The sequence below is a fragment of the Ixodes scapularis genome, unplaced genomic scaffold, assembly GCF_016920785.2.
Source record: "Ixodes scapularis isolate PalLabHiFi unplaced genomic scaffold, ASM1692078v2 PGA_scaffold34__4_contigs__length_609834, whole genome shotgun sequence".
NCBI classification, from domain to species: Eukaryota; Metazoa; Arthropoda; class Arachnida; order Ixodida; family Ixodidae; genus Ixodes; species Ixodes scapularis.
The window spans coordinates 263,753-335,560 of NW_024609862.1; the positions used below are offsets into that span (position 1 = coordinate 263,753).

Genomic DNA, 71,808 nt, shown 5'->3' on the forward strand with positions numbered 1-71,808 from the left:
GTGTTGCAGTTGTAGTGCAACGCTCAACTCCATGTAGCGAAGTGACTCTGCAGACTCCGCTGGAGGCTGTGGCAGCCCGCATTTTGTTAGATCGTATAATTACAGTTTGTTCTTTATATATACCTCCCAGTTATCAGCTAAAGATTGAAGAGCTTGAAGACCTTATTAGTCAGCTTCCACCACCTTTTTTACTTTTAGGAGACTTCAATGCACACAATCCTCTGTGGGGGAGTGGCAGACGAGATCCTAGAGGGGCTCTTATTGAACGCTTCCTTCTTTCCTCGGGATTGTGCCTACTTAACACGAATGAAGCTACCTATTTTAGTTCTACCACTCATACTTTTACTTCTATAGACTTATCCATTTGTCACCCTTTAATATTACCATTGCTTTCATGGAAGGTCATCCAAAATCCATATGGAAGTGACCACTTCCCACTAATTTTAGAATTTAACCATTCTCACGTCACTCTTTCATCGCGTTCACCTCGGTGGAAGTTTGAAAAAGCTGACTGGGCACGTTTTAAGCAATCATCTCTTTTAGCTGTTACATCTCTACATCAACTCCCTATCGACGAAGCGACAGACCATCTCACAAAGCACATCCTGGAAGCTGCAATGATTGCCATACCGATGACGTCCACCCATCTTCCTAAAAGGCCAAAGCCGTGGTGGAATGAAGACTGCCGAGAGGCTAAAAAGAAACAAAACAAAGCGTGGGGAATTTTTAGGCGATATCCTACACCGAACAACCTTATTAATTTCAAAAGAATGAGGGCACAGGCAAGGTACATCCGAAGGCACGCTAAGCGGCGAAGCTTTAGAGGATATGCTTCCTCTATTAATAGCAGTGCATCCCTGAAAGAAATTTGGGACCGAGTGCATAAAATCGACGGTTCTTACCGTGCATTTTCTGTCCCACTTTTAAGTCGAAATGGAATATGCCCTGCGAGTCTGAAAGAGCAGGCAGACATCCTAGGGGAACACTTTGAATTTGTATCGAGTTCCGAGCATTATACTCAAAATTTTCAGCGACACAAGTTGCACGCTGAAAAAAAGACCGTGACCACCTTTGGTGCTATGAGAGAACCATATAATGCTCCATTCACACTACATGAACTTCAGTCGGCTCTTTCATCCAAGCAGTCTGCACCTGGACCCGATGGGATTCATTATAAAATGCTCGAACATCTCCACCCGTCCACCCTGGAACTTATTTTGTGCCTTTTTAATAGAGTTTGGCTCGAGAGTCACTTTCCATCCTCTTGGAAGGTTGCTATCATCGTACCAGTGCTAAAGCCAGGCAAGGATCCCTCATGTTCATCTAGCTTTAGGCCCATAGCTTTAACTAGCTGTATTTCAAAGACTATGGAGCGAATGATTAATAAGAGACTTATATTTTACTTGGAGAGAAACAACCTACTTGATAAGTACCAGTGTGGTTTCCGTTCAGCCCGGTCCACGATTGATCATCTAGTTCGTTTTGAGACCGCTGTGCGGGAGGCATTTGTGAACAGGCAACAATGCCTTTCTGTTTTCTTTGATTTAGAGAAGGCTTATGACACGGTTTGGCGTTTTGGCATACTGCAAGACTTGTTCAGTTTCGGTGTTCGAGGTCGCATGTTAGCTGCCATCCAAAGTTACTTGGAGCACCGTACTTTTCGTGTGAAGCTGGGCACAACACTTTCAAGAGAGTTCATACAGGAAAATGGAGTCCCCCAGGGAGGCGTGCTCAGCGTCACTCTTTTTATAGTTAAGTTAAATTCAATTACCCGTGTAATACCACCTTCAGTACAATATTCTATGTATGTTGATGACCTGCAGATCTCCGTCTCGTCCTGTAACTTGTCGATTTGTGAACGTCGGGTACAACTTACGGTTAATAACTTGATCAAATGGGCTGATACAAATGGTTTTAGATTTTCGCCCGAAAAAACAGCCTGTGTTTGTTTTTCTCGTCGGCGTGGAATTTGCCATGATCCATCTTTAAGTATGTATGGTACTCCAATTTCCGTAAAAAGTGAACACAAGTTTCTGGGTCTCATATTTGATTCAAAACTCACGTTTATTCCACATATTAAGAGTGTTAAACTGAAATGTCTGAAATCTCTCAACGTTCTTAAGGTTTTATCGCATGTGGCATGGGGCTCAGACCGACTATGTCTATTACGCATCTATCGCTCTGTCGTTCGTTCCCGGCTTGACTATGGTTGCATAGTGTATGGTTCAGCCCGGGCATCGGCTTTGAAGATGTTGGACCCCATTCACCATCAGGGGTTGCGTTTAGCTACTGGTGCGTTCCGCACCTCCCCAGTACCTAGTCTGTACGTAGAAGCTAATGAACCATCCTTGGAGTATAGAAGGTTTACACTAGGTTTCATGTACTCCATTAGGGTCCGCTCGGTCCCTGAGCATCCTGCCCGAGATAACATAGAAAACATTCGGTTCCAGAGAACATTTCAAAACAAGCCCTCCATAGTTCCTCCTTTTTCAATTAGGAACTGTAGTTCAGCAGAGTCTATTGGAATGGATGCAAAGGCCCCAGTAGTCCAATACCCTCCCCATGTTGCCCCATGGGACTATAGCAACATTCACTGCGACTTCACACTAACGAAACATAGTAAAAAAGATGTTCCAAAGGAAGTCATGAAGCAGGAATTTTTGGAACTTCAATGTAAATATCAAGAGTATACAAGTTTCTATACGGACGGGACAAAAGACGACTCCACTGTGGGATGCGCTATGATTGGACCATCCGTTAAGCGAGTAAGGAGAATAAACTCAAACGCCACCATATTCACGGCAGAGCTCTACGGTCTGCTATTGGCGGTCGACTACATAACCAAGAAAAGGTTTCCTCGCTCAGTAGTATTCACTGACTCTTTGAGTTCTTTAAAAGCAGTTTTATCGCTGGAACGGGTCACAAACCCACTTGTTTCTGAATTGCAGAGTAAGATTATTCTAGCCGCAAACAGCAACATTCGCATAACTTTATGCTGGGTGCCTAGCCATGTTGGCATCCCGGGAAATGAAGCGGCTGACTCTGCAGCACGTTCTGCTAGCAAGAAACAAATAGACTTGCGTGAAATACCTTATAAAGACTATCACACGTCTCTAAAACGGTGCATTCGGTTAAAGTGGCAACTTCAGTGGAATACTGAAATGTACAACAAATTACATGCAATAAAACCTTACATAAGTGAATGGGAGAGTGCCCGGCATCGGGAGCGCTTTTACGAAGTAATCCTGTGTCGGTTACGAATTGGTCATACACGTCTCACACATGGGCACCTTTTGAGTGGGGAGGATGCTCCAGTATGTGAATACTGTAACATAACCTTAAGCGTTTTACACATTTTAATTGAATGTCGCACTTATGATCAATACCGTCAGAAACACTTCTCACAACTATATAGAGAACATGTCCCACTACACCTAGCCCTGCTGCTAGGTGATGAACCACTTATTTCTCATGTTTGCTTATTTAAGTTTCTTACTGATATCGGCCTTATACACCGACTGTGATTTTATTTTCCACCCCTAACTCATGACCATACCTTTTACACTTATACAAATGCATGTCCATATTTTTATCACATCACCTGCTACTATAGCTCTTTCCTCTCTCTAACCCTCTACTGCAATAGTTCAGACTCTTGGCGCATTATGGCCTTAGATGCTGATGTGCCAAAAAACCCCAATCAACCAATCAACCAATCTTCCGTGTTTGCTAATGGAAAGCAGTCGACGACAGTTGCTTTGTTGGGAGCACGAAGATCCACGCATAGTCGTAGCTTTCCGTCTTTTTTTCTTACAACAACAATGGGTGATACCCATTCAGATGCGGTGACTGGCTCGATAATGTCCATATCGAGTAAACGCAGAAGCTCTTTAGACACTTCTTCACGAATGGTAAGTGGCAGTCGACGGAGCTTTACTGCGACAGGAGGAACGTCTCTCTCCACCTTGACTAGATGCTCGTAACCTTTTGCCATGCCTATTCCTGGTGTGAACAGGTGAGCGTAGGTAGAGTCGATGATAGATTTCAAGTCCGTAGAGATCGGTGTAGAGGTCTCCATGCACTGCAGGGTAGATCCGTCAATGCGAAGTCGAAGTGCGGAAAGTCCGTCCAGTCCCAGCAATGTTGATCCTTGTGAGACGACGCAAAGCACAAGTGATGCTGAGGACCATTTGTACGTGACTGTTGCCACGAAACATCCAAGAAGCGGAATGCGCTGCCTTGAGTGATTTTGTAGTTTTACTGCAGCTGGTTGGAGTAGATGTTTGTCCGCAAATTTGCTCTGGTAGATTTCATGGGAGAGAATGGAAACTGCAGAACCAGTGTCAAGTAGGAACTTGACATCTTGTTGTTCTACTTGCATTGTCACATAGATTCCAGCTTTGTGCACTTCTCCAACTTCCAGCACTTTTGTAACTGGGTCACGTTCTTTTTCCTTTTCAAGGGAACTGAAGTCTTCATTAGTAGTGGTGAAAGAATCGTAGTTCCAACTGTAATGGCTACTAAAATCATCGCCCTGGCTCATGATTCACACTTGGGAATCGTCCGAACCAAGCAACAATTGAGGCAGTGGTACTGGTGGCCAGCCATAGATGCAGCAGCGGAACACGCTGTTCGTGGTTGCCTGACCTGCCAGACAGCTGATAAGTCTGCAAAGACTTTTCCTGCTCCACTACAACCAATACCGCTTCCCGCACGTCCCTGGGAGAAGCTGGGCATCGATATCGTTGGTCCCATCGAAAAAGCACCCCAACGACATCGTTTCGTGGTCACCGTCATGGACTATTACAGTCGCTGGCCTGAAATTGTTTTGGCTAGCATGGTAACCAGCGAAACAGTGACTGCATTCCTGCGGACGCTGCGGGTTCGAATCCCATCCTCGTCGCCAAATGTAGTGTATGTAGTGTAGTTGAATGTAAGATGAAGGAACGCCGATTCAGTTGTACGCCTTTTCATCGTCTTCTTCCTTTTTCATCTGATTTCTGCTTCGTCTTTCTTTTCTTTAAACACTACATCTGGCTGGATAAATTCTTCCAAAAATGTTGACTTTCTTTGAAACATAAATTATCTTTCTTTTCGTTGTTTTTGCTATCTTGTCTCTGAGCACAAAAACGTGCCTGTCCAATGGCTTCGTTTGCCACTCGAACCCGCTATTTGCCGCCTCAGCGAGCATCGTTTCGTTTGGTTCCCTATCCCGATTCGGATGTGACGATACCGGATACAGTCTAGCAGACAACCTGCCCGACCCCTTGGAGCTCGGGAAAACTTCTGCTGGTAAATTGCCGGTACACGCCTGAGAAGCACAACCCGAAAAGCTTGCACCCGCCAGCCTTTGACCACGCGAACGCCCTTGCCGAAGATATGGGAAACGTTTTTTCAGGGAAAATGACCACCCGAATTGGCCTTTACCAGGGATAACACACGACTAGCAGAATGATCCATCCGCTCCACACGACTACATCTACAGCGAAAGAAGAGAAATGGAGTACCGAATCTGCGCTAGCACTTTTGAAACCACGTCACCATGTGACCACGTAGCTACGTCAAGAGACTCGGGGTGGCACGCAGGCATAAGGAAAATTGTTTCATGTGCTATGCAAGAGATGGTGCCGCTTTGCTTCATCTTCAACCTTCGTCCTCAACTGTTTCTCCTTCTTTCTATACCTCACTACGGTGTTCAAATGACAACGGGTTCAAATGAGAAAGGGTCGAAACGCGAAAGGTTAAAATGCGAAGGGCGTTTTGCGAATAGGTTCAGACGAGAAGGGTTCAAATGACAATGGGTTCAAATGAGACGGGTATAAATAAGAAAGGGTCGAAACGCGAAAGGTCAAAACGAGAAGGGTGTTTTGCGAATGCGTTCAAACGTGAAAGGTTCAAATAAGGATGGGTTGTTTCGAGATACACCCGCTCTGTTGATAGGCACATTTATGTTACTACCCCATGAAAGTGCAAGCTTTCTTGTGTGCTGAGTTTACTGCCTAGCAGGCTCCACACACATTGTCAACCTTGAATGTACCATGTTTACTCGCGTAATGAACACACTTCTTTTCCCGAAAACTGAGGCTATTTTTGGGGGTTGCGACAATGACGCGGGGTTATCTCTATTACTCTCGTAATTAAGATACCTCTTTTGCTGGAAACTATCATATTTTCGCGATTCTAAGAACCCCCCGATTTTAAGCACCCCCCCCCCCCCCCCCACTTTCAAACATAAACACCTGAACAAAAGTTTGCATGCGAATGAAAGCACCCCCCTCTCAACGAGAAATTTGAGATCGGAGACGCCCGTATTGCCGAGCGCCGGAGTCGCGAACGGCCGCTGGCACTTGGTTTTAACATCAGTTAATAGATGGCAACACATACCGCCATTTTCCACTTTTGCATCCATGCAGATTGCGAAAGAGGATCAAAGAGCGTTTACGGAGAAAGTGGGAGGTATATAGAAAAGCGTAGCATTTTTTATATCGATGTTCAGCAATAGGCTAGAATTTACCGAGTGGGTTTCCAAAGTATCTCAACATCCATCGTGGTCTTCAAACCATCCTCTATTCGCATCGAGTTTAAAAGAGCTATTTCGATCTAAGATCGGATCAACGAAATGGGAGGCAGATTTCCTTTATTGGTTAAAAGACACTCCTACTAATGCTTACAAGATTTTTAAAAATCTCGAGAGTAAGATCAATATGGCACAAACATTCATTGATGAATTGGACGAAAGATTATTAAGCCCCATAATTAAATATACAGCAGATGACAGGAACAAAGTGAAGCAGTATTTATCTATGAATAACATTACTGAAATTGAATTACAAGCTATACAAGATAACTTAGTTGCAGATAATTTCGAAAAAATGGCCACAGATAATAGTCCTTATATTGGGCTTTATTCCATCCCGCGGCATCTTTAGTTCGAGAGAAATTTGATTATAAAATTCTCAGTCCTAGAGTAATTGATTTGCTTAAGGACTATTATGTTAATTTTGACATTCTAACATTTGAAGCCACCACACTTCCTGAGGCTGTCAAGGCCGGATACCTCCACTGCAGGGTTCGGCCGTATATCCCTAACCCCCGAAGATGCTTTCAGTGTCAGAGGTACGGACATGGCTCCCAAAACTGTCGCGGGAAAGCCACATGTGCAAAATGCAGTAAAACTGATCATAAGACAGACTCTTGCACAAACAGCGCACACTGCGCAAACTGCAACGAGGCCCACCCGGCATACTCCAGATCATGTAGAGTATGGAAAGATGAGAAAGAAATACTGACTCTAAAAGTAAAAGAAAACTTGTCATACCAGGAGGCACGCCGTCGTTTTGCTTTCTTGCGAAAGGGCGGCTACGCGCAGGTGGTGCAGCGGGGACATGCACCACTGAAAGTTGCAGTGGCTACCCAGACGTCCTTTCTGGACTACCGGAAGCCACTGCAGTCCCCCACGCCCAAGCTTAAAATCGAGCTGCCCGGGCGTGCAGTATCGGCTGGGGGGTCTACTGCCTCCTCCAGCCAGACGACCACTCCTCCCGCTCTCACGGGACAGCAGTCTGTCCCAGTTAGTGGGGAGGGAGCACAGACGGCATCCCCTTCACAGGTTGGGTCGGCAACGGCCAAGCCTGTCCGTAGCCCGCGATCCCCGTCAAGGGAGAGGGGCCCACGCTCTCACGAGAAGACATCCTCATCCAAGGAGCGGCATAGTTCCTGTGCCACTCCAACACCCAAAGGGCAGGAACAGGAGGTTTCTGGCGCCTCCCTGCCTGGCACCTCCACCGCCTCTTTGGCTGGAGGTGGACGTGGTCGACGGCTGGCTCCTCGTGGCCAGAGCCTTTCCATACCATCTGGGAAGGTCTCGCCACAGGACCCAGAACCTATGGATGAAAGTACCCAAGCCTCCTCTCATGCGTCTGACACAGACGACATGGAGTGGCAGACTCCCAAGGCCCGCCATAAAAGTAAAAAACAAGTAACACCCCCGAAGTAAGAATCTCCAACACATGGGTGCAACATTTCTCCAATGGAATTGCAGGGGACTACTTACTAACCTCGACGATGTTGAATATCTTCTGCAGGAACACAAACCTGCAGCCCTGTGTTTACAAGAAACACATTTAAATGCCACACATACCAACTTCCTCCGAAATTTTACTGTCTTTCGGAAGGACCGCCTGAATGCTACCATTTCATCTGGAGGAGTAGCGATAGTAGTTCCAAGGCTGGCTGCTTGTATGGCCATACCCTTGCACACTCCTTTAGAAGCAGTGGCAGTGCGTGTTCTAGTACATAAAGCCATTTCTGTTTGTTCAATATATTTATCACCCTCACAAGCTGTAACAAGTGCAGAACTTCACTCTCTTTTAGATCAACTTCCAAAGCCCTTTCTTTTGATGGGGGATTTTAATGCCCACAATACCCTTTGGGGTGGGAATCTATCTGGTGTTCGCGGGAAAATAATCGAATCGGTTTTAACTTCTCGAAGCCTTTGCCTTTTTAATACTGGTACTTCAACTTATTTTAGCGCCTCATCCTTATCATCGACTTCCATCGACCTCTCCATTGGTAGTGCCTCGTTGCTGCCTGACTTCTCATGGAGTGTAGATCAGAATCCCTATGGTAGCGATCACTTTCCCATTGTTTTAAAAAGCACAGTCTCTTTTAAGTCATTACAAACTCGAACTCCGCGTTGGAAGTTGGAAAAGGCTGACTGGGCCACTTTTAAAAAGGAGTCAGAGTTGCATCCAGATACATTAGCTAGCTTAGATGTTAATGAAGCCTGTGAAGTTGTGACTAATGTAATTGTCCAAGCAGCACAGTGCTCTATTCCCAAAACGTCAGGACGCTTACCATCAAAACCAAAGCCTTGGTGGAATGAGGAGTGTAGCCTAGCTCGTAAGCGGCAAAACTGTGCATGGACAATAGTGCGCCGTTACCCAACAGTTGAAAATGTCATTAAGTTTAAAAAGCTACGTGCTAAGGCCCGCAATGTAAGACGCCAATCTAAAAAAACCACGTGGATGTCGTATGCTTCTTCAGTCAACAGTTCCACAGGCATAAAAGTCGTATGGGACAGGGTTCATAGAATTAGAGGGGATTACCGTGCATTTACTATCCCTCTCTTCACATTGGATGGCAGCAGTGTTCCCACACTAAAACAGCAGGCAAATATTCTAGGTGAACACTTCAAGTCTGTCTCGGGATCTGAGCATTATTCAGACACCTTTCTAAAATACAAGGCTGCCAAAGAGAAAGTACCAATAAAATGTACCGGAGGTTCTAACGAGGCTTATAATCAACCATTTACCCTTGTGGAACTGATGATTGCCCTTGACAAGGGAAAGAACTCGTCCCCGGGGCCAGACCTTATTCATTACAGTATGCTTCAGCATTTACATCCTGCAACATTAGATACCATCCTATTGTTTTTTAACTCTGTATGGAGCAGTGGAACTTATCCCATTTTCTGGAAAAGGGCAATTGTGATTCCTTTGCTAAAGCCTGGAAAGGATCCATCATTGCCCTCCAGCTACAGACCAATCGCACTCACCAGTTCCCTGGGAAAAACGTTTGAACGAATGGTGACCTCTAGATTGGTGTATTTTTTAGAGCAGGAAAACTTCTTCGACAAATTTCAATGTGGGTATAGGACAGGGCGATCAACTGTTGATCACCTTGTTCGCCTAGAAAAAACGGTCAGGGATGCCTTTGTTAACAGACAACATTGTCTATCTGTGTTTTTCGATATTGAGAAGGCATATGATACCACATGGCGGTACGGAATTTTAAGTGATTTAGTTTCAGCTGGAATTCGTGGGAAAATGCTAGCTCTTATCAAGAGCTTCCTCGATGAGCGCTCGTTCCAGGTGAGGTTGGGCACGACACTTTCTGAAACGTTTGTCCAGGAGAATGGTGTTCCCCAAGGGTCGGTGCTGAGTGTTATTTTGTTTCTGATCAAAATGAACTCTCTTAGACAGGTTCTTCCCCGATCTCTCTCATATGCACTTTATGTTGATGATGTGCAAATATCCTGCTCTTCGTGTAATTCAGCTATCTGTGAACGCCAAGTTCAACTAGGTATTAATGGAATGGCACGTTGGGCAGATGAGAATGGTTTCCGTTTTTCAGCAGAAAAGACAGTCTGTGTTCTGTTTTCTCTTCGAAGGGGTATCATCACAGAACCCACTCTAACTTTGGGAGGTCAGACCCTAAACGTACATCCTGAGCATAAATTTTTAGGGGTTATTTTTGATAAGAAACTTAGCTTCCGTAGTCACATCTTGCAACTAAAAAAGAAATGCCTGCTAGCATTGAATATCTTAAAAGTTCTTTCGCACAAGTCCTGGGGTAGTGACAGAAGGTGCCTGCTGCGTTTGTATCAGTGCCTTGTTCGATCGAAATTAGATTACGGTTGCATGGTGTACGGCTCGGCACGGCCGTCTCTTCTTCGGATCTTGGATCCTGTCCACCACCTGGGACTCCCCGCAGGGGGCACCTGTGAAAGCAGGTGTTTGGAGAGTGGCGTCTCCACGGACCCCGAGCCCCGCAGGGGGCACCTGCACCTTAGGTGCTAGGTGCTTGGTGAGTAGCGTCACCACGGACCCCAGCCACGTGGGCCACCATACCCGCACGCAGGGGGCACCTACTTTTGTAGGTGCTTGGTGAGTGGCGTCACTACGAACCCCGAGCCATGTGGGTTCGCCCACCCACGTCTGGCTGTGCGTGGCGTACCCGTGTCCGGGGAAAAGGGGACCCTGGTGGTTGAGCTGAGTCCGGGGTATGTTTGGACCCTTCGGGGCCCCCCGGGCGAGGCAATACACCGCTTCGACCCCTGCTTCTCGTAGACGGGTGTCCTGGCTTGGCCCGACCAGGATGATTCAGTCAGTCGCCTCTTCTACCCTCTTCTTCCTTCTTTCACTTTTCCTTACACCTCTTTCTCTTTTCTTCTGCACTCTCTTCCTTCTTTTTTCACCTTCTTAGGCGGCAAGGGCTAACCTTGAGTGGAAACAGGTCCTGTCCCTGCAACCACACTAGGGTATAGTGCCCGGGCAGCACTGGTAGTGTAATTGTGTCAGCCAAGCCTTTCTTGTTATGGCACATTACCTACCCCCTTGTTGGGCTCCGTGGTGGGCGGTGCACCCGGGCACTGAACTTTTCTCCCATCTTTATGGGTTCTAGGCAAAAAACCACTGATCGGGCCCTGAAAAGGGTCCGCACCGAAGCCACCACTGCAAAAACACCTGACCTTCCTTCGAAATTCTCCAAGTTTTTAGTTATACATTCTGAAGGTGATAAACGACTCTCACAAATGTCCCCATTCTTAGTAGCAAAGGTACTTGAAGGTGCAATTGGGAGAAACTACAAAGCAAAGAAAATGAGCTCTGGGGATTTACTTGTTGAGGTGGAAACAAATCAGCAGAGTAGTGCACTATTAGGCTTAACGTCTGTTTCTGGCTATGACGTCTCTGTCTCTTCCCACCGAACGTTAAACAGCATTCAAGGAGTTATCTCCGAGGATGACCTTCTTGATAGCTCTGAAAGTGAAATTGTTGAAGGCCTCTCTGACCAAGGTGTCACAGCTGCAAGGCGTATCACCATGCGTCGTGACGGGAACGAGCTGAAGACAAAACATGTGGTACTCACTTTCCAATCGACCGTCCTTCCTGAAGCTGTGAGGGCTGGGTACCTGCGCTGCAGGGTTCGGCCTTATGTGCCAAACCCCCGTAGATGCTTCAAGTGCCAGAGATTTGGCCATGGCTCTCAAAGCTGCCGTGGAAAGGCCACCTGTGCAAAGTGTAGCAAGACCGACCACGAAGCCGATACATGTACCAACAACCCACACTGCGTAAACTGCTCAGAACCTCACCCAGCATACTCCAGATCATGCAAGACATGGAAAGACGAGAAACAGGTTCTCACCTTGAAAGTCAAAGAAAACCTTTCTTATCCTGAAGCACGCCGTCGCTTTGCATTCGTGCAAAAAGGCGGCTACGCCCAAGTGGTGCAGCGGGGACCTGCACCACTGAAGGTTGCAGTGGCAACCCAGACGTCCTTTTTGGACTATGGGAAGCCACGGCAGTCCCCCACGCCCCAGCTGAAGATTCAGCTTCCGGGGCGTGCGATCTCGGCCGGGCGGTCTACCGACCCTCCCGGCCAGAGTGCGAACCCTCGCGCTCCAACGGGACAACAGCCTTTGTCCTCTCTGGCTGTTTCCCAGACCCAGGATGGGCCGGTGGCTACTGCAACCGTCCCTCCTCCGCAGTCTCCTTCCAGGGAGAAGGGTGTACACTCTCGCCCACACTCCCTGGAGAGAGCATCATCAAAAAAGCGGCATGGCTCTCGTGCCGCACCTGCAGCGCCTAAGGGACAGGAACGGGTGGACTCGGGTGACGCTCCGCCCAGCACCTCCTCTGCCCCTTTGGCTGGGTCTGGTCGCGGGCGGCGCATGGCGCCCCGTTCCCCGACCGTAAAGAAACCAGCAGGAAAAGCCTCACCTCAGGAAACTGAGGCCATGGATGAGTGTGAAGAAGTCTCCACTCATGCGTCTGACCAAGACGACATGGAGTGGCAGACTTCTAAAAGTAAACACAAAGGCAAAAAACCTGTGATCCCTCCAACGTGAGATTGTAAATTAATTTATGCCACATGCAGCAGCTTTAGAACTTTCATTTATTCGCCCAGTGTTTCTTCTTTATTCATATTTTAATCTCCTTTTTTAAACAATGACCAATTTCCATTTTATGCAGTGGAACTGCCGTGGCCTTATCAGAAATATAGATGATGTAAATTATTTTATGGACGAGTTGAGACCAATCGCCCTCAGCCTGCAAGAAACACATTTAAATGACACTCATACACAGATTTTACGTCGGCACCAAGTTTTTAGGAAAGATAGACTCTCCCCAAATACGTCGGGAGGAGTGGCACTGGTGGTGCAGAGTGGTGTTGCTTGCTCGGAGGTACCCCTTTCTACGCCCTTAGAGGCTATAGCGGTACGCCTTCTTGTTGACCGCTTGATCACTGTTGTTTCTCTCTATTTGCCACCTAACTCTCCACTGCATATCAGCGAACTTGAGTCACTTGTAAAACAACTACCTCAACCTTTTTTTGATTTTAGGCGATTTTAATGCCCACCACCCTTTGTGGGGTAGCGCTCGCCAGGATTCACGTGGAGGTGTCGTAGAGCGGTTTTTATTATCATCTGGGTTGTGTCTTTTTAATGGGAGGGAACCTACATTTTTTAGTGCAGCACATCAATCATTTACATCCATTGACCTTTCTATTGCATCACCAATTTTACTTCCATGCTTTTCATGGACTGTTTTAAATAACCCTTTTGGGAGCGATCATTTTCCTATTGTTTTAGAAAGCACGATGCCAATTCCTTCCATTCCCACACGACTTCCAAGGTGGAAATTGGAAAAGGCTGATTGGTCTCTTTTTCGTTTGGAGGCTTTTATTGATTCATCTGTTCTCGTAAATATGAGCCCTGAAGATGCGACGCTGTACGTAACTGAAGCGATTATAAATGCCGCATCGCACAGTATCCCCCAGACCTCTGGACGACTCCCCAAGAGGTGCAAGCCATGGTGGAACAAGGACTGCTCCACAACACGCAAGTTGCAAAACAAGGCATGGTGCATCTTCAGACGTTATCCCACTCAAAGGAATCTACTTGAATTCAAGAAAAGAAGAGCCAAAGCTCGCTGGACACGAAGGCAAGCTAAAGGCAGTTCGTGGAGAAAGTATGTAACCTCTTTGAGTAGTTTTGTTTCTTCAAAGGAAGTGTGGGATCATCTTAGGAAGATCAGGGGAGACTATCGGTCTTTCAGGATACCTCTTTTTCCATCAGCAACATCGCTTAAAGAACAAGCAAATGTTCTTGGTAAACACTTCCAGGAAGTGTCTAACTCGGCCAATTATAGCGAATCTTTTAAGAAGTTTCGATCAGTAGCAGAAAAACAAACTATTCCTTTGTCTGGTGGTCAGGGTGCTCCTTATAACAAGCCATTTACACGGTGTGAGCTTGAACTGGCTCTCGGCGTCAAAAACGACTCTGCGGCTGGGCCAGATAGGATTCAATACGAGATGTTAAGGAGACTATCGCCTGAATGTTTAAACAGTTTGCTCACTTTTTTTAATTTATTGTGGGATGCTGCTTGTTTTCCTGACTGCTGGAAAATGGCGCACATAATTCCTCTACTGAAACCCAGCAAAGACCCCTCCTTACCGACGAGCTATCGCCCGATTGCATTGACAAGCTGCCTGGGCAAAACCTATGAGAGACTTATTAATCGCCGTCTTGTCCACTTTTTAGAGGCAGAGGGTGTGTTTGATAGAAATCAGTGCGGCTTCCGAGCGGGCCGCTCCACGGTTGACCACCTTGTCCGCCTGGAAACTTCTATTCGGGAGGCGTTTGTCCATCGCCAGCACTGTGTCTCTGTCTTTTTTGACCTACAAAAGGCTTACGACACGACTTGGAGATATGGGATAGTTCGAGACTTGTATTCATATGGTGTCCGAGGTCGCATGCTTCGCTGCATTCAAAGTTTCTTGACGGGTTGGACCTTTCAAGTGCGGTTGGGCTCCATATTGTCGGATGTTTTTCCCCAGGAGAATGGCGTCCCTCAGGGTGGAGTATTAAGCGTTACACTCTTTGCCGTGAAAATTAATAGTCTGGCTAAAGTTATACCACCATCTGTATCCTATTCAATGTATGTGGACGATGTGCAAATATTGTTTTCCTCTTGTAACTTGTCCAGCTGTGAACGGCAACTGCAGCTCACAATCAATAAGATGAGCAGGTGGGCTGATCAAAATGGCTTTAGGTTCTCCCCCGAAAAGACAATCTGTGTTCCCTTTTCTCTCCGCCGTGGTCTGTTTCCAGATCCAGTGTTGCACTTGAATGATGTTGCTATATCTGTAAAGGAGGCCCACAAGTTTTTAGGAATAATATTTGATAAAAAGCTCACTTTTATACCCCACTTGAAGGAGTTGAAACATAAATGCCTACGTTCTTCAAACATTCTCAAAGTACTGTCGCATACAACCTGGGGGTCTGACAGACGGTGCCTTTTGCGACTGTACAACTCTTTGGTACGGTCCCGCTTGGACTATGGCGCGATTGTTTATGGGTCGGCGCGTCCGTCTGCCCTAAAGATGTTGGACCCCGTCCATCATCTGGGGCTCAGACTTGCCACGGGAGCGTTTCGAACATCACCTGTACTTAGCTTGTATGCTGATACACATCAAATGTCCTTGGAAAAACGAAGGCAATATTTGAGTCTTTGTTATGCTTACAAGATATACAGCTATCCTCAACATCCCACTTTCGACGCCCTTCAACCTTCTACATCGTTCCGACTCTATGAAAACAAGCCGAGCATTGTTCGACCCCTGAGTTTCAGAGTGCAGAGCATGGCAACATCGCTCCATCTCCCCTTTAGTGAAGCTGCTTTGCTGAGGAGCAATGAGAGAGTTGCGCCTTGGGACCTTCTGCCAATCTCTTGTGACTGGTCACTGGCCAAGTACAAAAAGAAAACTACTTCTCCACTCGTTCTTCAGCGGGAGTTCGCCGAATTGGAACAGAAATACAAGGACTACTCACACTTTTACACTGACGGATCAAAAACATCAACCTTCGTGGGGTGTGCGGTTTACTCCACTACCTTCAGGGAAGTTCGACAACTCCACACTTGTGCAAATATTTTTACTGCTGAATTGTATGCCATTTCAATGGCTGTTGAGTACTTACTGGAGAACAATATCATGAAAGCAATTCTGTTTGTCGACTCCCAGAGCGTTCTTCTAGCCATTTCGTCCTTAACAGACAGTAAGAACCTTCTCGTACAATATCTTCGGGTACGGTTAAACCGAGCACTTCAACTAGGACACTTGATCAAATTCTGTTGGGTTCCTAGCCACGTAGGTATTTCCGGCAATGAGAAAGCAGACTTGCTTGCTGGCTCTGCAAAAGAGTCCCCAAAACTGCCTCTTGGCTTGCCACACCAAGACCTGAGACCAATCATCCAGAAATCAATTATGAAGTCATGGCAGTTGGATTGGGATATGGAAAAAGAGAACAAGCTTCATGTTATCAAGCCCCAACTGGGAGTGTGGGAGAGTTCCTCCCATAAAGACCGTCAGGTTGAAGTTCTCCTTTGCCGCTTACGGATCGGTCATACCCGTTTGACTCATTTGCACCTGCTCTGTGGTGAGAACGTTAAACTTTGCGACAACTGTGGGAAAGTTATGACTGTTTTGCACATCCTGTGGCATTGCAAATCTTTAAACCAAGAGCGGCGATCATGTTTTCCAGAACTTTTTCGAGGTCACCTTCCCTTTCACCCATATTTTCTGCTAGGCGATCAACCATTGGTACCATTCAATCGAGTTTTAAATTTCCTTCATAAAACTGGCTTTTTACACCAGCTGTAGCTTCCAGTTCGTATAGATTATACTTTTAAGCCTCTTAGAAAAACCTTTGTTTGGCGCAATATGGCCTAAGTTGCTCTTGTGCCAAAAAAACCCCAATCATCATCATCACCACCTGGGACTACGACTTGCAACGGGGGCTTTCCGGACTTCTCCAGTTCCCAGTCTCTACGCTGAATCTAATGAATACTCTCTCGGAAAAAGACGTCTGTTCTTGGGCTTTCAATATCATTTAAGAGTTCGCTCTATGCCTCAACATCCTGCACTCGAAGTGTTTCTGGACACGCGGTATGAAAGGACGTACCAGAACAAACCTTCTGTTATACCTCCTTTTCCTCTGCGCCTTAAATCCGAGGCCAAGAATTTTGCAATAGACTTATCGAGCCCGGTAGCAGTGTTGCCCAGCCCAGTTGCACCCTGGAACATCACACCTATTCCAATTAATTTTTCTCTTTCCAAGTATGACAAGAAGAATGTACCAGCAGAAGATCTTAGGCAAGAGTTCTTCCAAATCTCTGAAAACTACAAAAACTTTGTACAGTTTTACACGGATGGAACGAAGGGGAGCAACAGTGTAGGATGTGCTGTAGTCGGGCCGTCATGCACTATTGTAACGCGGCTCAGCAACCAAGCCACCATCTTTTCTGCAGAGTCATATGCCCTACTGGTAGCTGTGGACACTATCATCAAAAGAAATATCAAGGCTGCCATAATTTTCTCAGATTCCCTCAGTGCACTCCGTGCACTTGCATCCCTAGATAGATCAAAAGATGCTTTTATTCTGCAAATACGTAACAAGATTGTAGCTGCCACAAACTCCAACATCACCATTAATTTCTGTTGGGTCCCTAGCCACGTCGGTATAGTTGGAAATGAGGAGGCCGATAAAGCCGCTAAAACATGTCGGGACATAGACACAGAGGTTACCTGCATCCCATACCTAGATTACAGGGCATCATTGAAAAAGTCGATTAAAAAGAAGTGGCAGGAGGAATGGGACACTGAAGTCCACAATAAGCTCCACTTTGTGAAACCTCTTCTTTCTGAGTGGGCCAGTTGCCGACATAATGAGCGCTTTTATGAAGTTGTTCTCTGTCGCCTGAGAATTGGTCACACTCAACTCACACATGGCTTCCTTCTGCGAGCAGAGAATGCTCCAATGTGTGAAGAATGTGATGAAACACTCTCCGTCTTGCACATTCTCATTCAATGTCCGAAATATCATGAGGAGCGTCGCACCAGCTTTTCACGGTTTTTTAAAGAACAGATCCCATTCCACCCAGCCCTTTTGCTGGGAGAGGAGCCTCTTGTTCCTCATAACCAAGTTTTTAACTTCCTAAACAGTATTGGCCTATTACAGCGCATTTAAGTTAGTGAATTTTCTTTGTATTGTCTGCATTTCATGAAAGATTTTTAACTCTCATATCATGCCTCACCTTTAACTAAATAGCAAAGCAGTGTTTTCTTCTACCATTGTTCTGGCGCACTATGGCCTTAGCAGCCGCTGCGCCATTAAAACCCAAAATCAATCAAACCCAAAATCAATCTATGTAGTCAAAGCACAACGTGAAGGTTGAAGCAGAGGTACACAAATTATATGATAATGCGACCGTAAACCATCCACAGTGCTAGAAGTGGTGCAGAACATAACCAATCGGACACACTTTAGTTTGCCAACGCCTAGCTTTGAACATTTCTGCGAAAGGCCCATGTGGCTGTTGGGCCTCTTCCCCTGTGTACTTGCTCTTCCCCTAGCACTCACAGTGCCAATGTGTTCTGCATGCCCAGATGCTCCTGAGCCGGCCGCCTCACCTCTCCAAGACAGCAGCGTTGGAGCTGCTTGTGCGACTCCGCCGGCAAGGAGCATTACCTGCCCCCGTGCTGAGCTGCCAAGCGGGGCATCCAGAAGAGCTGGAAACCGCATCGCAGCACTGGAGCGGATCATGGCGCCCGAAAAGGAGGCCCGTGTTGACATCCTCGAGAGGGAAGATCGGCGGAAGGAGGCGCAACATTTAATGCAAATGCGCATACTGCGCAACAAGCTTTTTGAACAGCGACGACGCGGACGGGCAGAGTTACAGCTGCTCCAGCTGGAGAAAGAGATAAAGATGGAGCAGCTGGCAGCCCTGCGCTGCAAGCAACAAGGGTGTGGGAATCACAATTAAATTTGGGTTCTTGCAGTTTAGCAGCATTCTGAGGATTTACTTATTTATTTTAATTATGTGCGCTACATTGTAGTGGAACGGTAGAACCAAATGTGTTTTGCATATTCGGAAGTTGAATGGAACAGCACACTAGAATTGAAGGAAAGGGCAGGTCTTTCGTTAGCTCTGTGCTGGCCACAAGTCTTTCCCAGAATATGTTTAAGTGACCGAATACCCGGAATCTGATTTAAGAATCAATTTATTGGAGAGCTTACTACTGGATTCGTGTGCCAGTATTTGCACGAGTAAGTGATGGGTCAAGAACGGAGTACAAGCTGGAGAGGAGAAATAGGACGGAAGCTTTAAGTGGAGAGGAGGTTTCTCCTCTCCACCTCAAGCTTCTGTCTGATTCCTCCTCTCCAGCTTGTACACTATTCTTGACCTGTCATTGACTATGAACATGTGCTTCTGCTTGAATATCCTTATTGGAAACACAGTGCGATGATCTGTGTGCGTTTCAGCGAGTCGTTGATTGTGTCGACAGGGTCTGGAGGTGATGGCAGTATATGAGGACGCAGCCGCCTCTGGCGTCGGGGCACTGGTGGAGAGGGTAGAGCGGGTGGGCATGGCTCTTTTCGCAGCCGGGCCAGGTTGTGCAGTGCAGCACAGGCGGTGATGATGAGGGCTGACCGTTCCGCCTTGTACTGCAGCCGCATGTCCAGGCATGGGAAGCGTCGCTTGAACACTCCAAATGCCCGTTCGACCGAGTTCCTTGTTTTAGGTGAGCTGCTTGGTACCTATAGGTGGTATTCACTGAGCCTGCAGGTTCGATTTTGCCAGGGAGCGCCACCGTCGATCCGCCATCTTCGAGGTCTCGGTTTGACTGGCTTGGGTACGCTACGCGGTCGTCCGCTGCTAGTGTGTGCTAATTTCATATCGTTGAAGCTTCGTTGAACAGAAGAGAGAAGAAAAGTTGATGTCGGGGGCGGGCCGTTTTGCTTGTTGCCGCCGAGTACTGTGTGTAAAGGCTGAACCGCATGTAATTTGGCGAGCGACGGGACGAGACGAGCGACAGCGACGAGGCAAGCGACGACGACCCGCTTCGCTGTCACTCGGTCACTCGCGCGACGTGGCAAACCGCATGAAAGCGACGGGAGCGAGCGACCAAGGCGATAAGCGACCCTTTCTAGAAATCCAAAAACCGAGCGACGCGACGACCGACCGCGAGAAATCTCCGTCGCTCGCTGCCGACTCCCGTCGCTGTCGCCATCGCTCGCTAAATCGCTTACATGCGGTTCACCCTTCACTGTCACTCGTCGCGTAGCTCGGTTTTGGGATTTCTAGAAAACTTAGCGGTCATCCCCTTGGTCGTGTGCTCCCGTCGCTTTCATGCGGCTTGCCTCGTCGCGCGAGTGACCGAGCGGCAGTGAAGCGGGTCACCGTCGCTTGTCTTCCCGCTCGCCAAATCGCTTACATGCGGTTTTTAAAACGCTTGTGCTAATGAAAAATGCGCCGCATTTTTCATAAGCTGCGCACTCTGTGAGGCGCACGGTATGTTTCTGCACAGGAACGAACACCGAAGGCACGACGTATGTACGACACAACGGCGATGGAGCAACACGGTTACACGGCCGTAGTACAGAAAATCAGCTAGAGAAAAACAATAAAGAAACTAGCAAAACAAAACAAAGAGTAATCACACCGTGCTACAAAAGCACCAAAGTAGAAAAATGAGTTCTTGCAAGAGCTACCGCCGTCGGCACGGCGGGCGACACGGAGCGCTTCATGGAGCCGAGGGAGCAACGCGGCCGCGGTAAACGAGTGCGATAGCGACGAAAACGAACTAAAACCCACAAAAAATACTCCCACGGCGCTTCAAAAGCACCAAAGTATAAGAATAGCCCCTAGTTTCGGTCAAAAAGACCCTTTAAAGTTGTAAAATACTGCTAAACCTCGCTCAAAAGGTCCGGCCAGATGGCATTCGCGATAGCAAGAGACCTCGAAGATGGCGACCGTGGTGGGCGATGCCAGCGAACCTAGCGAGTGACGTCAAGTGAATGTCACCTATATGGTGCAGCATTGGTAATGGAAGCAACGTCGCAAGATAAGGGTCTTCAGGTGAAAAAATCGCCACTGCTACAACCATAAGTATGGTTCAGTAACCTGTACAGTGCGGCCTATCCGTGCTAGCTGCATTTTTGGCATTTTCTATTGCTTGCCAGAGGCTACTGTTCTGCATACAGTGTAGTTTTGGCTGGTGTTTTCTACATTACCGTATTAATTCAAGTTCTTAGCCCTAGTTCAATTCTAGTGACAAAAAGCAACAATTGACACTGACTAACTCTGAAGAACAACAAATGTTCTCGAGGAAAAAAAAAAGACAAAACTGAAATGTTGTATGCTACATACTTTTGAAGAAAAAAAAAATTGTCTACAGGAAGTGAACAATGCCAGCTTTTTTTGCCATACAAAGGCCCAAAGGTCATGAATCTAGCTGTAACAAAGATTTGCAGAAGTAATAGTAACCAATAGCAACACTGTGGGTACTGCATCCCTTCTTGTTAGCTGTTCTGAATTTCATGCCATTATTTCTTCCAACAAACTAGTACATACCTGCCCTTTGGGCTGTTGGCGACACCTGGATTGGTCAGGGGCGTAAGAAGAAATGACATACAGGGATAGCCTGCATCTCCGAGCAGCAGGCCAGGGATGCGCTGATTCTCGTACAGGACCCTTGCACGACTGTTGTCGAATATCCTGCTGTCATGCACAGAGCCCGGCCACCTAGCAACAATGTCAAAAAACTGCAGCTGGGGTCCTGTGATGGCCTGTGGATAGGAAGGAGCAGTGCAGAGATGAGCAGGTTGCCATGATAGGAACACAGAAGTGCTCAAGCTGAAATTTTTACTATGATTAGTATATTGTTGACAAAGTGCACCTGCAAGCTTTCGAAATTAACTAGAATTTGAGTTCTCGCAGTTTTATGCGACGTAAGCTTCAATGTGGCTTAATTCCAAGGTTTTTTTCAGGCGGTATAATAGAACAGAATTTGAGCACAGGATAAAATCTCCCAAATATTTTCTTCGAAAAGTATAATTCAAGGGGAAAATACTATGAAGCATGAGCGTTTGCTATAAAATAACAAAAGCCATCTCGGCACCCAATCAAATGTATGTTTCCAAACACACAATGCATAATTCTTGGTTTTGTACCCTCTCTAGCTGGCCCACTACCACTCTGCACTGTCGCAGAGTGCAGATATCTTCACAAGTTCTAGTATATATCAGTCACAATATCGCCGAGCTTTCACGTGCGACGCCGCGTCTTGGCGTGCCGTTGTTTTCAACTTTTTCGCTGTCGCTAACAGCACAAACAGAAGTGGACTTACCTTCACGTTGAGGGAGAAGAACCCCTTCCTGTTCCTGAAGACTTCCCCATTGGGACCGCCAGGTCCCTTTATTTTGACGTGGGTGCAGCCGATGCACCCAGTCACACTGGGGAACTTCCCGATGTTGTAGAAATCCCGCATGACCTCGTCGCAGTCACCCTCCGGGAAATCCACGAGGCGGGGGAAGATAGTCTCGGCGAGGACCCGGGAGACGCGCTCGATTACGCGGCACACCGTCGGCTGCGACACGTTCACAAGGTCGCCCGTGACTACTTGAAAAGTCCCGGCGCCATAAAATCTCAGCGCTACGAGGAGCTGGAGTATCGGGGACAGTGGCAGGCCGCGACTGCTCTCGTTTGCTTCCAGCGGCAGGCACTGCAGGAGGCTTACGACTGTCGATTTTGTAGAACGATATCGCACCAGGAACTCCCAATCGTTGAAATGCTCCAGCGGATTGAGCCGGTCCCGGCAACGTCGTCTCGGCACATCGACGTCCTGGTCGGGGTCTCGGTCGTCATGAAGAACTTCGTCAGTTCTCAACACGAAGTCGACGAAGTCGCCGAACGATGCGTCGGCCGCCATGACACTGAACGCACTCGAGTGGCCGTTCAAGGTAGCTCCGGCGCAGACTCGAGATCTCGAGTAAATTTTGGAGTTTCGAGTGGAGGTTTTGGAGTCGAGTGGAGTTTCGAGTGGAGATCTCTTTATGAATCGCAAAACCACCCTAAAGTCGAGTTTCGAGTTGAGTTTTGAGTCGAGTAGCGTTTAAGAATACGGCGGCAAAGCTCCTTCAACAGCGCATATGCTGTCGCTTTTCTCTCTTGTTTCTTTCCTTTCTTGTTTTTTTTCAAAGATGTGAATGTTTTTGTGTGTGTGTTCTTTTTTTGCATTTTTGTTTGTGTATTATTGAAGCTAAACGAGTACAGGCAAGTAAAACGTAAAAAAAAACGGGACAAAAAAAAAAAAAAACGCTAAGCTGTTTGCTATTTTGTCGTCCTGTTTCCTCCTCATTGTAGGGTTCGTAAAGTCAAAGTATTGATATTTTGAGATTTTCTTGCGCTGCCCTGAAATTGCCGTCCAGTCCTTGACACTCAAAGGGTGGGGGACTTTAGTTAAGCCGCCTGCATTTTCCGAAGCGAGGCCAGTGTTCTTCGAGGTCAGGATTTCACGGCTTTGTGACGTCGGGAGCTGAGCCCTTCGCATCTGCGGGCCTGAAGAAAAGCTTCGGTTACTAAAATGGCCGAGTTTGGAGAGAGCTAGCTGTTCCAAAAGCCGAAGCCGGAGATCTGTTTTTCACCCAGTTCACGGACAGCGTCGTTTTCTTCGTTTTGCTTTGGTATGTTGTGGGCACGGCCCCTACGAAACGGTAAAGAAGAGGTAAAGAGGACAACATGAAATTTGGGGAATGTTCCAATTCTTGAACACCCCCCCCCCCCCCCCCCCGCCGTCCTCTGGCTACGCCACTGGTGCGCAAAAAGGTTCTTGTCTTCCAAATAAAATTTAGTTGCCAGTAGCGCTCCGAGTTTGCACTACTACTTCTTACAGTTCAATTGTTTGTTTCTTGCGCTTCTAAGTATAGATTTCTTGCAGCTGACGTCACTTCCGGCTAAACTGTAGGTCAAAGCCAACATTGTCGTCTGCCTTGGCGCCATGTTGGAGGCATTCGGCGCCTTATTGTGACAGCAGTAGTCCTGTAAAGTCATAAAGCCGTCTTTGTATAACAACATTTCAGAATATTTTCTTGACCTAGTCAATCGCAAAAAAGTTCTTCACCTGACACGAAGTGCAGTCGATAAACCCATAGTTAGGGTACGAAGCTTTTCTGTCAAGATCATAGAGTCAACATAATAATCTAAAGCGGAAAGTCCCAAGCGTTTCGCCGCGACGGGAGGGCGATGCATAGACGCGGACATCGGCGGCCCCATTTGGCGGTCCCTATGAGCTCATATCGCTGGCGACGCATATGCACAAAGGAGCAGCAAAGAATCACCCGTAAATTCCGCACCTTTTTTTTTTTTTACTTTGCAGAAAAACCTTTGAATTCCGCGTTGACAAAATTAAAGAAAGGTAGGCTGCACCAACTTACTTATTAAAACATCCTTGCCCATCCTCCTCCAACAAAAAAAGGAAGCGGATAGGAAAAAAAAAATAATAATCTGCGCCCAGCAGCGTCGAACATGCGCCGACCAGAGCCGTGTATTGGGAGAGTTTGGCCAACAGGCGGAGCAAAGGCCGCCGCCAGCGCCGAATATTCCCCCCGCGCTTAGAGCGTAAACTAAATTTGTGACACAGCGTCGACCAATCAGGAGACCGCGACGTCAGAATATTGCAAACGACATTCAAAGCGTGAAATAGAGGCGTTCAATCTCGGCCACTCTGCTCCATCTCACAAATGTCGGCAGTGAAGACAAAGGTACAGGCGCGTGAACCTAGCTCAGCAAAACACTTTCGTTTGTATGTGAACTCGTGCGTACACTCTAAGAAAAAATCGAGCCTCTGGGGAGCAACGACAGCATTTGGACCCTTGAGTTCCCATTTGCACCTCGCGGGGACCATCTGGTTGGAACTATGTGCCGTGTGCAAAACTGGGGGACCAACCGCGGTCGACTGGGACTAATTGAGAAGTGGGGAGGAGCATAAGCAGCAGTTGCTCTCGCCAGACGAGGGTGCATCTTCACCACATGGTCCCCGAAATGCGAAATGCTCGCACCATTGCCCCAACTAATTTATCATTCGTTCTGTGGTTTGCGGCCCAGCGCGGTCGTCGATTGAAGTGCTAAAGAAACTGGCAATCGCTGAAACCGCTGAAATTTTGTTCAAATATATTGGTACGTCGAATGGCGTGCGAATGCAAATTATATCTATCGATTACATCCAATGACCGGCCGACTATCTGGGCGGGACTCTCAGATCCCATCAAGCTGCTAGTAACAGCTTTTTGTCTGAGTCCCTCCATTCTCTGCAAAATAAACGAAATTGAAATTGAAACGATCTACTCACACGACGGAATTTTTTTATGGTGCTTAAGTTTTAGTATTGCGGAGGAGACGGCGAAGTGTTTTTCACGATTTCAAACTTTTCCTTACCGGCTGACTCGATCACTCTGTTTTTAAGACGGTGCACGGAAAGTTGAACCATCTGATCTGTCGCGGACGCGCGTCGAAGAACGCCGGCATGGAGATACACCTTGCTGCCAGTTCGATGTATTGCGACCGAGCTATGCCTCGTCCACGCGACGGCAGCAATCGCGCGCCGATGGAGCGCGGAGTCGCGCGGAATGGATCGCGGACGGCCAGTCCCGATTTTGCTGTCAGCTGACACACAAACCTCTCGGCGCTGCAGATGGACATCGGCGCGGTCACCGGGGCGCAAGCGCGGAAGGGCAGAGTGTTTTGTTTCCTTGGCTATGACCGTGCGGCGACAAGCAGCTCTGGAAACGGTGTCGCAGTAGCCGCTTGAATTTGAACACGGACGTGGAGTGAACGAAGCAACAAATGAGTGGCGTTTTGTAAGCGCCCAGAAAGCTCGTGTGTCGATACAAACACGGAGACACGGGTCCCTATCGTTTCATCGATAGCGTACTCTCGGATACCGGCGCCGTAGTAGGGCGCCCTTCGGGTTCGTAGCGGTAAGGTAGACTACCAAACAGACCGCTATTTCGCACGGTGACCCCCTTGCTTAGCTTCACTACGCTCGGTTCAGTGGCGTTGCTGAGGTCAGTGGCACCCGGTGCATAATTCTTTGTCATTGCACCACCCCCCCTCTTCACTGCCCAGCTGCATCCCCCCCCCCCCCCCCCTAGCTCCCCCGAGCGCAGCACCCGGAACTGTCGCCCCCCCCCCCCTCCCTCCCTCCCTCTACCCCTCCTGGTGATGCCACTGGCTCGGGGAGTTTCAATTTAATCTCATGCTCGAGTTATCGCACCGCACCTAGTCTGAACCGCCAATCATTAAGCAAACTGGGTTTAATAATGAGGGAGTGTGCCGCCGTTTCGTTAAATGAGGCCCCCGAAGCCCTCTTCACATGCTCGCGGTATGAATGCCACCGAATAGTATATGTCCAAGGCTATGTCGCAAAAAAGAAGCTGTCGATGAAACATCGCGTGTCAGGGAAATTAACTGTCGGGGAAACATCATTCAATGAACTGAGTGACACCAGTTTTCACCCCCAGTGAGGTGGGTTACACTGTTCTCCTATGGTGTATTGGCCCCGAAACGACATCTCTATCTATCGGCGATCAAAGATGTGCGGAGGTTTCCCTCTTTAATCCCATTACTCAAGGTGGGGGAAGGTATGCCTGTGATGCATTGCCACCAACACAGGCCTAACACCTGTGCAGAAAAGGAATATTTACAGATTGCACGACGAAGACGACCCTGGTCTCAACCTTAACTGCACGACATGCGAAACCCCGGCTACATGTAAACATCTAGTCTATGAATGCAAGGTAAACAAGCCACAAAGGCACGACGCACTCCTCATCATTCCGCAAAATGCACGACTTCAAATGTATCAGGACTGGGTAACTCCAAGCAAAGACGGGGGGGCCCACGCAGGATCGAGATCCTGGACTCTTCACCCACCTACCTTAACGCAGTGAACTTCACACACCTCATCTAACCACACCCTCTCCCTCTCCATTCATCCGTAATCATCCCATCTCACCTTTATAAATAAACTTTTTTTGATCTGATAGACAGCATGATGTAAACATGCACCACCTTTTCATATTCGGTGAAGCATTCATTCCTTAGTTTTTTCTGGAGTTGATGTCTCAGGTTGAACTACATCTTTCTCACGGGTAGACTTTGCATCATCGCTTATGTCATGGAAGGTTTGTCAACCAATTAAGGAGACATTTCAAATGGGACCCCCACATCTTCTTCTTGGATATTTTAGTTGTATTATGGAAACGAGTATCTGAATGTCAAACATCACTGATGTAGCTTAATGAAATGATTTTAAAATCTTTTTTTCCCTAAACTAGCTATTAAAATTTTTCCACAAAACAACTTGCTAGAATCCAACGCAGCAAATACTGTTTCTTTTTTGTTTGACTGGCAGCCTTTGTGGCGCTGAGGCTCTGTTTCGGCTTCCAAAGCGCCGGGTCAAGGGCTCAATCACTGGATGCACTCAAGACGATTTGCCTCCTTCTATTTTACATCCTGGGTTTATCCTCAAGACGTCGCTGCATTGAGTGGAAACAAACAGTTTATTGGAGGCATCATGCAGATCGATGTAATGATGATGGTGTTGCAGTTACTTCTCAGACAATTTCAATACACTGTGCTAGTTGAAGGTATTCCCATGCCTACAAGACTAGACAGATAGTGAAGGTCACGAGCCTGACATAAAGGTTGTTCCTTTGTGACCACGATAGGAAGCAAAAATCGAGGTGTGGGCCTGCACTGACACTGGGGTCTAGGCCAAATCGTCGAAAACCAATTCGTCGAAGAGCAATTGGTTGAATCGGGCTATTCGAAGTAGGGTGCTCGTTGAGGGGCAATTTGTCGAAAAGTCCAACTTGTCACCACTCGTCTAAAGGGCCATTCAGTCGCTGCATTGCATTTAGCTCCTATCTCAGAACACAGGCACATGTTAGAAATTTTATGTGCAGAAACTCCATCACCAGCAAACAAGATAAGACCAAACTCGAACTTTGATTGTCTCAAATAGTGTAGAAGGAGCTAGATGGTGACCCTTATCAGGTGCGGCGTACCATCCCATAACCAGCTACAATTCAAAAGACTGCAGCTGAAAACTGTTCATAATAAACAAAACCCAAAGGAGGACAGAAACTGGACAATGAACATTGTCCCCAAACTATGCAGAAATCTATATAACAAGTAAAATTATATAAATTTCAACAACAATCGACAGAAAAGAAGAAAGCTCACGCAATTACAAGAGAAGGAAAGAGAAACAACAAAAACATCTCCTTCCCACAGGCATTCAACTAAACAAAAATAAGTTGAAAGTAAGAAGGAGAATATATAATGGTGGGATGACACAGATCTCTACTTGTCTCATCGTCTCGTCCTGTCTTCACTCTCTTGTGAGTTCCCTTTCAACTCGGTAACCTTGGGGGCTATGTTCGACAAATGTTTCGTTTCTCCTAAAAAGAAAGGGAAGTGACAGAAGTGACGATATTGCGTCTGATTGGTTAGAGGCCCAAATGACAGAAGTTCCGTCTTTCGTCATTTGAGCTTCTAGCCCAGGGGTGGCCAGGCTGACCCGGCCTAAGAGTTGCAAACAAAACCACGAAACTTCCAAGAGCCGCAGGGGGGAGGGGGTGGGGGGGAATCTTGTCCAGAACAATAAAAGATAAATCTATCCAAGTCAAAAGCAGTCCATCTGTACGTAAGGTACCAGTAGCACACGACTACCAAACTGCAACCTGTCTTTCGATTTAAATTGCGTTCCATTTCTCTTTTTGGGGAAGTGCTCATCTGATCGGGAGGGAGGGCGGGGAGTGTGTGTGTGTGTATGGAGGGGGGGGGGGGGTAGGGGGGTGGAGCTGCAAGCCGCACTTTAACACACGAAGAGCTGCATGCGGCTCACGAGCCGCAGCTTGGTCACCCCTGTTCTAGCCAATCAGACGCGATATCGTCGCTTCCGTTTCTTTTTAGGAGAAACAAAACATTTGTCGAACATAGTCCCTCTGATCAGGACATTCTCTTTGCAATGAAAGGAAATGAAACTTGGGGCAAATGTAGCAAGAAACAAGCTTTACCTTGTACCATGTACTGGACAATTCGACAAATCTCATTTCAACAGGTTAGCCCTTTCGACGAATCGCCCTTCGACAGGTTGCCCTGTACAAATTGGCCCATTCGAGCAATTGTCCTTTGACGACTTGTCCCTCAACGACTTGGCTGGATCTCCTGGCATCCTGATAGACTTAAGTGGATGCAAAGCTTCTTGCTATCAATCTCTAGTTTAAGAAAGAGCAGAGATGTGTGTGTGTGAGACAAACTATTCAGTGCAGACAGTTTATCAAAGGTCATGAGTGGTCCAGAAAAATTTAGTTGAATGTAGGCAGCTTCTGGAGTGCTTCTAAAACTTTTGTGAGTTTTGAAGGCAAGTGCTACCGAATTGATTGCTAGGGGTTCACTTAAGTTGTGTTATCATTCCTGCTTCCTAATATCTGAATGCCACAAAAAGTGCAGCTTGAGCAATTTAATTGAGGGTTAGTTCGATGTGAGCGCGTTTGTGAAGTTAAATAAAAACAGAAAGAGTAAACATAGGGACGGACAGAACAGCACCTCTTTCGACTTTCAACTCAAATAGCTTTATTAGGCACCGGCACCAACATTTGGGTCTCTTGGGCTGGGTGCCAGTGCCTAATAAAGCTATTTGTGTTGAAAGTCGAAAGAGGTGCTGTTCTGTCCGTCCCTATGCTTACTCTTTCTGTTTTTATTTGATTGAGGGGCACTGCAGATCTCTTCACATATGCCACCGAATGTAAGAAACATGAACCCTAAAGCTCCAAATTGCAGGTGTGCTTGCCGTTCCGTTTTAGCAACCCTGGAAAGTGGCATGTTCTGATAATGTCACTCACCAGCACCAAGTCCTAAATTGAACAAAACCCAATGTGGTGTTGTACCTAACATATTCTCTAGGCACTGCAGGGATTCCATCACACATTGTTTTTATCACTTTGGAAATGTATCAATAACAACTCAAGTTGTGGCTCAAAGGTGTATGCAGTGAGGAAACAAATGTTGGCTGAATGGGCTAGCACCGTTTCCCACCATAATGACCTCCCTACATACAAGGTAGACTCCGACGAGTTGCCTTATTTGACCAGTTTACCTGAAAATCCCGAGACGTATTGCACACCCAAGAGGTAACCCACACCTATTTTTGGCTTGATTTGCAATTTTCTTTTAAGCACCGAAATGTAGCTCACCCCTCAGTGTTGGGAACAAGTATGACCTCGGCGTAAATGTTTCTAGTTAGGTATTGCTGGATATAAGCGAACATTGCTGGCTGAAGTACAGTCATCTTTGCTTCATTGCCCCTCGCCGCGATAACAGTTTGACGGAAACCCATTATTTAAAAATTGAACTGTTTTAACCTTTCTTGATTGCACACCGGAGGTTAGCCCACTCCTGATTTTCCGCAAATATCCTCTCAATTTTAGGTGGGATATTTCTCGGGATGTTACGGTACGCAAGACGAGTTGGCTCATGATGAGATTTTGTAGAGCCCCGAACTGCTGTGGTGAAAAAAAAACAAGACAATTGACCATGGCTCATGCTTTATATTTATTACCGCTGCCACATATATTTACAGTAATTTTAGCACCAACAATAGCATACAAATATTAAACCACCTCCCATTTGACAACAACTTCCTTGCCGTTGTACAAGTCCAGAGCACAGTGTAGGGTGTCGTCCTCCTCAGCCTCCACGAGTTTTCGGTGGCTAGACCTACCCACATTGTAGCAGAACCTGTGTCTGTCAAACCCTTCATTGGTCAATGTCTCAACCAAGATTAGCAGTCTGCCTGAGGCAACATACAGAGCCTCAACTCTCCAAAATTCTGGCCCATCATTCTGTGCAGCTCTGACAAGAATGTCACCACACCTGTAGCTGCGGTGGTCCACTGCTGCATGTGTCACCTGGTGTGCATCCAATGGTAGCACACCCTGAGCACAGGCCGGCAGGGCATTCTGCTCGACCGGTTTGCCAGACGAGGCCACGAGTTCAGCGGCCAACGACATATCCTTCAGCTGGTGGCTTTGCAGCAGTTGATGTCGTTTCGACAACGTCAGTGTCACATTCCGGAAGTTTTTGATACGCGAGGCAAGGCTCTTGAGGTATTGGTGCTTAGCCTCAAACCGCATGGACCAGAACTGTGGCAGTGGTCCAACTTCACGGATGAACCTTGCATAGTGAACAAGAAAATGCAGCTTGGGAATTATAGCTGCAGTTCCGTATCGCTCTGCGAACGCCACAAGAAAAGCCTGCACAGCCGTTTCCAGGTAGGGAAGGTATTCACTGGGAATGACTGTTGCAAAGCAGATGTCTACAATTTCACGGAACTGAAGGTATAATTCCCAGTCAGCATTCTCTTCTGGCACCAGGTCACCAAGGATTATGCTCATGAGCCTGAGAAGACACCACTTCTCAGTTGCGGTGCCTTTCAGGCTTGCTTTGCGAGTCAAGAAGGACCTGTTAATCGCAACAGGTTTGTTTTTGCTGTCGTTTGCCCCATACTGAAACGAAGTGATGCGGTCCAAATCACTGTACGACAATACATCATCCTCGATGAGCGCATTTAGAACCGGCCGAAGCACACACTCAAAGCCCCCTTCCAAAATGTCGTGCATGAGGTCTGGGGGAAGTTGTCGCGTCACATCAAAATATGGCACTTCCAGCATGGGAGAGCGTTCATTCACGCCATACAGTTTCTTGTTGGCCTTGGGGTTGAGAGAGACGGCCTGCAGGTGTCCCTCATGGGCCTGAGCTGTACGTATAGTACAAAAGTCCTCTGTGGTTAGCTCTGGCAGACGTTTAGAAGATGCCATACAGAAGCGGCACACCCTGCCTCGACTAAAGCAGCACGTGAATCCTCCAAGTCGATTCATGGAAAGGTTGTCACCGCAAACACAAAACACGAAGACCTGTGCATTCTGTACTTGCCCTCTGTCAATGAACCTCACTCCACACATTCCTAGTTCGTTGATATCCTCAATCAACGGGCTCAGAACCTTCTCCAGGCCATAGGTCTGGACGTCATCATACTTGGCAAGAAGCACCAAGTGAATAAATCTCAGCTGGGACCTGTGTTTCGCATGGAGGTTTAGCACGGTAAAATAAACTGCCAGCAGTTTATGCACCCCACGCTTTGCCCCTAATGGGTTGCAAATTTCAACCTCGTCACTGTACAGCAGGATGAAGATGGTGTACTGGGTGCCATCGGGGATGAGGTCCTTGATGCTTTGGAACAGAAGACCATCCGTGTAGTCTCTGTACACCTTAGGGTCGTCGCAGCGCGCTTGTCGTGTCATGAGCTGGGCAGCAATGTCGGGCACCTCGCAGAGCTTTTCAAGGACTCTTGGTAGTGGCACATAGTGATATTTGTCACCATGGGAACCGAGTTCACACTTCCTTGGTTCTACATAGGGGGAATGTGCTTTGGCATACTGCTCCCGCAGATGTCTGCTCTGGATCCCTTTGAAGAGGTCCGGCAGGAACGAACATCTGAGCAGCGAGAGCACATCGGGAGACATGGCGGACAGATCAAGCTTGGATGCCATTTCGTTAGCAAACGCCTTCATTATCTGTTCAAAGACGAGTTGCAGATCGCTGAACACCTTTTCTGCTACAGTGTGGGGCAGCTTGCAGTTCTCGGTCACATTAAAAAAAAAGTTCCAGATCGCGCCTCGGGCTTCTCCTAAAAAATCCAGGAACTCCTCGTTGCTTTCCGATGAAGCACCCATTGTGTCCGTGTCTGGAGCTTGTGCCATGTCGGCATCACTGCCGTCGTCTCGAAAGTTCTGAGCGTCCTCATCTGTCTTTTCGGTGCTTAAGTTGCTTCCAGTCTCACGAAGCACTTGCTTGTGACATCGATAAATATGAGTTCGGTATGACGAGAACAGCTTGTAGCTGCTCGGGCATCCGTCGATTCCACACAAGATTGAGAAGTTGTTTTCAGCACCATGCACAAAGCCAATATGGTTAAGGACTTTAGTAAATTGGTCGGAAAAGTAAGGACACCTGGGGCAATGCCTTATTACCATTTTTAGAAAGAAAAACAAAAGCACCCCGCAAACACCCGCGCTGCCAAAAAGGTTCTTGCGCGCTGCGGAGGGCTGTTCAGCTCAGCTCGGCTCGGTTTCGGTTTTGGCTTGTCAGCCTTTGGATTATATCGGTGATGTGGTGCACTGATGTGCGAGTCTCTCGGTGTTTATATACGTAAATACAGTATTGTAAATACACGTTATTTTGTCAACACATGGTAATAAAAAAAATATTGGAAACTGTGAATTTCTATAACCAACAAAGATGATAAAAAAAAACATTATCTGCAACAAGTAACAATCCAGGCCAATCCAAACCTAAAAACCTACCCCTTTCTTTCCCCTCCCCCCCCTCACACACACACACACACACTTTTTTTTTTTTTCGTAATTTTTACGCACGCTGTTGCTGGTGGAAAGGAGACTAAAGGCGCTAATGCCTTGTATTCCCATTGCGTGACTGACTCGGCTTATTCTGGCCCACTCCCGGAGTGATCACGTGCCTCCGCCGTGCCCCTTCCGCCCTTGCCTTCTGCTGTGTCCGTGACTGACTCGGCTGACCCTGCCCCACTCCCGGAGTGATCACGTGCCTCCGCCGTGCTCCCGCGCTGGCCTCCTGTCGCCCCTGTTACGCCTGCGCCCGCCCGTGTGTGCCCGTGAACTCTGTGTCGCGACTCGCCTGTGTCTTCGGCCTTCCACGGGCGCTTTCCGCCCGCACCTCTGTGACCACTCCCGGACCTCTACCTAATCTCACTTCTTTCTACTGATCTTTCACTCCCACCCCTCTCACCCAAAGATAGTTAGCACGACTCCCATCAGTGAGTCTACCGGTGTACAGAACTATCTCTTTCTTTCCAAACACCTTCTCTCGCCCTCTCTCTGTAATACTGGTCTACGGGTCTACTGCCTACTCATGTGCGCGTTGTGCGAGCCAGAGTCGGGAGAGAGTGGTTCCCACGTATCGGACCCGCTGGTGGAAAGGATGGAAAGACTGGAGCTTAGCATTCTGTGTTCCTGTGCGCGTCAAATACTTGTGTGCATTGTGGGAGCCAGAATCCGGGAGAGAGATGAAGTTCCCTTTGTACGGATTGCGGATGTCGGATTGCGGAGTCACAGAGTTTGTCACTTTCGTCGTGATTGGCATGTTGAAGACTTCGCGCAATGGACGTAATCGAGTGCTTGGTGGTCTACGGCGCACACAAGGTGGTGGTTAATGTGGGAGGAGAGCGGAAGCGACCCGATCTAATTAGTAGCCTTGCGCAAAAAGAACTCTTTCAGGGATTCGATCTTAACACAAGCCACATTCTGGTAAGCACATGGATCTTCCTTTTTTGTGCGATCAGTGTTGTGTGTGTTGTACAATTATGCTTTTCGATTTTTTTTTTTATTTTGGCTGTGTCTACAGTGCCGTCCGACGGCACTCCACTCGCGCCAAGAAGTGCCTTTCGAAAGAAAGTCGGACGGCGCGTGTATCACTGGGAAGCTCGTTAACCCACCTGCGTTCACGCCGCTTCGCGGCGACAGTATGCGGCCGCTAATTACAAAACTTATTAACCCACTTGGCCCCGCTTCGCGGCGTCCAGCCGGCAAACCAAGTCCCGCTGTCCCCCGTGGACCCGCGGAAAGAGAGTCTCATACCATTTTGTTTAGCGAAATTTTGTCGACAGCATTTTTTTATTTATTGTGTTAATTGTAAAAATTAAATGTAAATATCGCCAAATGCCTAAACAAAACAAAATGTTCCAAGAAAAAAATAAATAAAGTAAGCCCACATTGGGAATCGAACCTCGGTCCACTGCGTATGAGGCAGACATCTTCCCACTAAGCTACGCCACAGCTTGGATGAACTCGTTTTTACAATCACAGTGTCTAGCTTTACGTCTGACGGAACCCAAAATAAAAATTAAAGTTACATCCGACGGTACCCAAAATGAAAATTAAATTTATGTCTGACGGAACTTGACATAAAATTGGTTACGTCCTATGTAACCTATGCAACCTAGGTTTCGCTTTACATATGATACCATGATATAAATACAAAAGAAATGTGAATTATTACTGCATTACATCCAATGCAGCATTCGTAAATTGGATAAAATCTACCTCTATTCGTACCTCCAGATTTGTTGAGGGGGCTGGGGCACTGGTCTCAATGACAATTGCTGGATTGCGCTTCCCGCTCCTGCAAGTGAGGTTACCGGACGGCCATCCTGCCGGGAGACGATTTGCGGTTTTGGTAGCGTTCCGCTGTGGTTTTCCAGCATGCTATAGACACGTTTTCTACTCGTTCGTTGTCGTTCGCCAAAGAAGTTTTTTAAGACCCTGTGTACCGTTGAGACTTGCCATTGTGAACACGTGGAAAATTTTACGGAAGCGCAGTGCAGCAGGAAAAAGCCACAACTCGTCGAAAGCAAGTGTCGTTGGTCTCTACTTTTTTGCACAAGTAAATTGAGCAAAGCTTCCTTGGTACGCCGAGTGCTGCATCTTTGTGCGTTTGCACGCTTGGATACCGATCAAGAATCGACACCGCACCGAAGTTCTGAAGGTGTGTCGCTCGTAGGTGCCTTTAGATCAGTGGTTCTCAACCATTGATGTTTCGCGGACCCCTTGTGGATCGGCGGAGATGATGGAGGACCCCGTTCGGGGTGAGGGGAGGGGGAAGGTATAGGGTAACTATAATAATAATTGAATAAATATATTTCAGTAAGGGCTTGTGTAAAGTAGACCTTTCTTACTGGCATGCACACGAGGAAACTCGCCCAAAAACTGAAACATTTCTTCTCGACCTGGAAAAAAAACTTTTATTGCCGGGCTTGACTGATGAATGCGAACCCCTAGAATGCCTTCGAGGGTCCGCGAAGGGGGGCGAAGGCGGGTCAAATGGGGGTTCGCGGACCCTAAAGGGTCCGTCTCTCCCATTTGGGACCCTTTAGGGTCTCAAATGGGGGTTCGCGGACCCCCATTTGAGAACTACTGCTTTAGATCATATATATATCAGCCACGGAGTTCTGGATCGTCCAGCGGCTTCCAGGAGTTGCTATCAATAAAGGGGGGGGGGATTTGCAATTGCTCCTATGTACTATTAACCATGGCTGTGTTCCAAATCTGCTCTAATGGATTTTGTGGGAGCATGAATAGGGCAACGTTGTGGAGCAAGGAGGATTTTCGAAGGCAAAAGTACAAGACGGCGAGAATGAAAATCTTTCAAGTGCGGCCGATATGGTCGTATGCAATCTGTTGACCAATTACAATTAGGCGAGCCACGCTCAAACGTCAAGTGCAATTAAGTAGGTTGATAATGAGCCAGCACTGATCAGTGATGAGGAGCTGTTGTGCACGGTATTGTGTAAATCATCTAAGGACGAAAAAAAAAAGACGTACCTGGCCCCCCTCTTCTATCGCCAGTGGATGCTGGATTAATCTCGTTTCTGGACCACAAGGGCCGCAAGTATACAGTCGTCAGAGTAAAGTGAGACACTGATTCAGAGGCACATACGGCTTCACGCACATTGCACTCGCAAAACACATTCACATGACGTCGGTTCTTGGTCAGTATCCAAGCGTGCGAAGACACAGAGGCAGCACTTCGGCGTGCCAAGGGAGCTTTAATCCTGCCGCGAGACCGGCAAAACTTGCTTTCAACGAGTTGTGCCTTTTTCCTGCGACACTGCGCTTTCGTAAAATTTTCCACGTGTTCACAACGGCGAGTCTCCACGGTACGCAGAGTCTTAAAAGCTTCTTCGGCGAATGACGACGAACGAGTAGAAAACGTGTCTATAGCATGCTGGCAAACAGCAGCAAAAGTCTAGCAAAACCGCAAATCCTATCCGAGCAAGATGGCCGTCCGGTGGCTTCACTTACGCTGCAGAGAACAAGTAGGGAGGGCGCGATCCACCAATTGTCAGTGAGATCAGGAAAATGACGAGCACTGACTACATTTTTTCCCTCAGAGGCTGACTGCCAGCGACTCACGCTCTCTCCAGAAGTGACAAAATTCACGCATGTGCATTAATGTTCCCCCCACCTTTCCCCTACAGGACATTGTCAGCACTTAATTTTTTTCTACGGAATAAATTCAGGTCGGACTCTTTTTGAACGCCCCTCGTGTAGTGCTGATTACCTCATCTGGGGAATCTTTAAACCCGGGCAGCATTGAGCTACACTTTCAATCACACAAAGGTGGCTGCAATTCTCAAGCAAATGGCCGACGAACATATTGGCAATGTTTCCAGTGGCCTAATAATTTGTAGGCAATATCCACTTTTATTCAGTTATGCTTCAGTAGCATAGTTGTTACTTTATTTTGTTTTAATTAGGGCAGAACAATTTAGTAGACTTTCACAAAGCTTAAGCTCCATTAACCGTTGTGCTTTCAACCTTGTAGGTTTGGCAGGTTTTAAAGTGCGGGGAAGAGATAAATTGGAATAGAATTTGAAAACAATTTGCAGTCTGGAAGATTGAAGGTAGAATATATGGTGCTTATGAGGAAGATGAACTAAGCTGATTAGGGAGAACAGGAGGGCAGCTGCTATTGTCTGCTTTGGACACTTATGATTAGGAGGCTGCAACAAAAATGTGGCATCTGTAGTAGAGATGAAGAGTTCCATGGGCCCACTTGTGCAAATGGAATATAACTTATTTACCATCATGCTAATTAGCTGCTGGTTATTTATTTGTTTTTAAGATTTACCATGCTGGCTTTGACACTGATGTCGACATGACCGAAGATGTTGTTCTGGAGAACAGAGCACGCATCAAGATCAGGATGGACGAGGCACAGTTCAGGTGGGTTAAAATGCTCACCAAGACTGAAGCGATGAGGTCTAGTTTGCTCAAGCCATGATGCTCATGGCAGGGCTAGTTTTAAAAGAGCTTGCCAAGGAGAGGCATGTTTGACCTCTGAAAAGCAGTGGAGGGTGGGATTATGAAGGAAACATTATCACATGTTTTCATATGCTCTGCACAGCACGTGCACATTCTGAAGCTGTCAGGGTTTTCAATGGTTATGTGAGACATCTCCAAGCGGGTTGATAGACTTCTGCTACAAATTATACTTGTTAGAATTTTCAGGCCATCAGACATAATTATTTCAGATGAGATTTAATCCTTTATGCTAAAATGTTTGAGTGGAGGCTTTCAGGGGCATTTTTATGAGCTGGATTGGTGCATATACCAATTATGCTCGGGGACAACTCAAGAACGCATGGCAAGGGGAGAAAGAAAGAGCACAATGAAGGCCAAAGGGGAGAGGAGGTTTCTCCTCTGCCTTCAGCTTTCCGTGTGCTTTCTCTTTCTTCCCGCGTCCTGCATTCCTAGTTGTCCCCGAGTATAGGTATCTATTTTGACAATATGGCTTATATGTTCATCATTGTGGCATATCTAGGGTCATGGATGTCGTCAATCAGGAAGAACATGGTCCATCTAGAGCTCCGCTGAGGGACCTGTCGGAGTACAGGTTCCCCCAAGTTCCGCTGGACATCAAGCAATCATTGGCAAAGCACAAGAAGGGACTCAACCTGAAATCCAGGAATCGCATAATTCAGTGGTTGTACCACGATTTATGCCAGTACACTCTGTAAGTTAATTTTGAGCTGAATTGACTTTCTATAAGAGCCCCCAAAACTAACTTAGAGAGAATTCTACTGGTCATTTTGGTGCGCGCCGAGATTTCCTCGTCTTGACAGTGCCTGTTACACTGGGTGATGGGAGGGGTAGTGGTCCTGAATGAATTGTGTGCGCCGTCAGGTTTGTTCCAAGGGCACCAGTAGTGCCAATGTCTGGCACTTTTTTTCCGTGAATGATAACTGATGTTCCTCAGCAATTTCGTCTGCTCTTTTTCCTACAGGTATCCAGACAAGCTGTATGCAGAGGCTGCCAAGGGGCTTATTAGAAATTTCCCCGTCCTGGAGGACACCACAGGAACCAAATGCGTGAGTAAATAAATATTGTAATGGGTTGCTTGCTGGGCTGGTTGGTTGAATGACATAGTGAAAAACAGTGCAAACAAAATACTAGACACTAAGTAGAAGATGGACACAGGACATACTCTGACTAGCAAAAGTCAAATTTGGGGGTTTTACGTGCCAAACCTACGACGGGCATCTGGCACGCCCCAGCGGAGGGCTGAGGATTAATTTGGACCACCTGGGGATCTTTTGACGTGCAACCGAAAGCTCGGTTACACGGCGCCTCCTCTGCAATAAGCCTCCGTCATATTGCGGGCACCTCGGTCGGTATTCGAACCCGCCACCTGGGGTACATTGACTAGCAATTGAAGGTTTACTGGAACTTTCACGCGAGCACAGTGGCCCGTGCAAGTACATGCTCTAATTCTTCTTTTGACAGAGGTAAATGTGAATAAAGAAAGAAGAAATTTGAAAAAAGAATGTGAGAAGAGAAGAAAAATCTACAGCGGCACAAGAAAACCTTAGGCCCAAATGATGCATTTGCACCACAGTTAGGACCATATTGGGACGTTGTGAAACACCCCGATATGGTCCTAAAATTAATAAAAAAAGACTTGTAGAACTTTTTTTTTTTTTACAATGGCATGGAACCCAATAAGCTCATGGACTGTGTTCACACCGCGTTCAGGACGCATTTTTTACCTTTACGGATTGCGTGTGACACTATACTAAGGACGTTCACAATTGAAAAATTGTAGTTCCCTGTTTGTCAGATGCACTGACGCGACACTGATACAGTGATCGTGTTCTGGTCTACAGGCAAGCATTCATGCCGCTTCCATGATCTCTCTCTCCAGCTTGCCCCTCTTGCATCCCACCACCCGGGTGTTGTCCAACGCAGGGGAACGCCCATACTCCCTCCCGTGTATAGGTATATGTGAACTGTGGCCACTGCCAAGCGAGGCCGCTTGCACGTGCAGTCACTCGTTCAAACAATGACTGGTCTTTCCAAAGTAGACCCTACCACAGCTCAAAGGAATCTCGTAGACGACCTCCTTGACACAAGGCACAAACTGCTTGGCATGCCTTGTATCAGAAGAACCATTCTTAGGTTTGGTCTTGCTTGACATCACGCACAGTGGACAGCTTGCAGGAGGCCGTGAAGGCAACGTTGACGTTGAATTTCGCTCTTACGTGCTTCAGATTATGCAAGATTCTGTGAACATAGGGCAGCACTTCAAACTTGTTTAGCCTTTTAATAGTTGCTGTGTCGGGATTTTTCATCATCTTAAGCAGGGATTCAGCCACCCCTCTCACCAGGAAGGAAGGAAAACCCGAAAGTTCCAGGCAAAGTAGCTGACGGTCGAAGCTCTCGCGTACAGCGTGGGCGCAGGACTTTTGTAAAGCCGAGCGAAGGCATAGGTTGGCGATACCCAATTTTACTAATTTAGAGTGCCCCGAGTTTAAAAGTTAAAATGGTCTTTTTGGTTTGCGGCGAGCACATCCAACAGATGTGATCAGAACCATTGAAGGACAAACGTAAATCCAAGAACTGCAAGAAACAGTCCACCGGCAACTCTAGCGCGAAACGTAAGTGGCTCGAGCACCGTACGAAAACTTGTCAAACAGACTGAGTGAATGAGTCCAGGCGAGTTGCAGAGGGTATGCTAACGAATACGACCAAGTCATCCACATATGTGCAGATCTTAACAACAGGGACGTTGGTTCCTGTTATTAAGTTCGACCGCATTGTTTCACATGCTTTGACCGACGTCCCTGTTGTTAAGATCTGTAGATATGTGGATGACTTGGTCGTATTCGTTAGCATACCCTCTACAACTCGCCTGGACTCAGTCGCTCGGTCTGTTTGACAAGTTTTTGAACGGTGCTCGAGCCACTTACGTTTGACGCTGGAGTTGCTGGCGGATTGTTTCTTGCAGTTCTTGGGCTTACGTTTGTCCTTCAATGGCTCCGATCACATCTGTTAGATGTGCTCGCCGCGAACCAAAAAGACGATTTTAACCTTTTGACTCTGGGCACTCTAAACTAGAAAAATGGGGTATCGCCAACCTATGCCTCTGCTCGGCTTTACAGAAGTCCTATGCTCACGCCGTACGTGAGAACTTCGACCATCAGCTACTTTGCCTGGAACTTTAGGGTTTTTCTTCCTTTCTGCTGAGAGGAGTGACTGAATCCCCGCTTAAGTAGATGAAAAATCCCGACATGGCAACTAGGAAAAGGCTAAACAAGTTTGAGGTGCTGCCCTATGTTCACAGAATCTCGCATAATCTGAAGCATGTAAGAGCGAAATTCAACATCGACGTTGTCTTCACGGCCCCCTGCAAGCTGTCCAAACTGTGCGTGATGTCAAGCGGGACCAAACCTAAGAATGGTTGTTCTGATACAAGGCATGCCAAGCAGTTTGAGCCTTGTATCAAGGGGTCGTCTACGAGATTCCTCTGAGCTGTGGTAGGGTCTACTTTGGAAAGACCGGTCATTGTTTGAACGAGTGACTGCACGTGCACGCAGCTCGCTCGGCAGTGGCCATGTTTCACATTTACCTATACACTGGAGGGAGTATGGGCGTGTTCCCCTGCGTTGGACAACACCCGGGTGGTGGGATGCAAGAGGAGCAAGCTGGAGAGAGAGATCAAGGAAGCGGCACATATACTTGCCTGTAGACCAGATCACGATCACTGCATCAGTGTCGCGTCAGTGCATCTGACAAACAGGGAACTACAATTGCTCAGTTGTGAAGGTCTTTGCTATAGTGTCCTGAACGCGGTGTGAACACAGCCCATGAGCTTATTGTGTTCTCGTGCCATTGTAAAAAGAAATAAAAAATTGTACAATTTTTTTTGTTGCACGTTTCACAACCTCCCGATATGGTTAGAATCGTGGTGCGATCGCATGATTCAGGCCAAAAATTTTCTTGTTCCGCTGTAGATTTTTATTGTCTTCTCACACTATTTTTCCAATTTTTTTTTTTGTTTGCATTTTTTGGGTTGAAAGAAAAAGAAGAGCATGTACTTGCGTGTGTCACTGTGCCCGCGTGGAAGTTCCAGTAAACCTTCGGTTGTTAGTCAGCGTATGCCCTGTGTCTGTCTTCTACTTTGTGTCCCGCCTTTTTTATGCTGTTTTTCACTATGTTGAATGAATACTATTTTATTTGAATGTATTAGCTTTTTCACGACTCCATTGAACTTTACACATCTCCAGCTCACTGCTCGCCCTCTTGCAGCGGAAACAGGAAGCACTCTAGCAAGTGTCCTCCGGCTGCTCCGCCCGCAACCAAGGCGTATTTGTTTGGGACCTTGTCTTGCACCGAACCATTTCTGAATGTAAATCGCATTATTGGTTGCTGTGTTCCAAGGTGAACGAAACGTGCCTAGTGACTGGAATGCAAAAGGATATGCATTCTTCAAATATGAAGGGCTCTGGCCAATGGAACAAATACTGCTTACATGGAATTTTTCAATCTTTTTATCCTCTTTCGACCTAAATGCGAGAGAAAGTGCCATACTTATATTCATTAAGTTCATCAACAAGCGGAAAAAAAACAAGCCATGCAGCAGTGAGTGTGGTGACAAAATGTTTTTTTTACGGGTCCATTGTTTTTAGCGCTTTTCCCCTCGGAAGTATGGATCACCACCTAGCCCAAGTGCATACCCTTCGACAAAACAACTCGTGGGCTCCAAAACTATCTCTATTGTTGTCATTCCTCTTTTCAGTTGAATCAAGTGGTGTGCGGAACATGTGTAGGTTTGAAAGAAACAGTCCTGAAAATAAATTGCGGAATTTCTCACATTTGAAAATTGCAAGGTATAGATTTATTATCAATGTCTTGATATTCATAATACCAAGGTATTGATAAGGATAGTCCCAATTTCCTGGAGATTGATAGCAGTCCAGAGAATAAAAATTATTTTAAATTATAGTAATAGGTGGAGTTTTTCATAAGTTCTGTACCTCCATCTATTACATTGCAGGACGTGGTGCTCCCAGCCGATGGAGAGGACACAGAAATCTTTTGAGTTCGTCGTACAGTAGCAAAATCGTTCGCGGTTTGTGGTGATACAGTTTAACTTTCACCAAACGTTCACTTCTGCGAGGCAGTTTTCAAAAATATCCATCTAAACTTGTTGTCTTCATATATTGTTCACACAATCTGTAATCACCAGTCTGACATTTTTAATTCCAGGAGATTATTTCAACACAATGTTAAGGATGAACCACCTCCGCCATTGTTTTTCTTTTGTTTAATAGGGAGTTGTTTATCAATAGCATGACGTACGCAGCGAATCCAAAACTACAGTGAAACCCGTTTAGAACGAACCCACGTACAGCGAGTTATTGTCAATATCTAGCTCACGAAAAATTTAAATAAAAATGCACGTAAAAAGTACTTCTTATAACGAACAACAGATTGGCTATATATAGGGTTCCGCGTTTTCGGTTTCTATTTTTTTCAAAATTCGGCATACTTTTTTTGGTGTTTATTTTAAAATTGAATTTTCGTTTTTTTTTCGGCGTATACCTCTGCCTAAAAAGTTTATCGTTTCTTTTCGGCAAGTATAAAATAAACACCAACGGACACCGGATCCGATGATCCTTGTACGTAGCTCTGATATTTGTGATCACTCAAAGAATAACGGCACAGATACAGTGAAAGAGAAATGAACCCTTTATTTGGCAAATGTGTGCAACTGTGAAAGAAACAAGGAAAAAAAACAACACAGAAGTACAAACAAGTCAGATATGAAGCCTATGCCCAAAAAACATGAAACTTCCTTCACCTTCTGTACATCAGGATTATGTGATCTTATTATAGTACACGCACATGTACTTTCCCAGGTCCTCCTCCTTGATCTGCACTCTTTGTTTTTTGGTAATATGACCCTGAGCTTCGAGAATGCACTCTCAACGCTGACACTGGCAGGCTGAGGAGATGAACCGCTGCCTGAGCCAAAATTGGACAATGAACCGATTGTGACCTTCAAAAGAGACACGGTGCGACGTTTTGAGGCACAACACAACATGCAGAGCTAGCATCAAGTCAGTCTACCTTACAACGAGTTTGGAAACACGTTCGTGCATGGCGAAGTCATGGGGCATTTCGTAATTCATGTTCCAATCGATGATGCGCACATTAAACCAAAACATTGTGATGACATTCGTGTATCCCATACATCTGGACACGTTTCGATAGACACTGTCACTCCACTTTCTCGCCACGGCTCTGCGGTTCGACTGACCTTTTCCGGTTAAAACTGAATTTTAGAAAATGGATTCGGCATACTTTTATAGTTTTAAACTGAAAACTCCGAACCCTAGCTATATCAAACTTTTCCCTCCAGGAAGGCTCCCAAAAACGCGCAAACAATCGTCTTCTAGCCTCTTCCTCCCCCCTCCCCAAACAAAAATAAAAAAAGTAGGAAAGAAAGTTCCTAAAGCTCAAGCCCCGAACAAAGTTGAGCGAAGTGAAGCAATTCAGAAGGAGAGAAAGCTAAAAAAAAACAAAAAAACTGCACGCACGCAGAGAAAAAAAAATATTTTCAGCCCAAAGCGGTTGCCCACGAAGAGAAGCGATTCAGAAGAAAAGATAAGGTAAAAAAAAATCTAATCGCATGCAAAGAAAAAAGAAAAAATTCAACGCGTCGTTACAAGGCAGAAGCGAAAAGATGAGAAAGAAAGAGAAGCTCTCGCCTTATAACAAACGCATTGTGGAAGTTCGTTGTAAATGGTTTTTGCTATATTGAACTACTTGCTATATCAAACTTGTTGTATCGTTTCCTGCTGTTCGTTATACACGGGTTTGACTGTATTGGTGGTCTTGGAGGCATAGGCGTGATGAGAAAGGGAAAAATTTTGTTCCTTGCGGACAATTATAATGCAGGTAACAGTGCAAAAGTTTGTTTTTCAACAATTCGAAGCTTCGCCATTTCGCTCCTTGCGTACACGATAGCATAGAGCAGGGGTGGCCAGGTTGGCAGCCTAAGAGCCGCAAACAAAACCTCGAAACTTCCAAGAACCGCGGGGGAGGGGAGAGGCTATATTTTGTTTAGAGCAATAAACGAAACTCAAACTACTTTCAATCTATCCGAGTCAAAAGCAGTCTAGCTGTACGTAAGGTAGGAGTAGCACAATACTACCAAACTGCAACCTGTCTTTCGATTTAAAACGCGTTCAATATCTTTTTGGAGAGAAGTGCTCGTGTGACCGAAAGGGAGGCAGGAAAGTGGCAGGGGGGGGGGAGCCGCGAGCCACATTTTAACACGCGAAGAGCCGCAGCTTGGCCACCCCTTGCATAGAATCTCGCCTCGTCCACCGCGCTCCACATGGCCACATCAGTTGGCTGAGCAAGGAGCCTTAACGTGGCACCACTGTGTTGTCGCATGCTTCAAAAAGAGAGGGATCCAGATCACAAAATACCAGAAGCAGTATAGGATCTTAGAAGCTGTCAACAGGCTCACTCTGCGCTCGTTGGCAATAAGGCAAATATAGCAACGTAAGGGCCGATCGCTGATTTTTTCCCACATGGGAACATGTGCCCTTGTTTGTCTAGTTCTACCTCCTAGAAGCGGTATTACTTTGTGTCGCCTAGTAAACCCAGAATACCAGCAAATCTCGGCAACTGCACCCACCTAGCATCTCCAACCCTCCCTATGTCCACCATTTTGGAAATCGGTGGCGCCACCTATAGACCGTTCAATTAGGGTCATAGCAGAGACGGTAATAGAGAGAGAAAATGCCCTCCCCCTCTCACCCCGCATGACGTCTGCTCCGCCGAGTGGGCTGTACCTATCATCCGGCTGGCATGCAAACTGTGTTTAAAATAGCGTCATTTTGGAAATTTAAAGTGCAGATGCGCAGATTTTGGTTTGCCAGTTATCGTGTAATACTATGCTAGATAAAAAGACTAACAGGGTCAAACTGCGCTGTTACCTATGTGCAAATAAAAAAAAAAAAGAAAACTGTGTCAGATTAGCCGGTCTCTGGCGAAAAGTAAATCCGGTTGCTGTACCTTTTTTACTATACAAAGTTTGTACTGTTGTAGGCCTTTAACGGCCATGAGTGGAAGTCCGAAATGATAAATAAAAACATGCTCTCCTGCCGCAATACACGGAGTAGTTGAAGGTAGTACTGCCGGCTTACTCAACTGCTATTTAAGTAACAGAAAAAAGATATGCTAGTTGATCATTTACCAAAATAGAACCACATAGAGCCATAGGCTGATTTTGTAGTAGCCATAACTATTCTAAGATAGCGAACCACTTCACAACAGCAGCCATGAGCGAGAGTTTGATGTTCCGTACAGCCCGCTGGTACAGCCCAAAGATGGAGAATGGCAACCTCCCGGTTTGTCATCTGCTAGCGGAGTCGGGCACGTGCCCTCTCTCTCATTTTACCCCGCCGAACCTGCTGAATTTCCCGGATGTATGGAGAGGGCGCTCCTGTGGAACAAAATGGTGCTGCCCAGAGAGTGCTAAATGGAATGGTCTATATAGTTGGAGTCCCGAATGGAGGGCGCGGTAGTCGGCGAAAATGGCAGACGAAAGGAGGCCTGTTATACAGTTTCGGTTTCAAGTTTTAGCGTGAACCATGTGTGCTGTATATTTTAAGTTTATTTTATTATTGTTTTTTCAGCACTATTATTTCTGCAGCTGTTTGAGATTCTTTTTTTGCTTGTGCACGCAGGACTCTTGGCACGTTGCCTTGCGTTTCAAAGCAAAACGGGAGCGCAAGAAGCTCCGGGATCAGGAGCGAGCTGCGGAAGAGGGCGAGGAAGAGGCACCAGCGCGACCGAAGCAGCAGAGGGTGCCGAGGACTCCTTGCCCAAAACGCGTGATCAGGCCTGGCACGGTATGAAGGATTGTTTGAGAAATATTATTTTAAATTATATTATCAAGTGAAGTTTGACACAAATTCTGTACTTCCATTAATTATATTGCAGAATGTGGTGCTCCCAGCGGACGGAGAGGACAGAGAAAGCGTGGACGGCCATGTGCTAGAAATGCAAAGAGAACTCTGCAAAACCAGGCCCAACATGGTTTATGTGGCCGACGCCATGGCGAGAACGTTCGCCTCACGGCGACTCTGGGTGACGACGGAGCACCCGACTGTCGCCGCTGTCCTCTCTATGTACCCAGCGTATCAGCTTGGTACCATCGTGAGTACTATTGAGATTGAAAACTTGGGTGCCAGAGAGGAAGAGTGCCATTGTGTTGACTGTATTTGGTTTGCTTTGGTCCTCTAGCTGCAGCAGGAGTTCACTGCTGCTACAGGAAAATCAATCCAGGACAGCCTCACAGCCGCCCTGGCAAGGAGCAGCCTCCGGATCCTGGAGGCTGCTAGAGGGAAACGCCATCTCGGCGAATTTTTTGAAGACCTGGACCGCAGGATTGCTATGGACGACGACGGTCCATCTGATGGTAGGAATTGATCAAAGTAGTCAAGGTGGACAGAAGGGATATGGATTGCAGGAAACTGCAGTGCTCAATGTCGCTACGTGCGAGTTTTAAGAACGAAGAAGAGGAATACTGATTGGTCTACACAATTCTGCTACCTGAGGCCAGATTTACAAAAAAAATGTCTTATATTACGACATCTTAGCTAAGAAATTTGTAAGTTACGAGCATTGTAAGAGGCGAAATCGGTATTCACAGACGCATTCTTAGGGGAGAGGAGGAAGGCGCCGTTTTCGTTCAGGAAAACTACAACTTCCGGCATCTCGCCAGTCTCTGAACACCGCAAGAGCAGACTGTTGCTATGGTGATGGCATCTTGAGCGTCCCAAACAGCCAATCAGGAGGCTTACCGTGCTGGTGCAGACAAGCATTTCGAGAAAAACAGAGGCGGCGCCAGTCGCGGCATGCTCGTCTCATTATGCTTGTTTGTTTACTGTGCTCATGCAGTATGATGCCGGTACCTACCGAAGGGGAAACAGTCTCGAATTTTCAGTTTTATCGAGGCCAAGAAAAGATTTGTCACTGGCGCCATCAAATGACATTAAAGCAAAAGGAGACGGGCCGCATTTGCTTACTTAGTCATGCGCAAGGAAACAAATTTTCACATAGTTTTTCAAGAACTCGTGGATCTAAAAGGACGTAGGCGATATTGAAAAAGGGACTGCATCACGATCATCTGGTGGGCTAGTTGGTTAATCATATTGTTGAATTAACAGCGCAAATACGACAGGAAGGAGAGATAAGGGAGACAGGATGGAGCGCTGAACTAACAACTGACGTTTAATAAAAAGAGAAAGAGGATGAAGAACCGAAGAATGCTTTTAAAACATGCATAATGAAAACCTGCAAAAACATATGCTATAGCTTGAGTTGCCTGAAAATGAATTGCTAAGAATACCAAGCTTTAAGCTGGTCGCTTAAATGACTTGTTGAAATCGATTGAGTCCTGGGACGACGTGAATAGAAATTCCGGTAGAAAAAAGAAAGAGGAAGTTTACGTTTAAAATATTCACTGAATCTAAGGACCGTTAAAGATCGCGACTTAAAAAGTAAAGTTCTTTTTGTGACAAGGCCACGGACGGCGCGCTTACGCAGGCATCCCCACAGGACAGAATAACCTGTGCCTCGTAGAGCTCGCAAGTTCGTCGTTCCCCTAAACGTTTCAGGATTTTTTTTTTCCTGAACAAGGCGGAGCACTGGCAGTCCCTGACATGTATAACAAAGTGGCCTGATGGCGACGACTTTAGTGACACGGCATGTTCTCTTAGACGATCGTTGACACACCTTCCTGTCTGACCCACATACACTTTCCCACAAGTAAACGGTACTTCGTAAACGACCGCACATTGGCATTCGACGTATCTTTGTTGATGTCGAACTCCGCGAGTTCGACATCAACAAACGGTACTTCGTAAACGACCGCACATTGGCATTCGACGTATCTTTGTTGATGTCGAACTCCGCGAGTTCAACATCAACAAAGATACGTCGAATGCCAATGTGCGGTCGTTTACGAAGTACCGTTTACTTGTGGGAAAGTGTATGTGGGTCAGACAGGAAGGTGTGTCAACGATCGTCTAAGAGAACATGCCGTGTCACTAAAGTCGTCGCCATCAGGCCACTTTGCCATACATGTCAGGGACTGCCAGTGCTCCGCCTTGTTCAGGAAAACAAAAATCCTGAAACGTTTAGGGGAACGACGAACTCGCGAGCTCTACGAGGCACAGGTTATTCTGTCCTGTGGGGATGCCTGCGTAAGCGCGCCGTCCGTGGCCTTGTCACAAAAAGAACTTTACTTTTTAAGTCGCGATCTTTAACGGTCCTTAGATTCGGTGAATATTTTAAACGTAAACTTCCTCTTTCTTTTTTCTACCTTAATTTCTATTCACGTCGTCCCAGGACTCAATCGATTTCAACAAGTCATTTAAGCGACAAGCTTAAAGCTTGGTATTCTTAGCAATTCATTTTCAGGCAACTCAAACCATAGCATATGTTTTTGCGGGTTTTCATTATGCATGTTTTAAAAGCATTCTTCGGTTCTTCATCCTCTTTCTCTTTTTATTAAACGTCAGTTGTTAGTTCAGCGCTCTATCCTGTCTCCCTTATCTCTCCTTCCTGTCGTATTTGCGCTGTTAATTCAACAATTTGAAAAAGGGAGTCGCGCAAAATGCTCACAAATCTGCCCACCAGACATAACATGGATTGTGGAGTCGTAACGCAAGGATGAATGCTAGACCTGCCTGCCCGTTTCTACATACTACATGCTTCAAAAGAAATCTGTACGGCATTTATTTGAGCTCTATGTCGAATGAAACGACGCATCCAATGTGCTGGACCCTAATACCACTTTGCGAATGCGTCCACTACCAACACACATTACCCGGGACGCCACCGCAGTCCACCTTTTTAGAAAATCACTACCGAGCGATGGAGGGGACACTTCTAATCACCAAATCAATATCACGCTATCCATACGAGAACGGTCCACCAGGTCCGCTCAAGAGTCATACGGGCGGCCCCTTCCACTGATTCACTATGGCGCGTCTAGCCGTCTCACCCTTCTAGGCCTTGTAGGACAAATTTGGTTGCTAGGCTGAATCCTGAGCTATGTCCTGAGAGCGTATTTTTGCATCCTCCTTTCTCTTCTCTTGCTGCTTGAAACCGGAACGCACGATAACATGCAAAACAAATGGCCCTCGCTTGTACCTTAAACTCTTCGGTTGTCGCGGGATCACGGCAAGGTATCCAATTGACGTGCAGCCATGTTGACTAAAAAGTTAGTAAGACACCTTGGAGGTTGTTGTAGGACTTCATCGCACATCACACAAATTTTACGACAATTTTGTTTGGTGAATACGGATTTGTTCTCAAGTTTCGTTGTAGAGACTTTTTTCATTGTGAGATCGTTTTGTGAATCCAGCCTCTGCTCTTATTGGAATTTCAGTTAAGCCGATCTACTTGGCCTTAGATTTTTCATTGAGTCACCCGTATCTTGTGATAAAAATCCCCTCAAGCTACAGCCAGCTTATGCAACCATTCAATCACTGTCATATTTGAGTCTGTGCCATATTGTGACAGGATGGATGCAAATGCAACAGCACTGGTTTTATACCGCTCCCTGAAATTTCTCTGGAGCGTGCTGCAGAGCCATTCAAATTCAAGTGTCGAGTAACAGGTACCAGCCGTCCCGAGTCTTTTAAGTTTTCTGCCCGTCTCCCGGCAGCAGCCAAACTGGCCAGGCTCCAATTCAAGTAGTCCAACGCACCCGCCTTAACGGACCTAATCAACAAGTTGTAAATATGCCATATCTCTTGGATTTGCAAGCCAGCAAACATTTTCAGTTTGGAGACTGGGCAACGACTACGCGACCTACCTGTCTGAATTTTTCATGCTACAATCTTACCTTTGCGAGCATTCTAAAACTTTGTTCTGAAAGCTCTTGGTTGGTCAGTTCAGCATCTAAATCAAGGCTGTACTATCAGATTTAGTGCAGTCACTCATGTACACTTCTCACACTGGCAATACATTTATCTTGCCACCACATCGTCCAGCATTATGAAAATGACATTCACTTTCCTCCGGTGATTGGTGTTACATTTTGTATTCAACATATTTTTGTCATATTGATGGCCTTTAAAGGGATACTTCAACGAAATTTGAAATATTCCCGTCGTGTTCAAAAATAGGTTGAATATGATCCACAATATCCGTAAATGACAATCGCACGTTTGTATTTTGATCCTGGTGGCTGTATTTTTCGTTATAAACGGCCCACTCTGGCAAGCGCTCGGAGAAGGCCCAGCTTAGAGCACGTGACATCCAATGCAATCGTGACGTAGGTCGTCTCAGGACGAGCAAAGCTACGGCGAGGCTGACGTCGAGAGGATGGCCTAGTCGTTCCAGCCACCGAAGCGGCTGCTTTTGTACGAATTTTGAGTGACGGGTTAATCTTCTATAATCTTCTAGGGGGACAATAGCGACTTCTGCGACACACAAAAGGGATTCTCGAGAAGAGGGGAGTTCCTCCTGCCCCCCTTCTCTCGTCGTGGCCGGAGTCGAGACAACCTCTGTCACTAGCTGTCAAGGTTCCTAGACGAGCATTAGAAATGAGGCGTTAGCGACATCCACCAGGTGCTCATTGCTAATCGTTTAATTCGTTTTAAAATTCCTTTTCGAGACTTTTTTAACAAGATATTGGTATGTTCCATGTGATACTGCTCTTTTGAACACATATAGACAAAAAAATGAGCGCCGAAATTTCGTTGTAGTATCCCTTTAAAAGTAGGTTTCTTACGGCAGCTACTGACAACATCCAGTACATCTTAACTTTTACGAAAAAGCACAAAAAAGCTTCCAGTGCGGCAAAGCAAATGGAACAAAATTTTGTCTCTTAGGATGGCACATGGAAAGGCTTAGTTGTGGTTTTGGGGAGCATGGGACCATGAGGAGTGGAGCAATTCACGTGACTTCCAGCGTTCTAACCACAAAATCTTTTTTTTTTTTTTTGGTGTAGACATTTGCAGAGCGCTAGTGATTGCACTTCTGGTTATCATCTTTTGGAAAGGTGTGGCACCCCACCATACTGCATGAGTGCCTTGGTTTCGATTTGATCTATTTGTTATAAAAATATATATGTAACTGCAGTGAAAACTTTGATATGCAATGTCCTGACATGAGGGTTTATTGTGTCGCACAAAGAAGCGAAAAGTATCTTTGGTGTCTAAGCTAATATGACTGAACAGTTTTGCATTTCCACATTTCAATTTGATTGATGTGTGCACAGGAAACAGTCAGGATTTTGTAATTTAATTTTAACAAGGGAACTTTTTTACACTGTTCGACTTTCGAAATTTCTGCAGCCTCATTTCTTGTTTGATTTTGTACTAATTGTCTTTGTGGCTTTTGTTATTGCAGAAATGTTGACCAAGGCCGCACTGTGTGCACTGCCAGCTCTGGTCAAGGAAAGGAGTGTGGCATTCCTCCGGCCAAGTGTAAGTTTTGGAGACCTGCTTGCCCCTTCAACAGCAACCTTACTTCATTTTTCAATTTTGGGGATATGATGGAGTTGGTGATCATGATACACGAGATATGATTTGTTTTTCGGTAGTGTTTATAGCTTTGAAGATATCAGATGTCAAAGGTTTATGTCGGCGACACGGCAAAGCTAAAACTAGCGGCGTAGCACATTGACATCACTGATAATGAACTGCGCGTTTACGCCGTGACGTAATTGTGATCCCGTGGTAGCCACGACTGACTCCGTCACACGAGAACTTTTAAGACTAATTAAGCAGCACATTTCTTTTTTATTTTACCGCTCTGCTTCGTGTATGTGCACCAAATACAATAAGTGTTAGTGTGTATTTATAAACCTGCTGGTCTAAGAGCGAATTCGACTGTTATGAATAATAGGACGTGTTCAGTGCCAGCGCAGCGTGTGCAGCATGGCTCTATTATTTGTTAGTTGCTTGCGCACAGCAAAGAAAAAGAATAGGAGACAGATGCTGCTCACAAGCAGGTTAGCTGGCTACCTGCCATCAATCAGCGACTGTTTAGGTGCCACAAATTTTACGTATTTCAAGATGTTTCCATAGGCGTCCTACACTTATCACATACTTTAAGAATTTTCCTAGGTGTTTTGGAGTTACATAGTATGCATAGACGTAAGTCCGAAACAATTACGACAAAGTTGAAGTAGAGCATGACACTGTTAGCGCGAACAAGTGATCGCCGGTTATTCCAGTTTTTGTCTTAGAAACCAAGTGATATCATCAAAACTTTTTATTGCAACGGAAATAGCTTATTTAGGTCTATAATATAGGTGATAAAATTTCGTAGTCGCCAATACTCTTTCGAAGTAAAATGCAAAAATGTGCCGATGTCGTGTTCGCGCTAACAGTGTTGTGTGTATGTGAGACTCGCACAATTTCACCGATATAAACAAGCGCCGTTCGACTGTCGGCCGCAGCAACTCTAACAAGCGTACACTACTGGGGTGGCATGGCTGCGCCATTTGTGCCATTTTGCGCCAGACGCATTTGTCTGCGCCATCCTGCGCCATGTTGCAGAAACTGTGTCACAACCAATACCTTGCGCCATTATGCGCTAAATCACAAAACATGCTTCAAAAAAATAGTATTTTGTCTTGGTTTCGGTTTTTATCGACTCGATTGGCAACAATGAGCGTGTTTAGCTTGGTCGGCCTTGCAATCTTTTGTACTATTTATTCTTCCTGTGTATCCCGAGTCGGAAGCGCGTGAAAAAACTCGCATTCTTAGCGCTACACAACCTGCGACTGGATTGTTATTCTTGAACCATAAGTGGTTAAGAGAGTCGGCCGAGGTGAGGTCGAGTCGTTGAGCGTCAGATTGCCGGAGGCTCTGCGGCCCAAGATCCGGACGTCAGCCAGTCGAAAACAAATGAGCAAACAATTCCTTTTAGTACTTCATTGTTAGAACTTGGAACCTGCATTCCCGCAAGATAAATCATGATTTGATAGAATTGAAATGCGGTCCGATCCGAAACCTTGCGGGCCAGCAGCCCTCACGCGAGCGGTAGATCTGCTCGGCATACTTTAACCTTGCTCATGCTTATCGCTTCAAATACGATAACTCTGTTAATCGTAGCCTGCTGCTTCGATATTGAGTTGCACAATAGGATAGACTCAAAATTCGTTGCCCTGTTCCTCCGTGCAACTGCACGTCCGTTGCTTACGCACGTCACGTGGTTCGCACATATAATTATTTTGTAGAGCACTTGTGGGTTGTGCGATAAGCAGTGCTGGTTTGCCTTTTGAGCAGCTGAAAGCCACTCAGAAATTACCAACGACACTATCTTCAGAAACATATGGTACTTGCTTTTTGGTTCTCATTAGGGCTCACAAAGTTTCAAGTTTTCGCATCTGTTACACTGTTATCCCATTTACCTAGGTCTCTAACTACTCATGTTCATTTATGCTGCTAAGCACAATTGAAATTTCTCCCGTGCTTGTCTAAGGCACAAGCTGAAGTGCAGTGAAAACTGATCTGAGTTGCTCCGAGCCTGCTCTAGAACATAGTTTTAGCTGCTCCCCAACCTCCTCCAAAACAGCTGTTTCAGCTGCTCCCAAGTACATTTTAGAAGTTCCACCCCTGCACTAGGGTGCCTTCATGAGCACACATGAAGGCACCCAGCCTTCACGTGTCTGCTTGTGAACAGCATCTGTCTCCCATTCTTCCTTCTTTTTGTTCGCGAGCAACACACAATTATACCGATACAGCCGCGCTGCACCTGCACTGCACGTGTCCTATTATTCATAGCAGTCGCTTTACAAGCGGAAACTTTATAAATACATACTAACACTTACTGCATTTGATGTTCATTTACGAAGCGGAGCAGGAAGAGAAAAAGAAATGAGCAGCTTACTCTATGTCTTGAAAATCCTCGTGCAACTGAGCCGGTCATGCGTACAGCGGGACCGCTGGATGACAATTGCGTCACAGCGTCGACGGCATCTCATTATAAGTGTTGGCAACGTGCTACGCTGCTAGTTTTGGCTTCGCCAAGTCGCCCACACGAAACTTTGACATCTGATATTTACAATACTATACACACCACCGGAAAAATTATATCTCGTGCTTCGGGGTCGCCGACTTAGTTAAATTAATTGTAACCCAGTAGTTGTAAAAATGGAATGGAGTTGCTTTTTAACAATTAGCAATGTAATTGGAACAGGACATTAATACTCTTTCATAGCTTTGAAGCCTAATATCCCGAGAGAAGACCCATCCCCTGAAATATAGCCCATCCTTATTTTCTGCATGAATCTCCATTTCTTAAGGTGGGCTAAATTTTGCACACTGAAGGTTAGCTCACCCCCTATTTTCACCTAATGTGCCCTCAGTTTTGAGTGGGCTATCTCGGGATATTGCGTTACATTCGCGATTCCAGCAAAACGGATGCCGCCAAGCACTCTGTGGCTCTCCTGTTGGGCGACTTTCGTGGCTGGATATTGCCGGTGCGGTAGCAAACAAAATGGATTGACAGGAGTCCAGAGATTTTTAGTTTGTACCTCAATGTTTACTAGCAGTTTCACAGTACTTACCAGTGCAGTGGAGTCAAAACAGATTGTATCCTCCAATCATTTCTCCAGAAAAGCCCAAGTTTCCTAAGCGCTCTGACGACAACAAGCCGTCCCCGGCTTTGGGTTTGTGGAGCAAGAATCTGGTAAATAAAAGTTAAAAGGGCTTGTGCACCTTGTGGTGCTTTTAAAATAAAGACTACTTGCTAGTTGATAAATAATTTGTATATAAGAAAGTTAGTAAAGTGATGGACTGACACCACATCTCTAGCTTAACTCTAAATTATTTTGCGGAAGGGATCAAGGGAGTTGCAGCCAAGGGAGGGTTCGAAAATTGCTTCCCCTGAGTTTGGTTGTGATGAATTAGCTAGTATCAGGCCGGTCGACGCGCTGGCTACCCTTCTTGGTCACTTCTCGCCGCGAATGCCCCTCTAGTGCATTGAATCACTTGGGACTTGAACCAACGTCAAGTTTACCTTATATTCTGAAAAAGCTCTTCTGAGCAACCTCTTCACTTCGCCCTCTGCATAGAATCACTGTTTGAGTAAAAAAGGTGGGGCAGGATTTCACAAGCTTTAAATAGTTTTCTCTTTTTGCGCTTAATCTTCTTATTGAAGTTTAAAACTTGATGCTGTGTATGTGTGTGTGTAAAAGAGGGGAAGGCAGTAAAACTGGTTTCTTACTGGTTACAAGACATTTTATGGCGTGAAATGAAGGCTAGGGAAGCTTACTCCAGCCTTCACTAAAAAGTTGCGGCACAGCCTGTTTCCTAATGTGCTGGCTCAATCTAAGTCTTATCGCCCGTGACGTCACGCCACTGGTAAGCACGCAGAACCTTGAATGTTGATTTTGGCATCAACTGATTATGCATTTTCTCAATAGCTATGCTGAGTTTAAAGAAACTGAGTAGCGGGCCTGGAAGAGCAAAGCCTGGGTATTTAGAATAAGTTATTAGTCTAGGTAGCTCGAAAAATTGGTGGAGTACCCTCTTAAGAATGTATTTACGTAATGTTGTATGCTTTATTTGTTGCTTTTTTGGAATTTAATATCTTTGTTAAACAAGCATATGTTTTCATGGGGAGAAAAATGTTTGTTCTGAGGAAGTGGAAATCTACAAGGTTGTAGTGATGCAAATGGATGTGCTTGGTATGCAGCAGCTGCCCAAAAATTCTCTGTTAGGCTAGTTGCTTATATGTTTATTCATTATAAACACAAGCGCCAAGAGCAAAAACGAGGGAGAGTGACCACAAGCGCTTCTTTTGTGTACTTCTTTCTCTCTCATCCTCGTCCTTTCGACTTATAATGACAGCTGACCTTCTAGAGCAATAATTAAATGTAGTAGGATGGTAATGAAGGTATGCAACAGCACACATTTCACTGTGGGATGTTTTGTGTTTTGGTGTCATGGCCAGAATGCCATCTCATGTAAGGCATGTGGGGATGCAATCTGCGTGTTAATTTTATAAAATCAGTCTAAGGGCTGTAGTTAAAAAGAAAACTGCAATCTCAAGAATTTTATGAACTTCAGCGCCTCTTAACATAATTTTGTCTTGTTTCTACACTTTTTTTAGGACCCTGCAGAACTTCCAACATATCCAGCTGTGGGCTACGAAGGCAGCAGCATCTATGATGCCACCTCACTTGTTGTGTCTGTTGATGAGCTGCAAATCGCAGAACCAACTCTTCTGGCTGCAGTGAGCACAATGACTGCGCTGTATTGGGCGTTGAATATGGAATTTCCTCCAAAGGCGACCAGAACGTTTCAACTCTTGTCCCATATGATAGGAGTTGACAGTGGGCTCGTGGCCAGCCCCCTTGTGCTGATGGCAATTGGCATAATCAATGGCTAAGCTGGTGCTCAGTTTATTTCAAGAATACCTTCCACATGCTTTTCCTGGGATATTGAATAAAGCAACAAAATGTGGTACAAAAATGGGACGAGACATCTTTCCAACTGGCAGCAAACACATTTATTGCTGGTCCATCTACGACAACCATCGCAGCGGATACCCAAGGAGATAGGGGAAAGGAGGGGAGGATGAGGAGGAAGGAACATGTTTGACCCACAGCTACCGCGGTAGCCGTGGCGACAGCCTGCTTCAGAAAGATAGGTAATGATAGGCGGGGTGCGGGGGAGGGGGGAGGGGGGGGGGGGAAGGGAAGGGAATGAAGGAACTGACCTCGAAGTGGGATGAAGGGGGAGGCTTCTCTAAGCTTTCTAAGCTGTAGTTGTGGACAAATCAGCAAAGATGTCTCGTCCCGTTTCTGTCCCATTTTCTTGCTTTCCTCAATATCCCATAACTCGACGAGCACGCTCATTTTATCAAGTTTATGCTTTTATTGTTTTGCCAAATGTGAAATTAGACTTTTTTTTTTTTTAAACGTCTGTATGCCATGTGGCAGAAGAAGTAAATGAGGATTTAAGGTATATATGAAGTCCAGTTTCCTGGAAAAGTAATACTCAATTTTTTTCGCCTTAGTTTAAAGGGAAGTGCTGCGCCATGTACTAATTGTTTAAAATGTCGAACACATGTTTATGCAAAAATAAAGCTATTCTTGTCTTGAACCACACAATGTCATTCCCAACACTGCAATATTGAGTCCATCATTAGGGGAGCTAAAAGTACTTGTTGTGCTAGTTGGTGATGAACGTTTTGAACCATGGCTAAAAGTGCTAAAAGCATTAACACAAGAGAGAAGCTCCTTTGTTTGTATTCTCTCTTGTGTTCGTCTTTTTAGCGCTTTTAACCACGGTTCGAAACAGGGGAACATTTAGTCCCAGGAGACTAAACATTTGGTCCCTTGGGATCATATGTAAAGGATTAAAATTTAGTCCCCGGGGACCAAATGTCTTGGATTAACATTTACTCCCACGGGTCCTAGTGCAAGGGCTCAACAGTTGGTCCTCGGGGTTCAATTGAAATGGTGCAACAGTTAGTCTCAGGGGTCCAAGTGCAAGGGCCTAACAGTTAGTCCCAGGGGTCCAAGTGCAAGGGCTTAACAGTTGGTCCTCGGGGTTCATTTGAAAGGGTGTAACAGTTAGTCCCAGGGGTCCAAGTGCAAGGGTCTAACAGTTAGTCCCAGGGGTCCAAGTGCAAGGGCCTAACAGTTGGTCCCAGGGGTCCAAGTGCAAGGGCCTAACAGTTGGTCCTGGGGGTGCTAGTGTGAGGGACTAACGGACGGGGTGCAACAGTTGCTCCCGCTACAGTTGCTCCCCTAGGGGAGCGATGGTTGTGTCAGCGTATTTGCTCCCCTAAGGGAGCAAGTCACGCTCCCTTTTTTCTTAGAGTGTAGGAGCCACTTTCCAAAGCCACGCGCTCGTGCCCATGCCTTTCTCTGCACTGCTGATGTTGGCTTGTCAGAACAGCGTCCTGGAGACGCGGTGTCCCGCTCAGCTCGTGCGCTTTCTTTGGCAGTGCTTTCTTTCACCGTCTCAGCTGAGACGCTGTTTCTAGCAAGTTGGCCCTGGTTTGGAGCGCACGTTCGTTTATTCTACACTTGAATATTGGCGTGACGAAAACCTCGCACGCACAAAGTTTTCAGTCACTGAGAGTTACACCTTTTAACTCTAGCGACGCTAAAACGGCTTGAATTAGTCGTGTCACAAATTTAGAGCTCACGACCACCGCTAGGGGCTGTTTCGCGGCCTGTGGTTGGCCCCGAGATGCTCGCCTATTCAAACCAATGTATGGCCAAACTCTCTCGATAAACGGCTCTGGCGCCGACCCCATAGCGGCGCCATCTTTTGACAGCCCGTGATATCGCAAGGAGAAACTTACTCTCGCTACAGTTACTCTCGAGTTCGAGTGAGGGTTAAGGGAGGGTATCATCGAAAGAAGTGGTCGCAAAAGAGTAACTTTGATGAAGAGAGAGTTAAAAAAGAGTAAGTTGGGGCACTTACTCTCCTTTGACACCTTTTTTTTTTAGAGTGTATACTGCATTTTTTTACGTGTAAGTTCGCCTTTTACTTGGTTTTTGTTCCGATGCATGCTTTCTGCGTTATATGTTTTACATTCAAGTGACTCCCGCTCATTTCCTTTGACTTTAGACTCTGCTTACTGTGTTTCACCATGGTAGACCGCTGCGGACGCTACGAGTCACCCCAGCCAACCCAGCACCGTGAGGGGGACTACACACACGGCGCGTTGCTGCGCCCAAGGGTCACGCGACACTCTGAAGGCACTGGATTGGTTTCGATGGCTCTCGTGCTGTCTATTGCGGTCCATGGTAAGATGAAGCAGATTGTCGTCACCGTCTTGTCGCGTGACCGAACTGACTAGACCTGCAGAAAGACATTATCGTGACATGGTCTATACAGTCTCGTGATGCGCCGTAGAGGTTGCACTTTGACAGAGGATGTGTTCTTGCCACTGTGCATAGAGTCGCTTCCAGCTGCGTACAAGCCGTATTGCTGTGCAGCTATTTGAAGAATACAGTAATATAGCTTATTTCTGCGCCACGCACAAACTGGATATTTGTATGGTCTTATGAAACAAGCACGCTGGCCGCGTGTGTCCTAGAAAATAAATGCAAAAGAGTTTGCCAAAAAAATAAAATGAGTGGATTTAGGTCATCGTCACCAATGGCGTCGGCCTCCCGGATACAAAGAACCACGAGGCCGAATTCCCCGAAGGGCCCGGCTCTCCCTTGCCCATTTTGGGTGAACGCGCCTTCGGCAAACCCTTGAGAGTTATAATGGACGCGACTGCTAGCGGCCTCCCCGGGCGCGTCCATTCTCCGAGGCTACATAAGCTGGCCCCGAAGGAGTGCCAGGGGCTAAGGCTGTATAAGCATAAAGAGCAAACCAATTTAGTGCCAGGGGCTGGGGAGGAAGTGGCCGAGTGGGCTAACGCGTCTCAGCTCGGAGCGTGGAGCGAAAGCTTGCGCTGGGAACCTCCAGGGTTCGATCCCCGCCGCCCCGCCCGTTTCGATCTGGATGAGTTTCGTACCGGCACGCGTTCGTGTGTTCACTACTGCGTGATGCACGTTAAAAACCCCAGGTTAGCGGTTGTACCGCACTGGCCAAGTTTCTCATCTACAGCTAAGAGACCGATTGCCCGTTGAGGCGCATCTCCATCAAGGCTGTATAAACATAAAGAGCAAACCAATTTAAGTGCCAGGGACTCTCGTCGGCGGAGGCCCTGGCTCTACGGAGTTCGGTTTTTCTTTGTGGGCCTCCGACTTTCCTTGAATCTGTCTAATGCGGCAGCGCGGGAAACCGACCGGGTGATGCTGGCAATTGAGCCAGCGCCAAGACTTTTCATTGTCTAAGAGCGAAGCGTGTTGGCGTTTCAGTCAATAAACACGTCTTTATCCGAACCCAAGGAACCTTCTGTTTTGCTCAGTGGTACCACCAAAAGGGAATCCCGCACAGTACAGTGTAAACAAACACTTTGTGCCACCAGCGCTCCGCTTAGTGCTTTTTTGTTAATGCTTTTTAGGCATTTTGCTTTTTTTTTTTTGCAATTGTGTATGCGTTTTATAATGTCCGCTTTGTGTTGCTTATGCCGGCAGCACAATGTAGCTGTCAAGTGCCAATTTTTACGTTTAGGAATTAGAGGATAGGAATGAAACGATTCAGCCATTCCAGGAGTGGGAATGGGCCCAGTGTCCCCCTTCCTAGGAGTTGAAAGGAATTAAATTATCGCAAACTCTAATTCCCCGAAATGGAATTAGAATGGAATGGAGGTGGCCCATTCCGCAACACTGATGTCGACACAAAAATGGTTGCCGCCGTCGCTCATAGATGGTGGTAGCTGTCTAGAGTGTTGTGTTTGCCGGTTTTCCGCTCGTAGTACACCGTGTTTCCCCCTCCGCTAACCCTCCGCTACAAAGAAACAGCCACCGCGCCTGCGCGCCGATGGCCTTGGCTGTAGAGTTCCGGGTAGCGGAGGGGCTTACTGGAGGGGGACACACGGTCTACTAAACGCGGGAACGGAATGAGCGGCGAAGTGCGCAGTAGCGTGAATAGTTTCGTAACCGCCGCGAGGCCGCTATCGCCTAAAGTTTCACTGCGTCGACCGCTTCAGATTCCCTTGCAAAAGAAGAGCAGATCGCTCGCTTGGAAAGCCACCGCCGAGAACAGAAGCTACAGCTCCGGTGATCTTCCTTCACCAAAGTGGAAAGGCTGAACATTTTTCCAAGTGAACGTTTCCTGACCTAATTTTGGTGATCAGCTTGTTTCCAGTCCCCTCGTCGCCGTGTTGAAGACGATTATGGTGTCCGAGGAATGTTTTTTTTCATGCAAGCTGCCTGTACTTTGACCGGTGTCGTACGCAGTTGCTCGTCGCCAGCTGATGCTCGTTCTTATCGATTGATTATGTTCTTCACTTTGTGGGTTTCTTTTACGGAGATCCCTCTACTAGTAATTGCCGCCCGATCGGTATGCGCTCCGCCCGTCACCCAGGGAATCACACATTGCAACGAGAAGACAGCGAATGGGTTTACTGTACCTCTCGGTTGCCCGTCGTCGAGAGCCGGTAGTCCAGGCCCGCCGACCTTTGTTGTCGCCCGTCGATCAGAGCTCACAGTCGGGGTCCGTGTCCAGGCCTGCGGATCGCCTTTCCCACGCCAGCGCTGCGTAGGCTGGCTGTCCCGGGCTATCAATGCTCGGGTCTCGCTGCGGAACCACCCCGGGATCGTCATAGCCCAGGTCATATGGCCCGGGCTCGCCGTTTCCACCGGTCTTGCTCCAGCCCTCGCTGGTGGACCGCTCCAGGGTTCGATGGGCCAGGTCAGGCAGCCCCGGCTCCGTCGTTCTTGTCCAGCTTAGCTCCAGCCTCGCTCAGCCCGCAATGTTTCGCGCCAGCTCGTGTCTTCTCCGCCGGCCGCCTGTCACGTGCTCTCTGCCTCATCTTTCACCCCCGGCTCCCACAACTTTTACATAGAACAGAAATAAACGCATATGGATAACCCCCGCAGGGGGCACCTGTGAAAGCAGGTGTTTGGAGAGTGGCGTCTCCACGGACCCCGAGCCATGCGGGTTCGCCCGCCCACGTCTGGCTGTGCGTGGCTGTCCCGTGTCTGGGGAAAAGGGCATCCTGGTGGTTGAGCCGAGCCTGGGGTAGGTTTGGACCCTTCGGGGCCCCCCGGGCGAGGCAATACACCACTTCGGCCCCCGCTTCTCATAGACGGGAGTCCTGGTAAGGCCCGGCCAGGATGATTCAGTCTAGTCGCCACTTCTTCTACTATCCCCTCTTTTCTTTCTCTTTCCTCCTTTCTCCTATTCTTCGTTTTCACCTTCTTTGGCGGCAAGGGCTAACCTTGGGTGGCGACAGAACTCTTTCTTGACCCACACTTGGTTATAGCATCCTGGTAGCACTGATAGAGTAACATACTCAGACAAGCCAGACCTGTTATGAGATGTTACCTATCCCCTTGTTGGACTCCGTGGTGGGTGGTGCGCTACGGACGCCGAAGTTTTTCGCCCTTCATATGGCGCCCCTCCCTTCTAAACCCGGTTCAAGGCAGGCCTCCAAGAGGCCTCGCCCTGAGCCCCAAGTCATTGGAAAAGCCCCTGAAATGGGAACATTTACAAAGTTTTTTGTGATTCACTCGAACCTTGAAGAAAAGCCAGTGTCCAAATTGTCCCCCTTTGTGGTAGCCAAAGTGCTAGAAAACCTTATTGGGTTCTCGTACAAAGCAAAAAAACTCCACTCCGGCGACCTTCTCGTTGAAGTAAACACGAAAGCCCAAAGTGAAGCACTCTCCAAGATGACCAGCATAATGGACGTCGAAGTGTCCGCGAGTCCTCACCGGACGCTCAACACGATCCGTGGAGTCCTTTCTGAAGACGACTTCCTCGATGCTAGCGAGGAAGAAATCCTGGAAGGACTGAAAGATGCCGGTGTTGTCGCCGTTAAACGTATTATGTTCCGCAAGGATGGCAAGGAAACCCCGTCAAAGCACGTGATCTTGACCTTTGAGAGACACGCCCTCCCTGAAACTGTGAAGGCAGGTTATCTCCAGTGCCGCATCCGTCCCTATGTCCCCAACCCGCAACGGTGCTTCCGCTGCCAACGCTTTGGGCATGGGTCACGCAGTTGCAGAGGGAAAGAAACTTGTGCAAAATGTGGAAGCCAGGAACATGTTGCTGACATCTGCGAGGCAGCGGCCCGCTGTAGTAACTGCAGTGGGCCCCACCCAGCTTACTCCCGCACCTGTCCCCTTTGGCGTCAAGAAAAAGAAATTCTTTCCCTAAAGGCAAAGGAGAACATCACCTACTTGGAGGCTAAGAAGAAGCTGTCCTTCCTCTCAAAAGGAGGTTACGCCGAGGTGGTGCGAAGGGGCCCTGCACCACACTTGGAGACTAGGGCCACCCAGGTCTCTCCTGAGATCTTGGCGGCTGACCTAAGGGCCCCATCCCTTCGACAGGAGCAGCATGCTGCTCCCCTGGGCAAAGGTGGGCCGGCAATAGCCGTGCCCGCCCTACCCTTCAAGACTGCGGCGCAGGGTCAGCAGGCTTCCTGTTCTCGCAGAGAGGGCACTTTAGCTGCTTCCTCTGCTCAGGACAGGCCAGCACTGTCTGCATCTGTCAACACTGGCCGCTCTCCTAAGGAGGAGAAGAAGCGAGGCCCTCGGCCTCAGTCCCTGGAGAGGCAGCCAGCAACCAAGGAGCTGCGTGGTTCGCACGCAGCTTCCCTGCCGAGAAAGGAGGTGGAACAGATGGACGGGGTAGAACTCCTCCCCAGTACATCGACCACCTTTCCACCTAGTTCTGGTCGTGGTCGCGGATTGGGGCCCCGCGGTACAGACCCTCCCGGGCTAGCAGGCAAGTCTGCCTGCGAGGCTCAGGAGAACACCAGCGCTGCCTTGTCTGCCCCTTCATCGACTCCGGGTTCTGACCAGGATGAGATGGAGTGGCAGACTACAAAGAAACAAAAATCGAAAAAACTCGTAACTCCTCCGAAGTGAGGTAACTGACTCACTTTTCCATGTGCTCCGGTTTTCGTTCCTAAAATGGCTTCTGTACTCATACAGTGGAACTGTCGTGGCCTTCTAAGAAACCTGGATGATGTAGAGCATCTTCTGGAGGAGTACAAGCCACGAGCGCTGTGCTTGCAAGAGACTCATTTGAGTCCCAGCCATACTAATTTCCTCAGACGTTACCAGGTTTTCCGGAGGGATCGTCCAAGCTCTGTCAGTTCCTCTGGGGGAGTTGCGGTGGTTCTCCCAAGAGAAGTTCCCTGCACAGAGGTTCCACTGTCCACATCACTTGAAGCAGTGGCTGTTCGGTTTTTGCACCATAAGGCTCTTACAGTATGCTCTTTATATCTGCCACCTTCCCTTACTTTAAAATGTTCAGATTTTAACTCGCTGTTAGACCAGCTTCCTGAGCCTTTCCTTTTGATGGGCGATTTTAATTGTCACAACCCTTTATGGGGGAGCACACGTCAGGATGTCAGAGGAAAAATTGTTGAGTCAGTTTTAACCACACGAAGTCTTTGTCTTTTTAATATGGGCCAGCCTACTTATTTTAGTCCATCATCCTTGTCATCAACTTCCATCGACCTTTCAATTGGTTCTGCTAGTTTACTTCCAGATTTTTCCTGGAGTGTGGATTCCAATCCACGTGGAAGCGATCATTTTCCTACTCTTTTAACCTGTAGCATAGCCCCTCTTTTAATTCATACACGCCCGCCTCGTTGGAAGCTTGACAAGGCTGATTGGGGCCTTTTCAAGCAAGCATCGCTTTTAGCATATGCTCGTCTCGAAAGTCTTACAATTGACGAACTCAATCATCTTTTAACCGAGCGTATTATCACAGCAGCCAAGCTGTCCATCCCGCAGACATCTCAATTTCTTCCTAAAAGGCCAAAGCCCTGGTGGAATTCGGAATGTGAAGAGGCACGCAAGAAACAAAATCGGGCCTGGGGTATTCTGAGACGATACCCCACTAGAGATAACCTCATATCCTTTCGGAAAATGAAGGCCCGTGCACGCTACGTCCGAAGAAAAGCGAAACGGGAAAGTTGGCAAGGGTATGCTTCCACTGTAAATAGCAGTACCTCACCTAAGGAAGTCTGGGATCGAATACACAAGATTAATGGTTCCTACCATGCATTTAAAATCCCCCTGCTTTTTAGGAATGGAACATGCCCAGACACACTCGAGGAACAAGCGGATATTTTTGGAGAACATTTTGAATATATATCCAGTTCACATCATTATTCATCTACTTTCCTTCGACACAAGCTGAAGGCTGAAAGCAATCCCTTGAAAACCTAAGGAGGTGAACAGGAGCTATATAATGCTACATTCAGCTTGCACGAGCTCCTCGCAGTTCTTCACAACACAAAGTCCTCAGCTCCTGGACCAGATGGTTTGCATTATTCAATGCTACAGCATCTTCATCCTTCAACACTCGATGTAATTTTATATCTTTATAACCGCATATGGCAGGAGGGCTATTTCCCTTCATCTTGGAAGGTAGCTCATGTCCTTCCACTTTTGAAGGCTGGTAAGGATGCTTCTTGCGTTTCCAGTTATAGGCCCATTGCTCTTACCAGCTGTCTCTGTAAGACATTGGAGCGAATGATTAATCGCAGACTAATGTACTATTTGGAGCATGGTAAGGTACTCGACAAATTTCAGTGCGGCTATCGTTCATCAAGGTCCACAGTCGACCACTTGGTCCGTCTCGAAACTGTTGTGCGTGAGGCCTTTGCACACGGGCAGCACTGCCTCTCCGTGTTCTTCGATCTCGAGAAAGCGTATGACACGGCTTGGCGCTTTGGCATTTTGAGGGACCTGTTTGACCTCGGATTACGTGGTCGCATGCTTCGTGCCATTCAGAGCTATTTAGACAGGCGCACCTTTCGAGTCCAGCTGGGGAACACACTTTCCCGTGAATTTCTGCAGGAAAATGGAGGGCCGCAGGGGGGAGTACTAAGTGTTACTTTGTTTATAGTTAAAATGAACTCCATTGCTTCTGTAATCCCTTCGTCGGTTCAGTATTCACTTTACGTCGATGATTTACAAATTTCAGTTTCCTCCTGTAACCTCTCAGTCTGTGAACGCAGGGTTCAGCTAGGCATCAACAAGCTAACTGAGTGGGCTGACAGTAATGGGTTTAAGTTCTCTCCTGAAAAGACTGCATCTGTTTGCTTCACCCGCAAACGTGGAATCCTTCTTGAACCATCCCTAACAATCTACAATAGTAATGTTAGTGTTCAACCTCAGCACAAATTTTTGGGTCTTACGTTTGATAGTAAACTGAATTTCAATGCTCATGTAAAAAGCCTGAAACTGAAAGCGCACAAGTCTCTCAATATCCTTAAAGTTCTTTCTCACCGGTCTTGGGGCTCGGATCGATTGTGCCTCCTGCGGATCTATCGTTGTTTGGTACGCTCTCGACTAGACTATGGCTGCTTTGTTTATGGGTCTGCCAGGCAGTCTGTTCTCAAGATGTTGGATCCCATTCATCATTTTGGGCTTCGGTTGGCTACAGGTGCATTTCGTACATCCCCTGTGCCCAGTCTATACGCAGAGGCTAACGAGTGCTGCCTCGAGAAACGTAGATTCGCATTGGCCATGATGTACTCTCTTCGCATCCGATCTGTCCTCCAGCACCCTACTCGAGAAATTGTTCAAGATACACGCTCGGAACGACTCTTTCTCGCAAAACCTAGCGTGATCCCTCCGTTCAGTATGCGACTGAAGACCTTGGCCCAGTCTTACGGATTAGATGTGGCATCCCAGGTAGTAGAATTTTCTTGCATCATAGCACCTTGGGAGCACCCTGACATACTCTGCAACCTGTCTCTTGCACAGTATAACAAGAAAAACACTCCGAGTGCTGTGCTTCTGCAAGAATTTTATGAACTGGCTCAATTGTATGAAGATCATACAAAGTTCTATACAGATGGAACAAAATCTGAGACCTTTGTTGGCTGCTCTGTTATTGGATCCTCAGTGGAAGTTGTAAGGCGGATAAATACTGCTGCTTCTATTCTCACAGCGGAGCTGTATGGCCTCCTGTTGGCTACGGAACACATAGCCCGTCACAGGATACCCCTGGCAGTGGTTTTCACTGACTCTCTTAGTGCCCTGCGAGCCATCTCTTCACTGCTGCCTACAAGGAACTCTCTTGTTATTGAACTTCAGAAGAAAATTATTGTGGCGGCCAGAAAGCATTGCACCATTGTCTTTTGTTGGATTCCCAGCCATGTTGGTATCCCAGGCAATGAGGCGGCCGACCGTGCTGCCCGCACATGTGGCAGCAGACAGGTAGATATTAAAAGGATCCCTTACATGGACTATCGCCCTTCTGTAAGGTCTCGCATACGAGCACAATGGCAAGCCGAGTGGAATGAGGAGATCCACAACAAGCTGCATCTTATTAAGCCAAATTTGGGTGAATGGGCGAGCGCCCGGCACCAGGAACGCTTTTATGAAGTAGCACTGTGTCGCTTGCGGATTGGCCACACTCATCTGACTCATGGCTACCTGCTCCATGGGGAGGATGCCCCTTTGTGTGAACAGTGTGACAAACCTCTAAGTGTTCTTCATTTTCTAATTGAATGCCCTTTCTATGAATGGGAACGCCGATCTCACTTTGCACACTTATACAGTAAGCACATTCCCTTACACCCAATGTTGTTATTGGGTGATGAACCATTCGTAACTTACAAGCAGGTCTTTAAGTTTTTAGAAGCTATTGGTCTTCTACATCGACTGTGAACTTCAAAGCTTTTCACTCATGTCCATTTGTGTTTGTGACATTATCCGATTCGTGTCTCATTCCTCTACTTTTAACCCTGACCACTAGAGTCCTTTCTTCTCGCTTACCCTCAATGCAATAGTTTCCTTCTTTGGCGCTCTTTGGCCTTAGCAGCCCTTGCGCCATAAAAACCCAATCCAAACCCAAACCCATATGGATAACCTTTTCTCGAAGGGTAAGTACATTTTTTAAATTATTTCTTGAGTAGACTGTTAGAACCGCATAGACACCGGTCGAAATAGAGCAAACATGTCGGGCAGCTACGCGATCATGCTAAAGGCGCAAACGGCAGTCCGTTCTGCAATCGGCGAAGCGGAGAAAGCGCTCACCTCCTGTTTTTGGTAACTACTCCCAAACATCCCCAATACGTCGTTCAATCAAGAGGTGTTCGCAGAACGGGCTCCCCGCGCTCCCCGCGGGGAGCCGGCTCCCCGCGCGTTAAAATATCACGCACTGATATTTAATTACTCTCTCCGCGCCCGCTGGCTTGCTCGAACCCCAAGAGACGTGGAAACTGCAAAAAAGGTAGACGCTCAAATAGGATTGCAGGGCCACCTTAAAAACTGATCTCACTCGTCATCGCATCGAATGCAAAGACACCACCGGGCTCCGAGATTCACTCTCTCCTAGCGGCGTAGACTTTCCATTTTTCGGCGGGGGGGGAAGGGAGGGCAGGCTGAAAGGTTCTCTGGGGGGGGGGGGGGGGGGGGGCTTCTCCGCGCAATTTTTTCTTTCACCGTCATTATCAGTAATTTATTTTAGGGGGTGCAGAGCGCGACACAGCGCCATCCAGCGATCGTCGGTTTTTTCAGTTCTTCTCTTTGAAACCAAATGATTTCATCCACGTTATTAATGCTACAGAAAAAGCTCAATGAGTTCTATAATGTAAGCAATAAAATTTCGTGCTGGCTAATACTATCTATAAGTAAAATGCGAAAATGCGCCGATGTCGTGTTCGCGCTAACAGCGCCTCGGTGAAAATCATAACCCGGGGGGGGGGGGGGGGGGGGGCTTCCCCCGGGTGTAAACAGGGGGGGGGGGGGGGCACGAGCCGCGATGCCCCCTGTAGTCTACGCCTATGCTCTCACCCCTCTTCGTTCACAACGTTACTATAGTTGCACTTGTCAATCTTATCTCACTCCCCATATACATATAGACGCGGACATGAGCACACAAAAAAAAAAACATGAAAGACATTTAGCAGGCTAGACGAAATGTGAGCGTAAATCGGCTATTAAAATGATTAAATATCCATTTATTTTAAACTGTCGGAGGCCCGTTATAGGTAGAGTCCGGCAGCCGGGTTTTTTGATAAAAAAAAAAGAAAAGAAAACTGGCTAAAAAGACTTTTAAGTTTGAAGGTTGGTTGGGGTAAACCGGCTCGGTGTAAACAGTAGACACAAGGAGATGTTGATCATTGTTACAGTGGCCATCACCGACTTGTTATGCCTGATTCAATTGGTTAGATTCTGCTTGCGATTTTCAGTGTCGACCATTTTAGCCATGGTTCACGCTCTTGTAGCCCAAGCGACGCCGCGACTGAAAATTGCGAGCGGAATTTTATCATGCGAATCAGGCTTTAGCGTACATTCTGAGGCGTTTACGCGGAATGAATCGCCGCATGTCACATTATTCACGCGACGTTTTGCGGTGTAACGAGCCTCGGTAATTTCGCTGAGGCCGCTCATGCAGTCAGACATTGCCAAGAAGTCGCAGAATCAACAATTCCAACGCGAAAAAGAGCAGGGGGACTCACACGGACGCCAACATCGCATTTCAATGGTTTGTTTATGGGCGACGGCGAGCTTCTTGCCCACACTCCATTGCGCGTGCGCGGCGTCGGTGGCGTCCGCTAGGGGCGATCCAGATTGTTTGTAAACATGAGTTGGTGTCTACCCTAAAATCCACTTAAGGAGATGTGATAATATGTGAAAGTGTTATTGCCACAAGCATCCTCGTTCGTTGCTGCACATTTCTCATCTCTTAGAAAACAGGATGTATTTTTTTTCTGTTTCTTTCACCTTAATGACCCTGTTTTAAAAAGATACTTACTCTTTTGTAGTCCAACTTCTAAGGTTGTCCTACTTTATTTGTGAATTCCAGCATGTTATCTGCCTCTCAGTTACCCTTTTTGTGAGCCAGCTTTTTGCGAGCTCTTCGAAAATGGTAATTGTCTTCCTTTCTTCTTCTTCCTGTTTGTACCCCAGCAGGACGCATCCTATCTCAAGCAAATCTTTTTAAAAATGAAGCATAATGGTGGCTAACGTAGACTTGATATTGCCGCGCGCAGGGCTGAGAAAGCAACGCTTGATCACGAACCTCTAGAAAGTTCTTGTTTATTCTTGTTCCAGACGTAACTTCTATCGTTTATCCCTGCTTTAGTTGTTCCAAAAAGTGCGTATTCATTCTCGCCCCGAGCGCGCTCCGCTCGAACCTTCTCCGCCGAATCTTCGAGATAGTGGCTCACCTTAGATAAGAGGCTGCCCGCGACCTTGTCGAGTCAGTCTCGCCTCAGCGTTCGATCGTGCTGCTTCGCCGCCTCCGACGCCCGCGACGCTCTGTTGTTATCTTTCTTTCTCCTTTTATTTTTGGGCACAAGTTCTTCCCATTAAACGTTCAGTTTACTCAGTCCTTCGCCGCCTCGTTGCTTGTCATCCGTGACAATATGCCCTTCGCTGCCCGCGGCATCAGCGGACGTCTGTCTGGAGAACACCGGAGTAAACTGCAGTCGGTTCGTGCTCCGTGCGTTTTTGAACGATACCAAAAACGGTACACACGGCAAACGTGGGTTTACATTTCCCTGTTTTAACTGACATTCTAATTTATTGTTGTTATCAGTGTCCTTTTTTAGAGCGCAGCTCTTAGGCGCCCGTTTCCGGCTTGAGCGGCGTCGGCGTCGCTGTCGCCGTCGCCGTCGGCGTAACCAAAGTCACCCCAAGGTCACGTGACCCCCAGGACACGTGACCCCTCTCAAGGTCACCCCAAGGTCACGTGACCCCCGAGGTCACGTGACCCCTTCCAATGTCACCCCAAGGTCACGTGACCCCCTAGGTCACGTGACCCCCAAGGTCACGTGATCCCCAAGGTCTCGTGTCCCCCAAGATCACGTGCCCCCCCCCCTCCCCCCGAGGTCAGGTGACCCCCCCCGGAGCATATTAAAGAATGAGAGGAGGAGGAGGAGGGTTCTACCCTCCCCTCAGTACCCTCCCCTCCTCCTCCTCAAGAGCTGCGCTCCAATTCGGCGTTAGAGGGAGTAGTAAACGGCTTTCATTTTTTTTCTCGGTTATTCATATTTATATACTGGAAAAAAATTTTATTCACCAACGTGTCAACCGAGGCTCGACCTGTTCAGAACCAAAGGAAGAAGGGTATCGAACCAAACCTTATTTATTATTTATCACCTTAGTGTTACAACTATGTTTTGTTATTGTCTGGTTATATGTGCCGGTATAGTAAGATAGGCATAAATCAATTCGTATTCTAGTTTTCGCTAGATGTATGATGACTTCAACAGCTTCGCGATTTCGACAATGGAGAATTTGAGTAGATCGATCCGATGACTGCGATAACGATACCCGGTACTCCGCCGCCGTCTTTTGCGCATTCATCATATCGTTATCTGCAGCAACGGAGGTACCGGAACGATCTACTAAAACTCTCGAATATCAGGCAACGGCTGCAACGCTGAAGCTTTGCTCTATCTTTGAGGAGAATAGTACTTCCACTGCTTCGTTGAAAAAGCTCAATGCAGAGCATAAAACATTCTTGAGGAACAATATGCCACTCCCATCTAGTGCCTCACTTCAAATGGTGTTCAGCGTGTAGTCGACATATTGAGTAAAAATTAACGGAAATTGCCCGACGAGGCTTTCGGGAACGGCTGTTGCTCAAAATACTCAAGGTGGATAAATAGAACAGGTGGCAAATTTAAGA

At 46.9% G+C, this 71,808-nt stretch overlaps 2 protein-coding genes across 2 annotated transcripts; one reads left to right on the plus strand and one right to left on the minus strand.

Moving 5' to 3' along the window:
* Positions 1–30,301: 30,301 nt before the first annotated feature.
* Positions 30,302–32,449, minus strand: LOC115327570. The gene has a single exon (XM_029988626.2). The coding sequence runs from the start codon at positions 32,447–32,449 to the stop codon at positions 30,302–30,304; it is 2,148 nt and encodes a 715-aa protein (XP_029844486.2).
* A 1,113-nt stretch (positions 32,450–33,562) lies between these two features.
* LOC120837137 lies at positions 33,563–57,281 on the plus strand. The gene is made up of 9 exons (XM_040206338.1): positions 33,563–34,030; positions 37,407–37,507; positions 38,106–38,297; positions 38,568–38,652; positions 46,327–46,491; positions 46,583–46,798; positions 46,886–47,060; positions 52,010–52,086; positions 56,726–57,281. The coding sequence occupies exons 1-9, from the start codon at positions 33,884–33,886 to the stop codon at positions 57,002–57,004; spliced, it is 1,437 nt and encodes a 478-aa protein (XP_040062272.1). The 5' UTR covers positions 33,563–33,883; the 3' UTR covers positions 57,005–57,281.
* Positions 57,282–71,808: the final 14,527 nt, after the last annotated feature.

Excerpts from the sequence above, each read along its gene's own strand:
- LOC115327570 (XM_029988626.2), bottom strand. The coding sequence starts at position 32,449 with ATGGCACAAGCTCCAGACACGGACACAATGGGTGCTTCATCGGAAAGC.
- LOC120837137 (XM_040206338.1), top strand. The coding sequence starts at position 33,884 with ATGGACGTAATCGAGTGCTTGGTGGTCTACGGCGCACACAAGGTGGTG. Across the intron at positions 38,298-38,567 it reads GATTTATGCCAGTACACTCT|GTATCCAGACAAGCTGTATG; the intron begins GTAAGTTAATTT and ends TTTTTCCTACAG. Across the intron at positions 47,061-52,009 it reads CGACGACGGTCCATCTGATG|AAATGTTGACCAAGGCCGCA; the intron begins GTAGGAATTGAT and ends TTGTTATTGCAG.